Source organism: Epinephelus fuscoguttatus, linkage group LG7 (genome assembly GCF_011397635.1).
Source record: "Epinephelus fuscoguttatus linkage group LG7, E.fuscoguttatus.final_Chr_v1".
Classification (NCBI taxonomy): Eukaryota; Metazoa; Chordata; class Actinopteri; order Perciformes; family Serranidae; genus Epinephelus; species Epinephelus fuscoguttatus.
In genome coordinates, this window is record NC_064758.1 from 35,322,606 (window position 1) to 35,377,336 (window position 54,731).

Sequence of the window (54,731 nt, forward strand, 5' to 3'; positions counted from 1 at the left end):
ATTACTCATTTTAATTAATTTATGAACTCCTGGACTTTAATGGCTCATATGTGTTGTCATGTTTACAGAGAGAGTATGTAACTTGGTCAAGAAACTGTGCCAAGATACCCTCAGTACGACACGTTTTTGTGTCATTTTAGAATCAGTAGGCTCAAGTGGGGTGACTGGGCTCAGCCTTAGAGATAGGGTGAGGAGCTTGGACATCCTGAGGGAGCTCGGAGTAGAGCCGCTACTCCTTCGTGTTGAAAGGGGTCAGTTGACGTGGTTCGGATGTGATCAGGATGCCTCCTGTTAGAGGTGTTCCTGGCACGTCCCACTGGTAGGAGGCCCCGGGGCAGACCCAGAACATGCTGGTGGGATTACATATCTCATGTGGCCTGGGAACGCCTTGGGGTCCCCCAGGTGCTGGAAAGCATTGATGGGGAGAGGGATGTCTGGGGTGCTTTGCTAGGCCTGCTGCTCCCATGACCCGGCCCTAGATAAGCGAATGGGGAGATTTTTTTAAAGCTTACCTTACTGTTTTGAACAGGCATGTTTCTTCTATATTTAAAATATATAACATTGTGTGCTTTCTTAATGTGCAACTAAACCCTTCTCAATGTGTTCTCATTTGTTAGTTTGGTACAACAAAGTCAGAACCTTAGTAACAAATTCTGCTTTTAAAAAGTGATGGGGACAAAAACTGGTAGGGACATGTCCCCGGCGTCCTCAGTATAAATGACACCAATGCACAAATGCGCAAACAAGCTCACTGTGCAGAATATACAGAATCTGAGACAGCGAGGTGAAACAACTGCCTATTTTATTAGGTCTGATTCAAAAGGTGGACATTTATCGTTAAGCAAACAAAATTAACCAAAGCAACAAACAATTAGGTATCTTTAAACTACAGTGTTCTATAAAACACAGCACACAAAATATAACTTTCTGATCATGTTTATGAAAAAACTCCAGATTATTTGATAAAGTCATCCATGGATTAAACACGTGTACTTGTCTCATCCAAAAGACAATGCTGAAATATTATTTACAGGTCATTGCTAAGAAAAGTAAGCGAATACAAATACTAGTTTTGTTACAGTGCACCCCATAATGTTGCTGTGAAGTTTTAATGACATTTACCGACACTGTGCACAGAAAAAGCCTTAATGTATTCATCCTGTCTTACAGTTCATGCTCACGGGCATGCCTTAATGTGGACGTGTAGAAAAACATAATAAATACCAACTTTTTTTAAAAAAAAAAAGCAGATAACACAAACCTTAAAACACATTACATGGAAACAAATCTTAAATGTTTTAGAAAGCAAAAAATCAAATAAAGTTAAATTCTAAGGGGGAAAAAAATCCACAGAAACGTTGGTCAAACTACGCTATGACTTTAAACATCAGAGCTGGTTTACAGGTTGTTAACAGGGGGTGAAGGTTGGTGTTCAACAAGACCGAACATGTAGATGAAGAAGGAGAAACACAGGTAGCATATTAAAACAATATTTGTTCCTATTTACTACAGTAGAGTACACGTTTCCTTATACACAGCCAACAATCACCAGAGAGTGTAAATGTCTGAAAATCAGCAAGGTTCTTTCGATAAAACTATCACCATGATCATCCCTGAGAACAAATTTTGGTTCAGTACTCAGTGCATCTGACACGTACTGCCTTTATTATCAATTTATCTTGTGACGTCAAATCTAAAAACTTTGCCTTTAAATGACCACTAAATAATGCCACTGGAAGATTTTTTTTTAAAGAAGAATCTGCAATGCAAATTTCATGCCGACAACAAGCGGCAATCAAGATCTCACCTACATGTGTGCAGGCGTGTGTGTACGATGCTCCTCCTCACATAGAAGAACACTACTTGTATGAACTGACTGGCAAAGAACCGGTTTAGAAAAGAACGTTTTTGCAAAAAGTGAATCAGAATACACAGTACTGAGTGTACAAAATAGAGGGGAAACCATGCTGCCTTGGCTTTATTATTACAGTTAACCCTGATTTAAAATGCTTCCATGTATTTTAGGTATAAAACAACAAAAACTGATATTCTGTGCATAAAAATGACATTGCTCTGGTTTTCATCATCATCATCTTGGCGTCCTCCTCATCTTCCTCGTCTCTGGTCCCTTGATGACCCGCCCTCTTCGACACACACCCCACCTCTTCCTTCTTCCTTCTGTCTTTTCAGGCCTCCTCCTCTTCCTGCTCACTGTCATCAGAGCCTGCAGGACAAAAGGTAGATGTTTATGATTTCCTGATATGAAGGATGATGGTTACACCCAAAATTCTTTATTAATTGTTAAAGAGGACCTATGATGCTTATTTTACATTTAAAGTTTCTACTAGAGCATATTTACATGATCTAAAGGTCCAGTGTGAAGGACTTAGGGGCATCTTTTGACAGAAATGTTCTGTAATACTCATAATTACACTCACCTGCCACTTTATTCGGCACACCTATTTAACTGCCCATTCATACAAATAGCGTATCAGCCAATCATGTGACAGCAGCTCAATGCATTTAGGCATGAAGACATGGTCAAGACGACCTGCTGAAGTTCAAACTGAGCACCACATTGAGGAAGAAAGGTGATTTAAGTGACTTGAAACATAGCATGGCTGTTGGTGGGATTTTCACACACAACCATCTCTAGGGTTTACAGAGGATGGTCTGAAAAAGAGAAAACATCCAGTGAGCAGCAGTTCTCTGGGTGAAAATGCCTTGTTGATGCCAGAGGTCAGAGGAGAATGGCCAGACTGGTTCAAGATGATAGAAAGGCAACAGTAACTCAAATAACCACTGGTTACAACCAAGGTCTGCAGAAGACCATCTCTGGACCAACAACATGTCCAACCTTGAAGCAGATGGGCTACAGCAGCAGAAGACCACACCAGGTGCCACTCCTGTCAGCTAACAACAGGAAACTGAGGCTACAGTTCACACAGGCTCACCAAACTGGACAATAGAAGATTGGAGAAACGTTGCCTGGTCTGATGAGTCTGGATTTCTGCTGCCACATTCAGATGGTAAGGTCAGAATTTGGTGTAAACAACATGAAAGCATGGATCCATCCTGCCTTGTATCAACAGTTCAGGCTGTTGCTGGTGGTGTAATGGTGTGGGGGATATTTTCTTGGCACACTTTGGGCCCCTTAGTACCAAGTGAGCATGGTTTAAACACCACAGCCTACCTGAGTATTGTTGCTGACCGTGTCCATCCCTTTATGACCACAGTGTACCCATCTTCTGATGGCTACTTCCAGCAGGATAACGCACCATGTCACAAAGCTCACATCATCTCAAACTGGTTTCTTGAACATGACAATGAGTTCACTGTACTCCAATGGCCTCCACAGTCACCAGATCTCAATCCAGTAGAGCACCTTTGGGATGTGGTGGAACGGGAGATTCACATCATAGATGTGCAGCTGAGAAATCTGCAGCAACTGTGTGATGTCATCATGTCAGTGTGGACCCAAAGCTCTGAGGAATGTTTCCAGCACCTTGTTGAATCTATGACAACAAGAATTAAGGCAGCTCTGAAGGCAAAAGGGGTCCAACCTGGTACTAGCAAGGTGTACCTAATAAATTGGCCAGTGGGTATATGTTTTCATTAGTTTATAATCACCTGCTGTCTATATCTACATACAGAGCGGATCGGGTTCCACGGAGTCCGCCATGTTGTTTTACAGTAGTCCAGAACGGACAAACCAAACACGAGCTCGAAACACGACAATTTTAGTTTTCGTGTTGGCCACTGTAGTTCTCCTACACGCTCAAAACACGGGAGAAGTTTCAGTTCTGCAACCTCGCCGCTAGACGCCACTAAAATCCTTCACACTGGACCTCTCACAGTCAAAAAACACTTTATTTTCCCCCATACTGTCTGTGCTGGAACATCTGCATTCACCCTCTGTCTGAAATAATTCATTTTAGGGCCTGTCTCTTTAAGGCTCCCTCCTGAAAAGCCTGGTCTGCTCTGATTTGTCAGTGTTGCCAGGTCTTTTGAATCTCGGCGTTTTTGCACTGTCATTGCAGCCAGAAGAACAGAGAATAGCTGCACTTTAACTGCACAAATAAAAGCTTCTAAATACAACCGGACATGTTCCAACAGGAATATGATCTGAAATCAGGGAGGAATTCACAACATGGACAACAAGGTTTACATGTTTCACCAACATTAGCATGTAGCGACATGTACGTTAGCAGTGTATTTGCAACTGGGGAATGACTGTAACAGAGAAAAGCGGCACCTCCTACTGTGGAAAATCACCAATAAAAGCTTCTAAACACAACCGGACATGTTCCAGCAGGAAGATGATCCGAAATTAGGGAGAAATTAATGTCGGCAACCAAGTTTACATGCCTCCCTAACGTTAGCACGTAGCTTCATTTAGTAGTGTAGGCTACGTTTTTGATCAGCAGGGATTACTCTACCTCATTATTTGAAACTTAGGCCACATCAATATGAACATCCTTCATTTTATGAGAGACACAAAATATGGAAAAGCATGATAGGTCCACTTTAAAGCAAATCCCAGTCAGATTTTAAGACAACAAAGCAGCATAATTACAAAGTAGGAAGTATGAAACACAAGATGAACTGCCATCCCACACCGTTACAACCCACCCCCACTGGTTGTTGGTTGTTATAGTGGTCTTACCGTCAATCACAATTTCTCCACCACCATCGTCCTTCTCCTCTGGACTCTCATCTGAGGGGGGAAATATTTCCTGTCTATTCAGTTCAGCCTGCATTACCCACACATTTATATTACAGCTACAACACAAGCCAGTGAACTTGATGCTAACAAGCCCGTGGCCTCTCATTCACAGTATGAGCAACAGCAAACACTGAATCATTTTACAACTGCTAGCTACTATTTTCAGAACACACTAAAAGGAGCTTTAAAATACAAATCTCTCTATAAAATCTACTTATAAACAACTGGTCACTGTACCCCAACCAGCACAGGGGACCAGTGGGGTTTTAGCTGGGATGCACGGCTTCACCGGCCGATACTCGCCTTGTTGAATGCCACCAGCCTGTTGGCAAATAAGATGACATTCAACGATGGCAGCGGCCGATGTTTTTCTGTTGTGTCACATCAATTTTGCGCAGGATAAAAAGCAGGGCTCGAGACTAACAGCGCCCTGTCCTCCCAGGGACAATAGAAAATTTGTTTGGGACGAACTGAGATCTTCCCCGGGACGCCTCCTGGGTGAAAGGACGCAATAAAGTCACTATGGATGCGTGAGAAGATGCACCCTATTGTTTCCCTGATAACGCTACATTGGCATCAATAGGAGGAGAGCTAGTCAATGTTAGCTGTTGTGGCTGAAACTGACAGCTAATGCAGTTACATTATGATGCGTTCAAGCTCTATTAAGTGAAAATGAGTATTGCGCCGAGTTAAATTATAATGGTATCATGATGTGTTTTTGTTTTTGGCGAAACAAGACAAAACATAAATCAATACAACTGTTTGAAGGTGAAATTTGTTGATATTTTCAGCAACACATAATAGATTTTAGAGAGGGAATTGTGATATATTTCATACAGTAAAAAGACTTTGAAGCAATTTCAAAGATGTTCATGAGAGAGAAGGATATTCAAGGTTGTTTCATATATATGTACGGTTGAATTTCTGCTCATTCAAAGATAGTATAATGAAGGGCCGACTTATTTTGAAACTATCATTTTTTTTTTGTAGTCGAGGTTTCTTTGTTTCTCTGGCACAAAATGTGGGAATATATAATGGCAAAAACAAAATCAGCAACAAAAAAACACTGGAGTTCACCACTGGCCAAACTGTTCTTTCAAACATCGGTACTGACCCAGAATTTTACACTTGGTGCATCCCTGGTTTTAATTGTCTTTATAAGTTCTAGATGAGCACTGACCAGCACTTGGCCCCCTCTCCTCTTCTTCTTCTTCCTCTTCTTCTTCCTCCTCCTCTTCATCTTCCTCTTCCTCCTCCCTACTGTGACCTTGTTCAGCTTCACCAGCTTCCTCGCCGGGCTCATCATCTGAGTCGGAGATCACTACGCACTCATCTCCATTACCGTTGTCAGCAGCTCTGGCCCCGCTGCCACCACTGGAGGACAAAAAAAAAAAAAACACACACACACACACTTACATTAGTGTGAACAGTACACACACTCATTGTGTCGGTATGCATCCCACCTGGTCTCACCAGCAGGAAAAAAGGGGGGAATCAGGAAACTGTAAAATTTTACACATGAACTATAATTTTGGGCCCTGGGGCTGAGAATATCTTTAGAATTTATAGCTTAATAAGTGGTTTGTCCACTGACTACGTATTATACTGTATGTGTCTGTGGCCTGAATACACATGAGAGTCTCTGTCTTACCTGCCGTTCTCTCTCGGTTCCCAGAGTGGAGTGAGGTAGTATCTCAGAGGGTCCCTGTACAGGTCGTCCTTAAGTATCTAAACAACAGTACAGAGGGTATTTCAATACATTGCAACTGAATATAATGTGATGCATGTGCTCTCTAAAGTGATTTAATGGCCAAAAACAGTCCTGCTAATCAAAGACAAAGGTTTGAGGTGGGGCTGCATGAGTGTATATTGCTAAATAATTCTATTCTATCATAAAGTGGCAAGAAATGTGAATAAATGAAGAACAAACAAAAAAAAACATGTTTAACATTTAAACTATTCAGACTTCAACACTCTTCCGACACACATCTGCCCTGTAACAACTGCAATTAATGGTTGGCTAGTGGGATCAAATGTTACAAAAGGTGTCATCATGACACTGAAGAATGGAGGCTTGCAGGTCTAAATGATGTCACTAGAGTAGTGCACTTTTAAAACTCTGACGCTTGTTGACAAATCCACATACGTATGTGGCAGTGCTAACGCCACGTTCAACTCTCTGATCTCTGTGTGCTACAATCATGGGCCTGTGTCAGTGTGAGGGTGCAGTCAGCTGTACCAGTGCTACATCATCTTGTCCTGGGTTGCTATGGTCACTGAACCAGCTGAAGAAGGTCTGGTAGACGCCACGCGACGACTTCCTGGGTTCACTGTGGGCCGTCAGGTTCTGTCCACGGTGCCACAGGATGGGATTGGAGAACGACATGGGAGATCCTGCAACAAGAGAAACAGGGATCGGACGGTAAGCCACAATTTGATGGCTGTGTAGATTTTAGGTAGTCTCAAAAGACGATCAATACTCAAATGTAGTAGGGCTGCAACGATTAGTCGACTAATCGATGACTAATCGACTATTAAAATAATCAGTGACTATTTTAGTAGTCGACTAAATGGTTTGAGTCATTTTTCCATAGAAAAGTACTATAAAAGTACCCCAAAATACTCTTATGGCAGCTTCTTACGTTCAAATATTGGCAGCTTTACACACTCTCCCATGACAGTGAACTAAAACCCTTTGACGTGAGCACGAAACAGAACATAACATGACATAATTTTGGGGTTTGGGAGAGACAGACTGACATTTTTCAACATTTTAACACATTTTTCAATAAAATGATTAGTCGACTAATCAAAGAAGTAATCGACAGATTAGTCAACAATGAAAATAATTGTTAGTTGCAGCCCTAAAATGTAGATGTTATGAACTATCAAAGAATGCCTGGTCAGTCTGAGAGATGAAGATGTTAACACCCCTGAACCATTTGATATTCACAAATAGGTGCCTGACATAACATCCTTCATGTACATCTTCTAATTTTTGTTGTGACTGTGTCAGACACCTGTGTGTCCTTGTTTATCATCTATGTCCCCTCTAAATTTGGAGGTTTTTGGGGGTCTGTGAAGACCTCTGCAGCAGTTTGTGTCGTTCTGATTTGTGGGGTGGATGATTAATCGGTCGATCTGATCAGAGCTTATCAAATAAGATTGCTGGATGAGAGGGGCAGCTATCTGTGTGTGAAGCAAACTTACAGAACCAGCGTAATAACAGGTTAACATTCATTTTAACTGCGACTGACGTTCTGCTGCTCTGCAGAGGACGCTCTGCACTGCAAGAAGGTGGAGTAATGCTATCCGAATGATATACATTTATATATTTCGTTTCATTTATTTGACTCACGATCACATCACATGGTATGGAGCACAAACATTACATACAACAACAAAACAATGGCACAAGAAGTGGCTAAAGTACAACCAATGTTATTTAAACAAAGGAAAGACATTCCTCAATAAAGCACCTAGTTTACAAATAAATTTTTGGCTTATCCAATTATAATAACAAAATTAATTTAAATATAGATGGGGGTTTAAATCATACTTTGGCAAATACCTTTCTCTGTGAGTCATTAAGCTTACATTCAGACATTCAAGCTAAATATGATACTCATCTCCCACACGATTATCATCACAGAGGCTGCAGAACCACTAGTTCCTGTCCAGCCCTTTATATCTTCCAGTGATCTTAGGAACTCTGGTGTTGTTTATTCTAAAATTACAAATAGCCTGTCTGTACTTTTGGTTTTCATGCAACAGACACTCCAGTTTAAACTCGTTTATCTTTGACATATATGTCATATGATGTCATACTTCTGAGCTTACTTTACCACTTTTGTATAAACTGATCTTTTACCCTCTGTTCAACGGTTAGTTTTAACCAGTTCAATAATGCACCTAATAAACGGTCCAGCTCCAAAAATAGGAAATCAAAATGTGCCGGCAGATGTTTTAATCGTGGCGGGCCACCACAAATAAATTAATGTGTGAGAACCATGATATAGGGTATGGGAAGAATTTTATTAAATGTAATTCAACATCTAAAACTGTGTACAAATATATTTTTTAAGCCCTTTTTGTGTCAGCGGATGCACTTAATATCTTCCCACAGCACAAAATAAAACTCACACTTCAGCATCACTGATGATGTGGTATGAAACTGTATTGTTTTGAAATGTGTTATAAATATTCTGTTCATCCATATTTACATACATAAAGAACAAAACAACAACAATAGAGTCACACTTTGCTGTGGTATTAACTGCAGGGCTGTAGTGTTTGGTCAGTGTGGGTGTGAACTTGACAAGTTGAACTTTGTGGTTTTCTGGCTGTGTACTTGTCACTCTCAGTATCTTTTGGCAGCTGCACCAGAGAATGCGTCGTTCCTTTTATTCACAAATATGACTCAGTGTATCATGGTTAAAATATAATGTTTTAGTTTACTGTTTACTTGTACCAAATAAAAACAAAATGTACATGGCAGTTATATTATTATAGTATTATATGCCAATATATTATACATATTACCACCTGGCTCTACAGTGCACATGCCCTTCACAGTGCCATGTTGCAAAGTGTGACTTAACATGGTGCATTCATTATGTATGATAATTATGGCTTGACTTAATCACCATGTGCTTATTTTTACCTCCCATCCCGAGGTGCAGCTCCTTCATGATGATGTTATTCTGGAAGTACGGGTTCCGTCGGAAGTGGAAGCGGATCCTGTAGCCTAGTTTATTATTCTTGAAGGACTCAATCTGAAAAGACAACAGGAAATGTCTGAACTCTGCTGCAGGGCATTTACAAGAGCCAAACTTATTAAGTACACAAACACTTCCTACCTCGAGATCAGTCATGTAACTAAGAGCATCTTCATCAGTCTCATCAATGTGAGCTGAGAGATGAGGATGGTTCAACAGCTGGAACATCAAAGTTGAGCAAAAACCCAACATATATTTAGTTCACTTTCTCAAACACAACATAGAAATGGGAAAAGAGGGACATTTTTTTATTTTAAGGATACAGCCGTCACCCAGAAGCCAGGGATGGTTTTTGTGATGGAGCTGCGCTGATCCAGATGTGGGCGCCGCTGACGACTGATCTTCAGCTCCAGCCGTTGGTGAAGCCGGGCGCTTTTCTTCTCAAGAGCTTCCAGCCTCATCTGTACCTGCGCCAGGAGAGCCACCGACTGTCTCATCTCTGGGGCCATCTTAACTGACACAATGGCACACTCCCCATCGTCATTGTCCTCATTGTCTGATGGGAAAGAGGAGCTCGGAGTGGAGGACGATCCAGATATGGATTCATCACCTTCGTCTGCCTCTGGCATCTCATCTGCATCCTCTCTGTCAGTACTATGCACAGATGTGGAGCTGTCTGCAGCAGCTGCCTGAGTTTTAGAGCCCGTCCTTGAGGACTGGTGGCCCCCGCGTTGCTTGAATTTGCTCCCCAGTTTCACCTGTTTGGCCTTTTCAGATGAGCATGGAGTCTCTTGACTGTCTTCCCCGTCTCCTCCTGTGAGACTGGCAAGCGCTTCAGCAGCTGCTATGGCTGCTGAGTCGGTTTGGTCCAGAGAAGCTGAAGGACGCTGCTTTGCTCCCTCTGTCTTCTCTGTATCCCCCCTTGCCTGTGCAGACCCATGTGCGTCTGAGGACTGTGGCTTTTCTGTGTTGCTGGTACCGTGACCGTCAGCACTGGAGTTGTTGACAGGCAGTGCACTGGTGCCATCTGTTCTGTCTGAACCCTGATCCGCTTGCACGGCAGCTGCAGCTCCCTCACTAGCTCTTGACTGGCCCTCGCTCCCGGCTATTTCTTTACTCTGTGCTTCACTGTTCCTGCAACTTTCTGAAGTGAGCCCCGCTTCATTTGATGCGTCACTTACTTTCGCGGACTTGCAGGGGATCTTATTGCTTTCATTATGGTCGGGTGATGGACACCGTTTCCTCGATGCAGAGTCAGCGGACTGTTTGCAGCCCGTCAGTTCACTCATGCTAGCTAGCTAGCAGAATAGCTAACAAGCTTGGTTAGCCTGCAAGCACGACTAAAACAAACTGAACAAAACTGAAATAGCTACTGAGGCAATCGGTGTGATTTTGTAACGCGAATCGTAACGTAACCTACATTCTCAATGGGGCAAGAACAGGAAGCAGCTCTTGTGTTTCTCCGCGGCCTTGCGGAACGTTGAAAATTAGCAGGCTATTGCTAACGCTCGTTAGCTCACGTTACCCAATGCGCGTGTCCTCGCTGTAATGGCCGCTCCACATTCTCCCGAATAAAAGCCCAGCAAAAAAGACTAACTCCAAGTGTACAAACCTTCCCGTGCTATACCGCCTTCAGAAACAACACGAACTCTTTATATTAGTTTATGTTTGCAATATCCGTTAGCTTACTATCCGTGCACCGACGTGAGAGAAAAACAATCCTCTGATTGGTTACGGCACGCCGCGCTAAAACCTCGCCACCAATCAGCGACAAGGGTGTGTTTACACGGTAATCTATCTGTAGCGCTGGTTTAACTGCGCAGCGAGCAAGTGCAGCTATACTGTTGTCGTGAGACCGTCCTTACGTCAGTAAATATGAATAATATTTACATGTTTACCCGACAATACATAAACAGACGGTGTATTACATGATTGCGTCATAGCTCTTAACGTCCTGTATGTGAGGTCATATCTGGAACAGGCGGTTATTAATGTGGGAAATGTGTTATTAATCACAAAATAGTTCAAGACCTGAAATGACAAGCTGCGTGTAAACAAGGATTTGGCTCTGTGAATTGAATGGGGGCGGTAGGCGTAAACACTCGCCTGTGTGATGATGTCGTTAGATAACAGCAGCATGTTTATTCCCAGGAACGGTTTGGACACACGAGCTTTGTTATCAGATCAATGCGGTTTGGTTGTTTCCCCCTTTCAAAGCCCTATGAAATGATCTTTATATCCACAAATGTCCAGGCTGAGGCCTATATGTTTGGCTGGGGTTTCATTTTACCACAAAGGAGGTATATTTCAGTACAGCATGAGTGGTATTACATAACAATCACAGCATTCACAGTAGGCTGTTGCTGTCAGTGCTCAGATGAATGAACAAACATTAGTGTACTGGATGACAACACTGTCATCAGTGGCGTCCATTAAATTTGCACAAACACTAAACAAACATGATCTATTAAGCCTGTGAATAATTAAGAGTTGCAGCAGGTGCATGTTGTAACCAGTGTTGCAAAGGTTGCTTTTGAAATGGGAGAAATGGACAGTGTTTACATGTCAACAACAAGATGAGGGACTCAGTAACTATGTCGCAGGTATGAGTAGCTTTTGAGAGACAGGGCAATATGGACTTTTCTATTTATTTATTTATTTATTTTTGCATACTCATTTCTGTTTGTTCTCATTCTGTTTTGTATTCTATTTTTTCTTCACCTTTTTGCATCATTTTGTAAAAACAATAAAAAAATAAAGTGTTATAAATGTTGGCCTTTAAGTAGTGTAACTATTTGAATTGCTAAATCAAAGCATTATAACTGATTAAATTTGATTACCTTTAGATTAGCCTACTTTATCAACAAATGTTTTGAACTGGGCTATAAAACTGCAAAAAATGTCTAGTGAACATTTGTATGTGGGGCCCATGTGGGTAGTAAATGAGCTAAAAATTGGGCCCTATATGGGATTGTCCAAGGGTTTCATATTGGCCCCATGTCAGTTGCCCACATGGTTTGGTTTAATCAATTAGGCCCCACATAGGTTATGCTAGGCTGTACAAAGTGGGTACGAAGTGGGCATGGGCCCGAAATGGGCATCCTATCTGGGGCCCACTTGGGTAAACCCAGCCATATGGGCAGTTGACATAGGGCCAATGGTGAACCTGTGGCAATGGTTCCCAACTGGTTCAGCCACAGGATCCAGATTTCTCCTTAGTCATTAGTTCAAGGTCCACACAATACATTCAGTGTCACACTCGTGTTTGGCCATATCATCAAGCAAGTTTGCTGTCTCTGTTAAGAAGCTGCTTGTTAGTCATTTACTCTATAACAGGAAATGACACCTCAGAATAAAAGCTGTGTGTCAGAAATTCACTGTACTTCAAAATAAAGTGTGTTTTTTACAGACTTGACATGTTTGTAAATCACTTGCGGCCCATTCAAAATGGACCCGCGACCCATGTTTGGACTGCGACCCACCAGTTGGGAACCACTGCCAGATAGGGCACATTTTTCCATCCACTAATGACCCATATACAAACAGATGTTGGCTGGGAAATAGGCAATGTCAAAAGAAGGTATTCCTGCACACAAAGAAATGCAAAGCAACAGCACAAATGTAATATTTTACATATAGACCTTTATTTATTTAAACCTGTTTATAATCAGCAATATTTTGAATTAGCAACTGTAATTTGATTACATCATTTTCCTCAGTGACTGTAACAGATAACAATTACATTTATTTTGTAATTTAATCACAAAAATATAGATTACAATTACATTTATTTTGCAATTTAATTGCATAATTTTCTTAGTAACTGTAACAGATTACAATTATATTTATTTTGTAATTTAATTACATGTAAGTTACTTCTCAACACTGGTTTTAACTCATAAATATAGGTACATGGTGCAATATTAATTAATTAATTATGATGACCTGTAAGTTTGAGACTTTTCATCATGACAGTTTCATGGTGATGAAATAGACTATTCTGAAATAATAATTTCTACCTGATGGTGTCTGCAGAGGTTTTAAATATAAGCCTATACTGATGTGTCTCAGTCTAAATGTGTCATATCTTAGAAAGACTGGCAATAAACTGATATATTACAGATCCCATTTCCAGTTGTGGGCGTTTAGCCAGCCCGAACCAAAACAGAACGAGGGGGAGTCGCAGGATTATACCAACTTTGAAGACACATTTGGGGCATGGAGAACCCTGTAGGTCAGAGCTAAAATTAGAGGCTGCTCCTTCCGCGACAGCAGCCAAACTGCGATGCATAAAGTCATGTAAACCGGGGGGATACACTATCACAAGGGCTGGCAGTAAAAGTCATGTATTCCATGGGTGACATTTAACGCCACACGCTGACAGTGGAGGCTCTGTGCGTAACGCAGGGACAACGCTGGATCTACACTGGGCACTGCTGCGCAAATAATGAGTATTTGGTAGTGCGTTTTTGGAGACGCCATATGTACTCTCTTCAGCGCACAGCTTCCATGAGTGTACACTTCTGCAAACATGTCTTTTTTATCCATACCGAGACAAGAGGGCCTTTTCACCACGATCAAAACCGGCAAATCAGCAGCCGCGGAGGCAGAGGGTAGAACCCCCATGGACGACGAGGAGAATTATGATGATGATGATGAAGACGATGACACCAACGTCCGCCTCATCCCAAGATGCTCCCCGGTGCCCAGAAAGCGAGGCCACTCCATCCACGATGAAACCGCCGAGTACATGCGGATCCATCTGGCGCTGGCTGCCGGAAAGAGAGTATCATTCGCCGATACAACAGGTGGGGATCTGGTGGATGTGAAGGAATTCGTTGCCTTCGATTCGGACGAGGAAGAGGGCAGCGCGAAGTGGGAGGAAGAGGAGGCAAAGTATCGAAAGCCAGAGCGAAAGCCGACTTATCATGTGCACCCAGAGTTTAATACGCCCAGCGGCAGTGCCCTGCTGCAGGCTGTGCAGTCTACCAAAGTGGAGGTGGAGCAGATCTCTCCTGTAGAGAATGAGCCACTTGCTTTCACTGGGGTTATACGAGTCCTCAACATCTCCTTCAACAAAGCAGTGTACATCAGAACCACCATGGACAGCTGGGCCACCTACTTTGACCACCCAGCAGAGTATGTCCAGGGGTCTCATGATGGAAACACTGATCAGTTCTCCTTCAAGCTGTCTTTTGCACCACCTTACATCTCACACGGCTCTCGCATTGAGTTTGTTGTCCGCTATGAAACCTCTGATGGTGATTACTGGGCCAATAACTCCTCTATGAATTATGTGGTAACTCTGCTTCTGTCCTACGAAGATGATTCAGCTCAGACAAACAACAACAATCACCAAGTAAAAGGTATCCTGAGACCTCCGAAAGCATACAGGTAAGTCTCCTGTCACATGTGTGCTTTCATTTGTCAAACACAGACCAAGGGATGCATATTTAAAAGATGACTTATGCAATATTCTGAGCTTCCTTTGACCTCTGACCTCCACAGACTGATCTGCTCACTATTTAAAACCTCAGTCTCTTCAACTGTAAGCTGCAGTGGTGCTCCCAGAAATGTTTCATAGGGGTGGCCAGATGGGACCAGTGAAAATCTTGCAATGACACACCAAAACCAAAAGCCATAACTGATTTTTAGGGATTGGAATATGCTGTTGTTGTGTATAGGCTGTCAATATGAGAGTTAAAGAGTCTTTACTTTTTTCCCTACTTTACTGTTAATATTAGGCTGCTTATTCATACTTGTGTGGCAGATCCTACGCTGTAGCCCACGCATGTTTTCTACACCATTGTGAGCATTTATATTTGTGTGGTGGAGTGTCTGTGTCACTCTGCAGTTACACCTCCAAGACACTGGTCGGCGGCGGAGGTTTCTGTGACGTGCTGTAAAGTTTAGTTGATTCATAACACACATTAAACACACTAAAAATGACTTACTAGAGACAATTTCAAACACAAGTACACACATCAGCTTCAATATAACTCACAGCATTCACAGACAAACATGTCTTTATCTGGACACGTTCTCCCCACACACACAACATGCTAATGTTTTTAGCACAAGCCTATGGCATTTTGTATTGTATAAATTAGCCTAGCGGCTAGTGTACTTTTCCTCTACTCATACAATCTGGAAATCCATCGGTAAAAAAAAATACAAATAATTTCTTCCTTTACCTCTGGAGGCACTGCCCGTAGTTTTTCGACTAACGGAAGTGCAGGGGCCTCGGGGATTGCTCACCCCCTTCACTTCCAGCGGTGCCCCCAGTGTTACACTCCTACCTGCAACTCGAACCAAACGGCAGTAAAAACGTTGCCACTAATGCCCTTTTTTTCCTGTCGTGAGGAGTGGAAGGTGTGCTGGTGGATGCACAACGCTTGTAAGTTGTGCTGTTGTCCATGTTTTTTTTCACGTTGACGAGACGGCGTTTTGGGTGGAGCAGTCGCCATGAACGCGGTGCTTGCTGTCCATTTTGAGCAAGTGACTCGTGACCATGTCAGGTTTTTAAAAAACACACTTCATTTTGAAGAACAGTGACTGTCAGGCACAGAGCTTATATTTTGAAGTGCAGTTTCCTGTTGTAGAGTGAGTGATTAATGGACAGCTACTTGACAGAGACAGCAAACTACAGTAGCTCTGCGACATGGCGCTACACAAATATGATGCTGAGTGTATTAAACTGTGTGGACCTTAAACTAATGACTGATAAGAAATCTGGACGCTGTAGAGGGACCAGTTGGGAGCCACTGCATTAGATTACTCAAACTGAGGACCCATTTACGTCAATGTTAGATACAGGGACAGAGCCTTCTGTCTGTACTCTGCGTTCATTTAGTCTGTATGTGTGCATGTGTTCTGAAAGCTTACGTCTAAGGATGAAGTGGAGCAGTACCACCAGAAATCGTTGTGGCAGTTTAGTGTAGTTCAAGCAAGATATCGTCTGCAGGCGATGGCAAAGAAATTCATATAATGGCCAAACTGAACAAATTGGTAATGCAGTGAAAAAGATTCTACACCGCAGTCTACAACGCTGCTTCTTCTTAAAGGTACAATATCACGACCACCATCAGAGTCACCATTGTTTGTTGCTGTTTGAAACTTCTGACTCTGCTCTTTAGTGCCATCTATCGGCTGTATCTATGCCACCATAAAGGGTGCATGGAAGTATGAGGACGATGATGTTTACAACGTTTGAAACGGAAATGTAAAGGGAGCATAAATGAACCTTAAGTAACATATTCTAAATACTTTTGATTACTTTTCAGATACTTTATATCGTCTTGCAGAGCTCATTTATCTGGGTCTTATATTTCCATGCGGAAAACACACAACAGTGTCCTGGCTTTGCCTCTCCTCTGCCAGTGTCTAGTGGCAGGTGCAATGCACACACTTTTTAAAAAAAAAAAATCTGTTTATGGGAAATGCCTACCTCATATAAATTTCACACTGTGTCCTAATGACAAGCGAGCGTCACCCTCTGTTCACACTGCATATGTTAAATATGCACTTCTGTCATGTGAGGTAGACTAGCTATCATCTGTGCTCTCAGCTAGAGACGTAAAAAAAGATGGATGGGTACTTTGTGTCTCTCTACATTTGTACTTTTTAAACAGAAAACACAAGTTTTATATTGTGATATTTACTGGAAATGACATACAGTATAGCCAGCAGCAAGTAGGTTCTTATTAGCGACGGTCATTTACCAGAAACTTTCAGCTCCCTTGCGCTCCCCTACCACCCTGCTGCCACCTTATTTAGGTTTTTGCAGTTATATGAGGAGGCATCATATAGATAATTCTTTATGTCAACTCAATAAACCAGCTGTTCCTCATCCATGCTGAGCTTTTAAAGCAAGTGACAGGAATAAATAGGAACACGGTATCAGATGAAAGTTGCTCACCACCAGTTAGGACATTCCAATAGAAAGCAATAAAATCAACTGACGCTTGCATATGTCACGTTCAGTTAGGACATGGTGTTATAGCAAATAAACAAAAACAAGTAATCCCTTCAAGAAATCTAGTTCTAAACTGTAACTGTATTCAGAATACCACCAATTTAAACTGTAACCATATACAGTTACTCATATGTTGTATTTTAAAAATGTAAAAAAGGTACTTGTATTAAATTACTTCCCAACCCTGATTGTAAGGAAAAAACATTTACTGGGAACAAGCCTTCTTAAGTTTAGGGGAGACGTGTGTGTACCATAGAACCCATTTTCATTCAGATAATTCAAGGTGAGAGCTTGAAAACCAGCCTGCTAGTTTTTCCCTTGCCAAATTTAGCCTAACTTTAGAGCATTAATTAGCCCCCTTCCCAAACAGCTAGCATAAAATGCACCAATGGATTCCTTGGATTCGTACTAGCTTTAAAAATGAGTGTGCCACAGCCTTGTAGTTTCAGCCTCTAATTATTTTCACCAAGGAAGGGCCATTAAAGGGATAGTGCACCCAAAAATGAAAATTCAGCCATTATCTACTCACCCATATGCCGACGGAGGCCCTGGTGAAGTTTTAGAGTCCTCACATCCCTTGCGGAGATCGGCAGGGGGAGCGGTTAGCACACCTAATGGCTGACAGCGCCCCAGACTAACGCCCAAGAACACAAAATTGAAACCACAAAATATCTCCAACGTGCTCATCCGTAGTGATCCGAGTGTCCTGAAGCCCCGACATAAAAACTTGTTTCGAAAAACGTCATTTGAACTCTGTTTTTAGCCTCACTGTAGCCTGTAGCTCTGACTGTTTCTCTGTGCTCCGCGCTCACGTGTGCGCGCTCAGGATGATCGGTGATGCACGGTCTCTGAAGAGCAGCAGTCTCATCAGTACTGATGTCCAGATTCTCAAGTGCAGGCATCGCCAATTCCCAGTCTGAGCAGCAAAGACTTTCCTCATCTGTTGGCATTGCTTTGCATTTGAAACAACTACACCACCAGGTTTCCAGTGCTCGACTCCGGTATTCTGCGGCTGGCTGAGGCTAAGGCTCGTGAGCTGTGTCCGTATACTTGGGCTTAAACAAATACGGCTCAACAAAGAAATGCTGTTCCTCCTCAATTTCTAAGTCTTCAGACATGTTGAGCTGTCCTTTGCTAAAAGACCGTAGCGCAAATTATCTTTTAGCTACTGTGGTTACTGTTGTCTCCCCATGCGGTGCACGTGTCACGTGATGTAAACACTGGTAAGCAAAGCTCATGCTTTCGCTGGTCTCGCGTGAGCGCGGAGCACAGAGAAACAGTCAGAGCTACAGGCTACAGTGAGGCTAAAAACGGTTCATATGATGTTTTTCGAAACAACTTTTTATGTCGGGGCTTCAGGACACTCGGATCACTACGGATAAGCATGTTGGAGATATTTTGTGGTTTCAATTTTGTGTTCTTGGGCGTTAGTCTGGGGCGCTGTCAGCCATTAGGTGTGCTAGCCGCTCCCCCCCCCGATCTTCACAAGGGATGTGAGGACTCTAAAACTTCACCAGGGCCTCCGTCGGCATATGGGTGAGTAGATAATGGCTGAATTTTCATTTTTGGGTGCACTATCCCTTTAAGAAGGCTAGCTTTTGTAGTAGGGTGGCAATGGCCCCTCTTGCCCCCCTCTTTCGTGCACCACTGGCAGGTTGTCTACAGCTAAAATTAAGATGCTTAAAGGCACAATAATTTCTGAATGATAACACTTTCAAACCAAGATATCTAATAAATAGCCTTAACTTTGGCATAGGTTCCATATTAGCCATCAAATAATGAAGAGATAAGTCACAAAAGCACTTGACATTGGGGTTGTGCAACAGCTACAGAGCTCCAGTTGCCTACTAATTCCCTGCGAGGTTTTGTGGCTGAAACGAGCATTCAGCTTTATTCAGTAGTTCTGCCTGGAGACTGCATGTAGCATAGTTAAACGAGCAGGATCTCAGTAAACACGGTTACACAATCTGTTGCATAAAGAGTGCACAAGGGTGAGTATCAAAGCTACAAAGTTAAGTTAAGTTTGTTGGCTGTTGTCTTCTGCATCTGCAGCGAGAGATAGAAAGAGTTTTGGAAAGAGTGCACACCCCCCTCAGAATGCCAATCATCCAGTGGTGTGTGAGGGCGATCAAAATAGGCAAAGGGCAGGTGTCGTTTTCAGGCCTGACGCTTCCCTGCATTAAATTTACCTCTGACCTTTTCTATCAGAGTCATAGGGGAGCAGGGCAATTTCAATGGAATGGAACAGATTGGCCTCTTTCCCTTGAGTAGTTGGAGACTCAAACTACTTCTGTCTTCCGTCTTTACTCCACTTAAATCAGCTAATCCTGGAGAGGAGGAATTAAATGCCTAGTTTATTGTTACATCAACATGAAAGTGCATGGTGAATCTCACAATACGCAGTGACGGAAACAGACGACAGCAGGAGAAGTCCCCAGAGCTTATGAGGACCCATAAAAGGAGCAAACAGGGTGTACACTGATGTAGCTGTCACGTCGGCCTGTTTGGAGGTTGGAAGGGGCCAGATGGGTTGTTAGGGATGGATGAGTCACTGATTGAAAAGGAGGAGTTTGGGGAGCAGAAACTGTACCCCCAGTGTAGCAACCATTATAGATTCATTAGGTGCTTTGAAGTTCACTGATAATTAGATTTGAACACATTAACAAGGCAGCCAGTGGGAGGAAAGGTTACTGTGGGTGAAACAAGAGTGCAGGAATGTTTTACTTACTGTATGTTGATGTGAATTACACATACAGTGAGTTCTGTTTGGTTTAGTTCATATTTATCTGGAGTGTATCCACCTCAGGTAAATATAGATATCACACATTGATAGATAATAGCTGAATATAGAGACCAGAGCAGGAACAGTGCTGGTTTTCTATTTTAATATCATCTGAGTTGTTTGCCAAGTGAGAGTGCTGAGCCCTGCTTCAGTCTTAATCTTTTTTGCATCAACTTGCTGCTGACTTTTTCAATGAGACCTGGGCCATATCTCCAGATCAGACTCAAGTAGGGCTCGGGCAAACTAACAGAATTAGTTAATGTTAAAGGGAAACTCAGTATTTTTCAACCTTGACCCTATTTGCCCATGTTTTTGTATCTAAGTGACTAATGACACCAACTGTTTTGGATGGTGATCCAGTACTGATGGACGTTGAAACAGGCTGCAATGTATCAGGGTCATTCCTATGTTCCCTGAGTCCTTTGTTCGGGGGGTCCTGTGTTCCCAAGTTTAATATAGCACATAACGGGAACCTGAAAAATAGGTTCCGCAGCTCTGTATTCGCTTGAATTGACATGGGCTAGGGTTAGCTTATGTGATCATAATCATGACACTGAGATGCATTATATTGCATTGGGCTCGGCCTTATGGTATGGACCCTCCTTAATGAGCTGCAGGGTGCCCCAATAATTACTCTTTTTGTATGACAAACAACTCCCAAACATATTTCAGCCCTACATTTAAAATAATAATTAACCAATTAAAAGAGAGGAAGAAAAACAAAAGATGAAAAAAGAAGAAAAATAATCATTAAATATTTTAGGGTTAGGAAATAATTAGTAGTTGAATATCTCTAAACAGGTTAAGATTAGGAAAGATGTTTGGGGTCAGGTTAGTTTATTTATGAAATATTTCAACTTGAAACAGCTCAAACACAACAGGAGGGTTAATATGTGTAAACAGAATATTGAACTTGGAAACCTAGGACTCTGGGAACATAGGACTCTGGGAACATAGGACCCTGGGAACATAGGATCTTGGGAAAATAAAACCCTGGGAACATGGGATCTTGGGAACATAGGACCCTGGAAATATGGGACCCTGGTAATATATGATCTTGGGAACAGAGGGACCAGGACCATGGAACATAGAATCATGGAAACATAGGACTCTGTAAACATAGTACCCTAGGAACATAAGACCCTGGGAGCATAGTATCTAGAGAACATAGGATCTTGAGAACATAGGACCCTGACAACATAAGATCATAGGGACATAGGACACTGGTAACATAGGATCTTGGGAACAAAGGGCCCTGGTAATATATGATCTTGGGAACAGAGGGACCAGGACCATGGAACATAGAATCGTGGAAACATAGGACTCTGTAAACATAGCACCCTAGGAACATAAGACCCTGGGAGCATAGTATCCAGAAAACACGGGATCTTGGGAACATAGGACCCTGAGAACATAAGATCTTGGAACACAGAACCCTGGGAACAAAGGACCCTGGGAGCATAGTATCTAGAGAACATAGGATCTTGGGAACACAGGACCCTAAGAACATAAGATCTTAGGGACATAGCACCCTGGTAACATAAGATCTTGGGAACGTAGGGCCCTGGTAACATAGGATCTTGGGAAGGTAGGGCTCTGGTAACATAGGATCTTGGGGACATAGGACCCTGGAAATATGGGACCCTGGTAATATATGATCTTGGGAACAGAGGGACCAGGACCATGGAACATAGAATCGTGGAAACATAGGACTCTGTAAACATAGCACCCTAGGAACATAAGACCCTGGGAGCATAGTATCCAGAGAACATAAGATCTTAGGGACATAGGACCATGAGAACATAAGATCCTTGGAATATAAGACCCTGGGAGCATAGTATCCAGAGAACATAAGATCTTAGGGACATAGGACCATGAGAACATAAGATCCTTGGAATATAAGACCCTGGGAGCATAGTATTCTGGGAAAATAGGATCTTGGGAACTTAGGACCCTAGAAACTTCGGATCCTGGGAACAAATGTCCCCCATAAACTTGCACCCATTTGGCATTGTCAATGTCCATCCACTAAAGTTTATGTATTTGCCACTCACAGGCTCAGATTGTTGTTATAAGTGTCTGACAACATTTTGGAAAGGACCCTTCAGAGAAATGAAACATTTTTCTTTACTTTTCACTTGATCTGGTCTGTTTGTTATCATCTGTAACTAAGTCTCGCTCAAAGAGAAGTCACTTTTAGCAGACATAAATTGACGGTGCCAAATGCCACAAGTGGTTATATTGAGGCCTGTTTTGCTGCTGCCAGTTGCAGCACTCTTGTTTAGTACTGGACCAGTTTCAAAACTCATTTTCTCCATTAGTCACTTAGACACAAATACATGGGAAATTAGGGTCCAGTTTGAAAAAAAGGTTTCCCTTTTACTGTATCCAAACCTGTCTTTAGATTTTTTATACTGGACATAGACCTCTGCACATACTGCCCACATTATCACACTAAACCCTGTTGTTTCTGCACTATCAGGCTCAGGTCGCACCATGGAACTGAATTATTCAAAGGGTTTGGACCAGACGTGTTACTGAGTAAGAGCTATGTCAACCTGACACCTCAAATGTGATTTTAAAATGAATAATGAAAAGCGTTTTTTAGAAATTCAGTTGATTTTTCCAAAAAAATTATGCTCTGTTGCTGTTGCAGTTTCCCATGAGGATACTGTGCTTGCCATAATAGAGCTTGAAAACTTGTTGACAGGGTGTGTACAGCTTAGCATTTGTTGACTTCACAACACCAGGCACGTATAATGCAAAGATCTTTGTCAGATCTCTATCAGAGTTTAAATCTACCCAGCTAATGTAAAACTGCAAGTGCAATAAGCAGAGGGAGCATGCACAGCTCCTCAGGTTATTCCCCCTCTATTTGTGCTGCTCCTGTCACATGCTTATCACACTTCTTGACCTTTATTTCTTTTGGCATCCTTTGCAGGACTCTTGGCAACATTGCACCTCCACTCATTCAACAGAGGTGCTGCCTTACAGAAAACATTTCTGCGTCATTATTTTTGCAGATGATTTTAAAACAAATCAAGGCTATATATTATCAATTCTCCCATGAGTTATAGATATTCAGGATCTGATGTAGCAACGTGAAAACACCTGTCACAGTTGTTACAAGGACATGGATTATATGTCAACAGGCAGTGAAAGACATTTTGCTGAAATGTACTGTCGCCGCAATTACATCCGATCCATCAACTTCAATTTAGAAATATGACTTCTGCCAGCTTATATCGTGCTTGCACTTTTCATTGACCCTTTACCCTCAGTTCACAATACCTCACTCAGTAATTTCCCACCTCACCATCTATTTTAAAAAAACACTCTAATGAGATGTGTCATCACTGAGGCGTTTGGCGTTAAAAGACTCGGTGCAGCAGTTCAGAAGCAAAATGTACAATACAGAACAAAGCAATACCCGGCCATATTCTATTAAAATGGCTAATTCAGCACATTAACAGCCAAACTGCATCAGCAAATATTAAGCCTAATTATCCATAACAGGTGTCGATGATGGTGTATGACCACCTTCCACTGCCTTTTAAAATCCACCTTCTTTATGCATTAAATACTATTTTCGGTCTCAGCCCAAAATGTGCCTCTTCTTTTCAGACATGGCTTCTGTGTTTGTCAGCTGATTCAGATGCTGCTTTTATAGCCAAAGATGAGTCTTAAATAAAAAACTGTGTGGATAATCTGGTGGAGGATTTGGCTACAAAGCCATAGTACACAAATGGACATTTTCTTGTCTCACTGTAGATCCAAATCTCTAAAGGTCTCAGCTACTGTATCTGCCCACATTTCAACCAGCATGAGACTGTGTAAAGATATGACTGTATAGACTGTGTATTTTAAAAGCATAATCATTAGTAGGGCTCTTTTTTGTGTTAATACAATGTTGTTTTCTAGACGCTAGATCATGTAGAGTTTACTATTGAATTGTTTGTGTTTTGTTTTTATATTGTCCCATAACCCAAATGTCTCTCTTTTCTTTCAGTGCGCAGGATAATTTTGATTCAGAGGATGAGCTGGAAAAGGACAAAGGTGCAGTATGAGTGCTGTCGTCCAGAATCACTATTGCCATTATGATTTGCTATCTTAGAAAAAGAAGATACAAATGATTAAACATTAATATAATGGAAAATATATGATGGTTTTAGGGTTGCAACAGTATGAGATTTTCACAGTACCATAACGGTCTCAGAAATATACGGTTTCATGGTATCACGGTATTACAGAAATTATATTATTATCAGTCAGAATGACCCTAAAAGGAATGAAAAAGGAAGGCTTAGTGTTCGTTGAACAAAGTTTTTATTACTATTATTGAAACTAACCATTTTGTTAATGGAAGTATGCGTAAAAAGTCTTTTATATCATGATATACCTTGAAACCAGTATATCGCTGCAACGCCAGATGGTATTGGCAGCCCAGGTGCCAGAAGAAAATGTTGGCGTTGTACTTCTCTGCAAACCATGAATACCTTGCATTTGCACATTTCATGTGTATCATATCAAAGCTTTCAAAGTTATGCAGTGTGTGAGTTGATTTTGTTATTTGGAAGTGGAGGGGATGTTGGATGGCATGTCACCAAGGTGAGACACCTGCCAAGCCAAAGACCACTGTTTGAGACCAGCAAACAACAAGACAGGTTATGATTTAGGGAGTTATTGCTGTGTTTCCAGCTTTTTAGGTACCAAATGTAGGTGTTTTGTAGTGACCAGTAGCTGTTTTTCTAGCTGTCTTTTCAGCAGCTTTTTAGGCACCAAATGTAGGTGTTTTGTGGCGACCTGTTTTTCCAGTAGAGATAGCACTACAGATTTTGTTTACCAAGATATTGCTGCTTTTCTGCTGGGATAATGGCATGAAATTCTCTTGTTTTAACTAAGACATCGCTGTTTTTCCAGCGGGGATTGTGCCTTTAAAACTGGTGTGCATTGATTTTCTGTAACCACTTGTCCTGTTGAGGGTTGCAGGGGGCTGGAGCCTATCCCAGCTGACATTGGGCAAGAGGCAGGGTACACCCTGGACAGGTCACCAGACTATCACAGGGCTGACACATAGAGACAGACAACCATTCACACTCACATTCACACCTACGGACAATTTAGAGTCACCAGTTAACCTGCATGTCATTGGACTGCGGGAGGACACTGGAGTACCTGGAGACAACCCACGCTAGCACAAGGAGAACATGCAAACTCCACACAGAAGGGCTCACCCACCCTGTGAGGCAACAGTGCTAACCACTGCACCCCTGTGCCACCCTAAAACTGGGTGTTTTAGGCCAAAACATGATCTTTTCCTCACCGTAACCATGTGGTTTTTGTGTCAAACCTAACCACACGTGTTCCACAGTGATATTGAAATGTTAAGTTTTATCTGCTACATAATAACACACAAATGTAACGTATCCATGGTTTGCAGAAACGTACAATGCCAACATTTTTTCTGGCGCTTGGGCTGGGCATTGCAGAGGTTGTAGAGATGATCAGTTTAATAAAAGTGCTACTGTGCAACTATTGAGCTTCCATGAAGTTTGGCATAACTAAAGGAAAGGTAAAAATAGATGCATTACAGTGTGAGATGACCTGACTTTAAGTCTGATGTGAGTCAGGTTTCACAGATGCAGAATCCTACATTTACCATAGTGCAGCTCAGTAGTGTCTTCATTAGATTCCCCCTGCCTCCTACTGTAAATGACCAGTATATAATGCAGCACAGATGACATGACACAAATCTGTGGAGTGTCCCTTACACTGTACATAAAAAGATGCAGCTGATAATAACAGTTGTGTTCTCTTAAACGAGATTATTGCTTTCTCTCTGTTCAGACTAATTAGGCTCCCACAGCATAATTATCTATTTTACATCAACAGAAGAAGCAGTGACCTCCAGGTCAGGACTTGTCAGACCTACAGCTGTCTGCCCAGTCATCGTACATCCGGAGATTGACATAGAGGTAAGAAGAATGGGAGAGAAAAGAATAGCTTTTAAAGAGATAAACTGTTACCCAACAGGATGGTTATAGTCTTAATGAACTGTCTTTGACCTGCAAAAGTCAAAATGCTCCATTAAATTTACTCACTCGCCAACAGAGGACACACATTTAGCAAATTACCTGTTGGATAATGTTTAAATGATCTTGCATGCAGTTGTTGACACATTCCCATTTAACAGGTAGGCAGGCTAAGTGCTTTATGCGAGTCTAATAAAACATAACAAACACTTCTGTTCAACTTTGAAAAGCTCATCATCACTGGCTTGGTTGTTTATATTGTTCACAGCTCATTGAAGCTTCAGCAACAACTTAGGTAATGTCTCGCTTGCCACCGCTGTAGCACGAGTACTGTATGACTGTAACCTTCGTGTCGGCTTCTTATTGTATTTATATCATGATGCATGCCGTCCATGTTTCTGCACCTTTAAATTTTGTCCACAGTTAGTTTGAATTCATGTCCTTTTCAGTTTTAAGTGATTTAGAACACTAATATTCATTCACACCATGTGTGATCGTGCCCATATGTTTTTATTATTCGTGATCATGACTGAACCCTTCTATTAATGTGCCATTGTCAAGGTGTTTGTATTTAATTATGTGTATTGAAATGTTACTGAAACTCATTTCAGACCGCACACAGTGCTGCATAATCACACTGACCCTGGTGCTATTTTAAAGAAAAAGCTCGACACTTTGGGGAACATACCTTTTCACTTTAATGCTGAGAGTTGAATGAGAAGCTCAATACCACTCTCATGTCTTTCCATTAAATGTCCAGTGGGTAGGATTTAGGGGGATATATTGGCAGGAATGGAATATAATATAGAAAGTATGTTTTCTCTAGTTCAAATTGTGCTTTCATAACCTTAGAATGAGCTGTTTATAGCTACATAGGAAGCAGGTTCTCGCCTGCAGAGATCCCCATGTTGCACCATCATGTTTCTACAGTAGCCCAGAGCAGACAAAACAAACACTGGCTCTACATAGGGCCATTTGCGTTTTCGTGTCGGCCAATATAGTTAGCAGTCTCTACACAGCAAAGGTGTTGGAAAAATGCTGATTTTTGTTTAATATGAAACTGCTTTATCCAGTGTTTTTACTAGTTTAAATCCTTGGGTCTATTTGTTTTGGAGAGGAAGAGACCTCTGTGAAAAATTCGGCTCCTGGTAAAAACCTCCTGAACATCTGGATCAGAAAATAGGTGAGAAAACATAGCAGGTGCTTGGCGAGTGGTCTGTCTGAGCCATGCCAAACTGCAACAGAAAAATTTGTAACATGACACTGCTTTTTTGGTGTTTTTACTGGTTTGGATCACCAGGTCCATTTGCCAGGTCCTGGCTGCAGCACCATATTTACGTATTTAAAGCCCCTTTCCCACTGCACAGAAAACCCACGAACAGCTGCTAACATCTGGCTTCTTAATGTAATGGAAAAGGTTAAAATTAGCATTCACATCTGGGTCAAATGGCTCTGCAGCAGACACGGGTATTTACCGGCTCTGGCTCTGATCTGTATTGATGGAAACGCAACACCTGGGTGAACACACTAATTTTAGCTCCTTTACCAGTGACACGCAATGACGTGCCACCACAGAATACCATCCATCTCTGCCCAAGCAGCGATCAAACATCGTTCCAAATTAGTCTGACCAAGTTTGAAAGAGAGACTGAATAAGTTAGAGACGTGGGCTTGTGCTACTGTTTACTGACTTGTTCTGTGGCCTGTTCTGTGGCCCGTCCGTGATGTCGAACGTGACACACACACACACACACATACACACAAAAAAAAACCACTCAGAAAGGCATCATCTGCTGCCTATTTCAGTGGGTTTTCCTGTGTTTAAAATACTGGTATATTATCAATCTTCTCATCTAACTCTTAGCAAGAAGGCAAATAGGTGTGTTTCCCAAAATGTCGAACTATTCCTTTAAATGACAAGTCGCCACATGTGAAATTAGTTTCACAGCATTCCTCAATATGGTGGAAGTGAGCTGCTTAAAACTAGGATTACCTGGGGGCTTACATTAGCATTTTGGCAAAACAAAAGTTGATTTTGGAACGGCTCCATACATAAAACATATCAGACTGGAGGAAATTTGTTTTTCAGAAGAAAAGGAAGTTACAGACAGTTGGCATAACACTGATTTAAGTACCTCAGTCAGCCCAGAGTCAGTCAGAAAAAGAATTACATTCCACCTCCTAATACCATAACGTGATCTGGTATTAATGTCTCACTGATACTACACATATGTATCTGTCAGGCATGTACTCATCCAGCTCATCTTACGGTTTGTTTTACACCAGTGTTCATGCATGCCTTTCATATTTGGTAGAGCATTAAAATTAAAGATTAACCAGTCCACTACTGTTCGAACACCAGCTCCTTCCAATTAGTAAATGTTTACCTAACTTAATGCATCATCCAGTATATTTTAAAGGATTACCTCACCCCCCAATTGACTACTTGTATATGAGTTACTCACCCTGTGTTACATTGAATTCGATAAGAAAACTGTTTTTCTTGCATGACTCCATGGACAAAGAATCCAAAAGAGGAGAAATTCTTGATGAATTGAAGTCATAGGGGTCCACATTTAACAACAGCAAAACTATAACAAAACATCAGTTAACAAACTCTCACAGAAGTCTCATTTATCCAGATTTATCCTGGATTCATATGGGTAGGGGTAATCTCCACCAGTCGCTAGGCTAATCTATACAATGTAAAATGCCATAGGCTTGTGCTAATAACATTAGCATGTTGTATTTGAGGGGAAAATGTGTCCAGATAAAGACAAGTGTTTGTCTGTGAATGCTGCGAGTTATAATGAAGCTGATCTGTGTACTTGTGTTTAAAATCGTTGCTATTAAGCCATGTTTAATATGTGTTTTGAATAAAGTAAATTTCATAGCACTTCACAGAAACCCCACCACCGACTAGTGTTTTGGAGGTGCAACTGCAGAGTGACACAGACACACCACCGCACATGCATAAATGCTCACAACGGCGTAGGCCACATGCGTAGGCTACGGTGTAGGGTCTGCATTGAGCTGACGCACAAGCACAAATCCGCCTTAACACAATTAAGTTAACTGATAGAGGCAGCGATTGACCAGTAGCTCCTCCATTCAGCGAGGTAAAATTACTATATTTGTCAATGGAGTCTGGCTTTAAAGAGAACATACAGTAGATAAGTTTCACTTTCTCTTCAGCTTCCTAATGGACGAGGCTGTCTGTTGGGAACACTGAGTGTACGACTGGATAAGTGAGACTTGGATTACAGTTGTGTGAGAGTTTGTAAACAGATGGTTTGATTAAGTTTTGCTGTTGTTGAATGCAGTCGTCTATGACTTCAGTTCATCAAGAATTTTCTCAGGTTTTGGATTTTTCATTCACCGAAGGTATGTGAGAAAAACAGAATTCAACCCAACACGGGGTGAGTAATCGATATATGAATTATCATTTAGTGGGTGAAGTATTTCTTCAAGAATCTATTTCAGCGGATAAACCTTCAGACTTAATTATTCCTGACAACTTAATTCTCCAAGTTTTGTGCAATGATTCTCAAGTTAAATTGTTGTCAGTGTAATTGCCAGAGTCCGCTGTTTTAATGGGGCACCTGCTGAGCATTCATCTGTGCGCTAACGTTTGGGTTCCCTTTAGCTTTTCACTCATTCTGTGGTGCTATAAAATCATTTCTTAATAGATTTTTCTCTGAGGTATACACAAGTTCTCTCATGAGACCAACGTTAGAAGTATTTGGTGTGGATTTATGAAGCATAGAATTCCAATTACAAAAGTTGCAGTGTAAAAAAAATTACACGTATGTTTTACTCAGTTTTGTTATAATTCTGTAACTCTAACCCTGGACTGAGAATAATATGTTTAGTCTTAACATATCCATCTGTACACTCTCTCTATCTCAGCCCTTCTGTTCTTTGTGTTTTATGTGTTTTGCTGTTGCACCTCTTCTCTGTGCTGTTTTTGTTGTCTGTCTGTTGGTTTTATATTGTTGTGATTTCAACTTGATGTGACCTTGGATGTTTGTTACAGCAGCCTCACAGCAGACAAAGCTCTATACTGTTAGATATTTTCCTTGTTTTAATAAAATCCAGTGAAAATGAAAATATGGTAATAAATTCCAGTTCCTGTTGTTCAAAGGAAAAAATCTAGCTCTTAGTTAAATATGTGAAAATAAGTACAGTGGGTAAACATTAGGATAACATAATGATAGCTGCATTGAGCTCATTTCCTTCTCCCTTGGATGCTCATGTGCTGTATGGACTCCAGTTAAAGTACCCATGGACTATCTCTTCACACCATGGGCTCTAGTTTCGCAGACCGGGCGAGGCGGGGGCGCCAACTGGGTGTGGCCAGGCGGATTTTGCAAGTTTGGTACACTGTGCGCCTGGCACAGCTACTCCTCTTTCAAACCTCTGTCCCTCCTACCTGCGCAAGTCGGAAAGAGGGAGGAGAGAAGGTGTGGAGTGGGTTTTACAGACATCACACCAATCAAATGAGCCCCTCTCCTCGCCCTTAAATACGCCACGCAAAGGCGTAATGAGAGTTTACTCACTTCGCCATGGCAGAAGAGAGCAGCAGTGTCAGACGGCCAAACTTCTCCCAGGAGGAAACTGATGTTTTGGTCCAGGAGGTCTGCTCGCAGTGTCCGAATATACAGAACTGCGAGCAGACCTCCACGGGCTGATGATGCAAAGGTAGCCTGGGAGGAGGTCACCACAATCGTAAATCAATGTTTTGTTTCTCTTGTGCGCGCGCGCTCTCTCTTTCTCTCACGCAGTCTTGCTCTGTTTCTTTTCTTTTGACTTTTCTAAGATGACAGATGCTGAATATATACTCCCTATCTGATGCTGTGGCTGTTTGTGGTTGGCTGAGAGGGATGTGAACTCATTAGTTTGCAACTGTGTTAATCAAATCAGGTTGGGTTTCCATTACGCGTGCCAAATGTGCCAAACGGTGCCAATCCCCTTTGATCTGACATCACATGTGACGGGACAGTCAGTATAGAGATACATTTATGTGCTGATTGCAGATAGTTGCATTGAATAGTGTTTTTTTTGGGGGGTATTTATTGCATCGTTAATGTGCCTGATATTCTGGAAACCTGCCTGTGAGGTTTTGGTGACGTGTGCGCACTGTCCGCCGGTCAGCCAAACTTCGGCTTACAACGGCTGCGCTCCGCCTGCGCTGACAGTAGACCTGGTTTCAGCTGGCGAGCTTTTAACGCACCTTCAGCGAAGCCTTTTGGCACGAAACTGTCACTGTGCCAAGCTGGATCTGTCGATACCTCCCCCCTGCTGCGCCGCCACACCCATCTCAGCGCACCTCGGTCTGCCAAACTACCAAACTGAGTGCACCTTGGGTTGCGCTGCTCGAAACTAGCTCTGCGCGGGGTTCGCCACCCTGCGCTGCACCAGGAAACTAGAGCCCCATGTGTGACAAGGGAAGTTAAAGGAACAGTGTGTAAGATCTAGGGGGGTTTTAGTGGCATCTAGTGGTGAGAATTGCACATTGCAACCAGCTGAAACTTCTCCACGTTCCTTCAGTGTTCATTGTTCAGGAGGTCTTTAAAGAGAGCCAAATTATCTGCAGAGGTCTCTTCCTCTCCAAAATAAACAGACCTGGGGATTTAAACCTGTAAAAACTCTGAAGAATTAGCGTCACGTTACAAATCAGTGTTTCTTTGATGGTGTTTGCCATGTTGGAGATGGGCTGCTAGCCTAGTGACTGCTAATGTGCGCTTACTTTTTTTCTCTGATAACTTAAGATCCAGACATTAGGGAGGTTTTTAATTGGTAGACGAATTATCCGCAAAAGTTTCTTCCTCTCCAAAACAGACACACCCGGTAATTTAAACCAGTAAAAACACTCAATAAAGCATAAGTGAGAATCTTCACCGACACATGAAAACAGGTATGGCCCTATCTAATGGCAGTAGCTCAGTCCATAGGGACTTGGGTGGGGAACCGGAGGGTCTGCGGCTCAAGTCCCTGTCTGGGCCAAATGTGGACTGGTCGCTGGAGAGGTGCCAGTTCACCTCCTGGGCACTGCCAAGCTGCCCTTGTGCAAGCTACTGGACCCCCAACTGTTCTGGGCGCTTGCCCAAAGGCATCCCCCTCTCTCTGACACCCATTTAATGCAAGTATAGGTCATGTTTGTTCTTCTGTGTGTATTTCAGACCTGTGTGTATGACAACAGAGTGAAAAAACTGAATTCCCCCTCAGGGATTAATAAAATATCAGATGAAAAAAAAATCTAGAGCCAGTGTTTGGTTTGTCCGTTCTGGGCCACTGTAGAAAATGTAGATACAAACGGCTCGCTCTAAGGTAACAAAAACACAATGATTCTGATTTTCACACAGAAGATAACATACTTATTATATTATATTTAATTTCTGCCCATATATCCCTCTAAAGCTTACACACTGGACCTTTATAACTTTCAAATGTACATATTTGCCAATCATTTAAAAAAGAAATTGATGCCAGTCAGTCCCATCATACTGTGTCTGTGGGGTTTTTTTCTTTTGAATTGCCTCACAATTACATTGTCAGCATGGGATCCATTTCACAGAAAAGCATTAGTATGCAGTAAAATGCTTTTCCTCTCTCTGAGTGCAATGTTAATGTGGAATACAAATCCTTCTCCTTTGTCTCTATACTCTCCTAGCTGTCACTGTTGTCTCGCTGTTTTACTTTAACAGATTGCAGTTCACCCAGCTGGTCCCTGTGTCTCACCCAACCAAGAGCTTCCATCTGTTGATGGCGCACTGTCCGCTCACACTGTATCCCCAGGTGAACAATTCCCATGTATGTCTTCCGAAACCACGCTTCAAACTAATTCATCCTTTGTACTCTGTGCCAGCGAGTCGGTCCAGCCAAATAAGTCACAGCCTTTACCCAGACTCCACTGTGAATTAGGAAACCAAACGTCAGAGCAGCTCATAGACAGTAGTCCCTGTGCACTGCTGCCTGCCTCAACTTCCTCTCTACAGCAAGAGTCAAGCCCGAGATCAGACAGCTCCCAGGCTGGCGGAGAGGAAATCCCATCCTCAGAGGCCTCGTGCATGCATCTTCCTACCACAGAGATGAGTCTGTGGCCAACAATGGGAGAGGAGGGATCGACCGACAGCCCCCCCGGTCGTCCTCGTCTTGAACTGCCCGCTGAGTGCGTCTCTGCTCCCAGTGTGACTCAGGGCTTTGAGCAAGAGGTTGCAGTGGGATTGAGTGAACTCGTTGCAGGATTATCAGAAGGTTCCACCAGGTCTGCAGCAAATCACCAAGGCGGTACACCTGCAATTTTGTCTCCTGTGGCAGAGAGTGAGGCATCTCTGGGAGCAGAAGGTGAAGCTCCACCGTCACCTGAACTCACAGAGAGCCAAAACATAGCTCTTCAGCCTGCCTCAGCCCGGGAAGAGAAGGAAGATCCCCCCCAGATTTCCCCAGACGCATTATTAGAGAATCTACCAAACACATTGTCCGAGCTGCAGCCCGAGTATGACGTAAACAGGATTCTGATGCCACCTGTCATCTTTCTGAGTGGAGTTGTCTCCCTCTCGATAGCGATGCAGGACCCCAGTGCCCTCTTCCTCATCGGACTACTATTGGTCTTGCACCGTTTGTGATTATGCCACAAAAGCTTATTCTGATCTGTTCTCAAGTGAAGTGCCTTTTCATGATTCCAAAATAAGCCAACAAGTTAAAAAAAAAAAAAAAAACACGGATCTCCTGTTGAAGTTGTGTATCACTGTGTGAGTTTAGATGAGTAGATATTTTCATTAAAAGAAAGGGTACAATTTACAGGTGATTCAATGCAAAGTCCAATGCAAGGAGAAAGTAATTACACAAATATTAAACATATTTTCATGCATTTTGTCAAACAAGTGTTCGATATTAGAATAGTAGTTAACTATTACCCTATTTCTACATCAGCATTGTGATCACTCTAAAGCACAGCGTATCGTTAGAGATGTTTTGTAAGTGGTCTGATATTACTTTTTCTTGTCATGTGGAGATGGTGTACGTGGTGTTATATTCTGATTTAACAATCAGTCCTATAATGCGCTTGTTTTCTGTTTTTCTTTCGTTGTTGTTGTTAGCGTAGCTAAGGTTGTTGTCTGACCCCACTGCCATGACTGAACTTTTGTGAATTCCATGTGTTGGTATGTCTTTAATGAAGGACAGAAAACATGACCACAGTGGGACACTAAGGAGACTTGTTATACAAATGGTATTTTGTTTACAAAATGCAAAAGCAACACGTGGTTATGTGAAGTATTTTTGCCTTAATGCCCACAGTAAAAATCAGTTTGAAATAGATGCTGCTTAAAGTGTGATGTGTGCAGTGGCGCCCACAGAAATTTTTCACAGGGGAGGCCAGATGGGAACATGGAAAATCTTGAGGTGGCGCATTGAAACTAAAAGCCATAACTGAATTTCAGGAATTCCTTTTTGCTTAGCCCAGTTGAAAACTATGTCAGTATGGAGAGGTAGGAATCACATAATGATATACTTTGGTTTCTTATTTTATAGTTAATATTAGTAATTATTTGATGTACATAGACTAAAGCAGGATTTATACTTGTGCATCAGCTCTATGCAGACCCTATGCCGTAGTCTACACATGTGGCCTACGCTGTTGTGAGCATTTGCACTTGTGCGGTGGTGTGTCTGAGTCACTCTGCAGTTACACCTCCAAAACACTAGTTGGCGGAGAGGTTTCTGTGAAGTGCTATAAAGTTTAGTTGATTCAAAACACACATTAAACACACATTAAACATGGCTTAATAGAGACAATTTCAATCACAAGTACACAAATCAGCTTCACTATAACTACAGCATTCACAGACAAAGCATTTGTCTTTATCTGGACACATTTTCCCCACAAATACAACATGCTAATGTTTTTAGTACAAGCCTATGGCATTTTACATTGTATAAATTAGCCTACCGGCTAGCAGACTTTTCTTCTACTCATATGAAGCCAGGAACAACAGCAACATTTACACAGGTCACGTTACAAAATTTGGTTCCATTACAGCTCACTGACAAAACAACTGTTTTATATTGAAACGCGTTTTCCAAACAAATGTAACATGCTAACGTTATTAGCACAAGCCTATGGCATTTTACATTGTATAAATTAACCTAGCAAATAGAGATTTCCTCTACTCATATGAAGCCAGGATAAATCACACACAAGACTTAAATTGGCTTTATTGTCTTCACATGGTTTTCAGCTTACAAAAATAGACAGGTCTGCTTTGCCGCGACTTGTAGTCATATCTCTGGGGAGGTGCACATCAGGCTATGGTGTAGGAAACAGAGTAGGCTCTACGTCGATGCAGAGCCTACGCCGTAGGTACGGCGTCGATTTTAACACAGAAGTATAATTTCTAAATAATACCGGCACAGTTAACATTTTGAGTTCCACAAAAATCCTGTTTAAATGCGTTGAGTAGAAAGCAGTTTTGAACACGGTGGTAGGGGTAGGAAGCGGTTGCCACCCGTGTGAATGCACACAGATTTTGTTCTGCCACTCAGAGTTCACTGTGTTGAACTTATTGTGGTTGCTGCATGGATTCGGCAGATTTAATAGCGGGCATCCCGGAAGTAGAAAGACCTTGTTATTAAGGAGCTGATAATGTTAGTGTCTGAATACCCAGAGTTGCAGTGGTAGCAACTTAAAAGGACAACCAGAAGAAGAACTGGGCCTGGGATAACATTTCCAACAAACTACAAATGACTGATAAATTGTCCAAATATGTAGAAACGTAGTAATTTCAGTGATTTCCATTGTCTTGCTACAGTATTTTGGACTGTAGTGGCAGTGGCCACTTTTGAAAACACTTTGCTTTTGGGGGAACACTCGTGCAGGTTAGTGCGGGGCAGTGTTAAAGCAGCTTTAGGCGATTTGTTTTTCTTTATATCAGCTGGTTGTCCTTTTTCTTAAGACAAATACACAACCTTAATCTTAAGGAGTACATAGATTGTGAGGGACAAAACATTTACTGGGAACAAGCCATTTCAAATTTAGGACTGCGCCACAACCTCTTAAAAACAGTAATGTTGGCCCCCAATTATTTTCACAGCCATGGCCCCCCTGGCCCCCCTGCTGAAGTGGCGCCACTGGAGATGTGAAAGTGATATTTATCATTAGAGAACACCAGCCTCTTCACTATTGCACATTTCATTTGATATGTCTTCCTGTTGATTCTTGCTAGTAAACCCATATTGTTGTTGTTGCACAACACAAACATTTTATAGCACTACTGTGGCAACCTCACAGACAGGCTGAGGCACTGAATGACATGTTTGAAGTGATGAAAGTTTTTGCAGTGTATTGCCATTAAACGTGGTCCTATATCCTGTACCGCTGTGCGCCTTTGTTTATTTCTTTGTCTTTTCATTCGCTCTGCAAAATTAATGTGTGCATGACAGTTCCATGCACAGTAATGACACTGCAGTGCAGAGAGACTGACGTGCCACAAAAATAACATCAGAGCCTTTAGCGCCTCTGTCTCGCACATCCAGCCTTGCTTGAAGTGGAAATACACAGACGGCAACATGAGCTGCAGATAGAAGCCAAAGGTCATGCATTGCACTGAAGTCATAGTGTCGTGCTATAGAGCACACTGGGTATTGTACTGTAAGACGAGATCAGTGTTTTAAAGCCGACAGTCCTCAGGAAACCTCCTCAGATTCTGCAAGATGAGATGTCACAGACTATTTCTGATCATAGGCTGGTATCTTAAAGACATCATCTTTATTTTATGACCATGGGAGCCTATAAGAGTTATATAAACTACTTTAGTGTTTTCCTGCTGAATTAATCTACTGATTTAGTTTATTAACTTCAAACCCACAACCGTCCTTGGGTGTCAGGTATCTTTTGGATTATGTGAGATTATGTATTTGGCCTTAAAACAAAATTATTAATCACACACACTTGCATTTCACAGACTTAAGCAGGGAGAAGGGTCGGAGTGATTAATTTGTGTGATGGTTACATAGCTCTAGAGTGGAATGTATTAAAAATTTAAGCAGACTTAGAACTGACCCAAGGAGGATAATCAGTGTGAATTCTACAACAGGCATTCACTTTGAAATAATTAATGTCCTGTTAAGCAACACGCATTGAATGCCGTGTTAAGTAGTGATTTCAAAAGAGGTTCTGTTAGTGTTGCGACACAGTGGTTTAGGAGGGGAAATTTAGTTTTTTTCCAATGAAGCTATTTCATCACAAGAAACAGTTATAACATTGAAGAGTACGTGCTTTTACTTAAAGGGACAGTTCACCCCCAAATTAAAAATACATATTTTTCCTCTTACCTATTTATCAGTCTGGATTGTTTTGGTGTGAGTTGCTGACTGTTGGAGATATCAGTGATAGTGATGTCTGCCTCCCTCCCAATATAATGGAACTAACTTGTGGTGCTCAAAGCACAAAAAAAATACAGTTAAAAAACTCTCTCTCTCCAGAAATCATGACCTGGTTACTCAGTAGACCTTGTTGTGAGCAGTTTCATGTCAAAAATATTTTCGCTCTACTAAATCACAACCGCCAACCGTATCACCATCCACCTCGAAGGACAGAAGATCTATACAGTCAGCACAGTTTCAAGGTGGACATCCAATGTTAGTGTCACCAATTAAGTATCTGATGAAAGTCTTCCCCTTTGTTCCTGAGTTATGATGTTGAGTAAGTGGTAGAAAAGTGTTTTTGCAAAACAGTATGATGTCACAGTGAAGTTGACTTTTGACCCTTTGGATGTATAATGTCATCACCTTGTCATTTTATTTCATTAAAATGTGAAATTCTGTCATAATTCACGGATACATTTTTGAGTTATGGCCAAAAATATGTTATGTTAGGTCACAGTGAGCTTGATCTCTGACCTTCAACCACCAAATTCAAAGTAGTTCATTCATGAGCCCAAATGGACGTTTGTGCCATACTGAATGAAATTCCCTCAAGGCATTCTTGAGATATTGCGTTTTCAAGAATGAGACTGACAAAAGGTCACAGTGACCTAGACCTTTGACCTTCGACCACCAAATTCTAATCAGTCCATTTTTGAGTCCAAGTGCACATTTGTGCCAAATTTGAGGAAATTCCCTCAAGGTGTTCTTAAGATACTGCATTCTCAAGAATGAGATGGCACAAGATCACAGTGACCTTGACCTTTGAATTTTGATCACCAAATTCTAAATAGTTCATTATCGAGTGTGAGTGGACATTTATGCCAAATTTTAGGAAATTCCCTGAAGGCGTTCTTGAGATATCGCATTCATGGGAATGAGACGGATGCAAGGTCACATTGAATTTGACCTTTGACCACCAAAATCTAATCAGGCACTGTTTACTCAAAGTGGAGGTTTCAAAGTAATCTTGAGATATTGCGTTCACGAGAATGGACAGTGAACTTGACCTTTGGCTCTTGACCACCAAAATTTGTTTGTTTAGTCCAGGTGAACATTGGTGCCAAATTTGAAGAAATTCCTTCAAGGTGCTCGTGAGATATCGCATTTTGAGAATGGGACAAACGGACAATCCAAAAACGTTATGCCTCTGCCCGCGGCTATCACCAGCGCTGAGCCTTAAAAAACAATGACACAATGACCAAAACCCTGTTGGGGGTATTAAAAGGAGGGTTTTGCCTTAACAGTCACAAAATGGGTTGAATCAGCTTTCACTTGTGGTAGGAACAGGATTTCACCTCTTTATCATCAGTCACCACGACCCAGGGAGCGTGCTGGCAGTTGAGGGAAAATCTGGCCTCTAACATCAAAACAATCAGTCAACCCTCTAAGCCACATTCAGGACCTCAACGCATACAAATAAGAAACAAAGAAAAAACAGCTTGAATAAATACTTCCAAATAACTCACCGCAGGGATCAGGGCCAGTGTCTCTGCAGCCTGGAGGTTTGCACAGTGTATATATAGAGAGGAGCAAAAATGAGCTACACCTGGTGCTGATTGGAGCCTGATCAGGCTCACTTAAGGTGGACCGATGTTTAAAGGTGAGCCAGCCAATCCCGCTACACCAAGTATGAATATAGTATAGACATACATAATATACTACAAGTTTTCTACAGCCACAATAGTGTCTCTGTTAGGTAGTGCTTAGGCACAGAGGTGCTTTGAGACAAACATCAGCATGCTAACATGCTCACATTGAAAATGCTAACATGTTTAGCAGGTATAATGTTGACCATGGTCACCATCTTAGCTTAGCTGGTTAGTGTGGTCGCACTTGCAGCAAGACGGTGAGAGTTTAGGCTGATGGGAATGTCATGTTCTTGCAAGATGAAAAGTTGATGGTCAACAAAAACTGGTCATCCTGAGGGGGACATGAATATAAATAAAAAATTCACTCAAACTCAAAATGTTAACTTCTGGGGAACTAACATAATCTTTAGGCAGTGTCTTCTGGGGACTGTGAATGTTCTGTACAAAATTTAATTTAAGTCCACATTTGTTGAGATACTTCAATTTGGACCAAAATGGTGGATGAACATTGTCATCCTTATAGCAACAGCCCCAGCACCACCGGCTAAAACAGCACATATTAGACTTAAATGAGATAAGATGAAATAAAAGTAAAAAATAAAAATACAATAAAATAAAATAAAGGAAGGTGCGAGGTAAGAAATGATCAACATGCAAGGTACCGGTTACAGCAGTAAAATTTACAAGAAATAAATTAACTATAAAGAGGGATACATCTTTGATACTAATTGCAAACATGAAAATATCAAGCATAAGATAAGATAAGATAAGATAAGATAAGATAAGATAAGATAAGCCTTTATTGATCACAAGAGGGGAAATTCAGGTGTTGTAGCTGCATAAAGACAAAATTTTAGTAAAGATAAATGGATAAGTTTATAAAAAGAAAGAAAAAAGACATAGTATGAGAATAGAAATAAAAATATGACCCTTACAAGAGCAATTAAAGTCAAAGTTATGAGGTAAAGTGACATGGTGTGGTTCATAGCAACGAGTCAGCAGTCTAATATTATTATGTAAACAGTGTACACCAGAATAATCCAGAATATAGAAATATAGCAACATAATAGAAATATAGTACAGTAAATAATGTAGTAAGACAACATAACATATTAACACAATATAGTATGATATTGCAGAGCAGGGATACCAGGGGCCACTTTTGCAGAATTACAGGACGCCAGGGGCCAGTTAATAAACAAACATTAAACATATTCATCAATAATAAATGAACTGCCTGTTTTCAACCTTTCGACATTTGCTGTCATCACTCATCTTTGAAAAGATGCAAATCCAGTCGAAGCAGCACAGCACAGGTCAGGTGTACACAGAATTTGAGGATATTCGGGGCACAACATGGACCTGTGTTGGGGGTTTGTTTTTTGTAAACAAGCTCTATTTTGCTGCTTTTTTTAATGCACTCTGGCACCTTATTTACATTCAAAGTACATAAAATGTTAAAGCTACAGCTTTTTTTTTTAAAAAAAACCAACCAAACAAACAATGTCATTTTCTGAAAGTGACACTATATTCTGAGAGAAGTTCATTAAACAGAAACAAATCATATCTCTTCTCTTCCTACTGCCTCGAATGGCATTTGTGAGAGTCAGACAGTGGTACGGCAACAACACTGTTCACTGTTATAATCATTAAAAAGCAAAAGCAGCATGTGTATACATTCAGTAGGCTGTATCTTCAGTAGCTAGCTAGCTAACCCTATACTTTTCAGGGTTTGATTTTGGTTTTGGAACAGGGAAGAAACATCTTTTTCCAACCTCTCCAGGTAACGAGTATCATTAATACATGACGTGCCCCAGGCACAACATTTAGCTCCAAATCCACAAAACCAGCCTGAAAATGAAGGAAATCTCAGGCCTGATGCTATGTTATGATTGGCCAGTCTGTGTCCGGGGGCGGGACTTAGTGAAGGGTCAAGAGACAGGCCTTTATTTGTCAAAATGTGTTGCTACACCAGGCATGGGTTGAAGTTTTAGGGTATTTATGTAGCTGTATGGTATAATACAATGTGCTACAAACTGTACAGTATATTGTATGAGATGAGGTTTCCATGGAATATAGCCTACGGTTTATTATTATTATTATTATTATTATTATTATTATTATTATTATTTATCTTTTAAAAAAATAATTCTAACAATTGAGGCCCAATATTCTTCCACAGGACCCATAATTCCTTGCTGCTGCCCTGTCAGGCCTGTGTTACTGTGTCATGTTGGGTCCAGTCTGTCACCAAGGGCAGCACTGGACCAATGAAACACAGTGTATGTCTCCAGCTGGAGCTCCACACTGGAGACAGGCAGCGTCATACATGATGCTGAGAGAGAGACGGTTAGAATAAAACATCACTTTCAAGTTATGGGCCCACAGTACTGCACAGGTCCGCCTCCCTCCTCCCTCCCTCCTCTCCCTCCTCCCTCCTCCTCCTCTCTCTCCTCTCTCCGAATAAAACCGACGCTTTCCGCGAATGTGCGAGCTGCCTCCTTGCAAGCAGCCATAATTGGGATTATTCAGGAATAATTCGCCTAATCCAGCCGCGTTGTTTTTCTTTTTCTTTTTGCCTCCCCCCCCACCAGATCGTGATCTCGACAGCGCATGGCGACGTGAATCCCCCCGTGACATCGCTGGATTTGTCAGAAATGTATCTGTTCTGTCACGGAGGCTGTTTTTTGATTGTGGACTATTAAGATGTAGTCCACCTTCGCTGGACAGCAAAACAAAGACTGCATATTAACAGTTCAGGGTAAATACATCGCCTCTGTGTTTTTTTTTCTAATAGTGACTGAAAGATGGGAATAAGAGACGTATGGAGGCTGTTGTCTGTGTGGACTAATTGTTCTGGTGCCACTAGCCAATATACATGCCAAGACGATTCATTTAGGGGATGCGCGATCTTTTTTTTCCTCTCTAACGTTTGTGGGTGGGTTATTATAAGCATTGAAAATCTGACATCATTTGGATATATGTGAACAAGATATGTTTTTTTGATCGCGTCTGATTCCAGCCTCCTGGAAATCCATCTTCGACGTGATGCAACATAAAATCTGTTTTTCTCGGATGATATTCAGACACAAATGAACACATCCCCTCTGTGTGAGGCTGTAAAAGGGTGGCGGTGGATGCTTTTCCTTACATATCTCTTAAATGTGGCACGAGCCCTCCTCATCACCCCGGATTGTTTGATCAGCTGTTGATTATTATTAGATAGCCTCCGCCGCCGTCTTATGTTTGTTATATGTTGCCCAATTTGCCGATTTCTCCCCGCGATGGATTTATGCATAACAGGTGTTGTTTGAGCCCTCGAGAGCCCAGCACGAGCATGAGGCTTTATTATGTGTTTTTCTCTCCATTTGACAAACAGTGAAACAAAGCGACTGGGATCGTTTTTTTGTTTTTGCCTTGAGAGAAGAGCAGATCCACAAGAAAAAAAGATGAGGGGATGAAAGGTAGGTTATCATCTCTCTCTCCTCCTCACACACACACACACACACACACACACACACACAGCAGAGGTGATTTTGACACCTGTTCATCTGTTTTTTTCCCACTCCAGCCTGTGTTTCAGGCCTAGCTGACATGGCAGCCATCTAATCAGGTGAAATGATATTTGTCAAGGTGGCAGAGGGCTGTTATATGTGGGGAAAATAAGCCCACAGTAACAGCAGATCATATTGTGTTTCATGGCCTACATAGACAAGGCCCACCCAGACAAGCTCAGCTATGTTTTATTATCACCTCACGCCTATAAATGAGTGTTCACATGAGGCTGCGTCTCGATATTTGCCTTATTCTTATTGAATGTTCACGTTTTTAATCATGTCTTCCTTGCTTAAAACACTGAGGCCTGTATGATAATCACAGTGATAACTTCCTCCTCCTGTTGAGTTAAATTCACACACGTAGGCCTATACGGCGCAAAAAAACAAATGGCTGCCTGCTCTGCCATTATATTCTCATATTTGTTATGTGCTGTGAATGGTACAGATTACACCCTCTGCTCTTTGACTGACTGTCACGCACATGCACACGGCAGCAGCACAGAAAGCATAAAATGTTCTTTGCTCATTTACAACATCTCTGTTTGTTGGACATGCCCAGTGTTGGTTGTACTGTGTCTGCTCCATCCCCCCCTGTACACCCCCATGCATTCACTCAAACACCCACACTTGCACAAAGTATGTGAGCTGTTGTATCTTAGCAACGGGCAAGGTAATTACTGAGAGAGCCAAGGAGCTGGCATGCTGTAGAGCTGCTGATCTGATCCCAGCCTTAGAGAAACAGGAAGGCAAAGATTTCCACTGTGTTGCCCAACACAGCACTTCTGTATCCACGCTGTTAAATGTAAGTTTCCATTTAGCAGTCTTTTAGGGCTAACGAGCACGTCAGACATCTTGTTTTTCCATTCCTCAAAAATGTGTGTCTCTGTTCGCAGGTGGGGAGGTTGTGGACAAAGAGGAAAGATGAGTCTGTCATGTAGAAAAGATCCTCACGGCCTCTCCTTGTAAAGACGAGAGAGCCGCGGGAGACGACGGCTGTAGGAGGATCTGTAGTGTTTATAAAAGGGCCCCAACCAGGCAGGCTCTCACGGAAGGTGATAGAATGGCTAACCAGAGCTTTGCCATCGATGGCCCCGGCAGTTTGCTGGCTGTGCTGGCTTCGCAGAGCGGAATGGCGAGAGGCGGCAGCAGCAGCAGCAGCAGCAGTGACGGCAGCAGCAACAGTGGAGGAATCTCTGCCACAGATGTGTCTGCCTACTTTAAGCTGGTCTTCTTGGGTCTGATCATCTGTGTCAGCCTCGTAGGCAACCTCTTGGTCTCCCTGCTGGTCCTACGAGACAGGACACTTCACAAGGCTCCGTACTTCTTTCTCCTGGACCTGTGCCTGGCTGATGCAGTTCGCTCCGCCGCCTGCTTCCCCTTTGTGCTGGTTTCTGTCCACAACAGCTCGGCCTGGACTTACAGCGCCTTGAGTTGTAAAGTTGTGGCATTCATGGCTGTGCTCTTTTGTTTTCACGCTGCCTTCATGCTGTTTTGTGTGGCCGTCACCCGCTACCTTGCCATCGCCCACCACCGATTCTACGCCAAGCGCATGACCATCTGGACCTGTGCCGCCATCATTTGCATGGTGTGGACTCTGGCTGTCGCCATGGCGTTCCCACCCGTCTTCGATGTGGGGACATACAAGTTCATCCGTGATGAGGATCAGTGCATTTTTGAACACCGCTACCTGAAGACCAACGACACCCTGGGCTTCATGCTCATGCTGGCTGTGGTGGTCCTGGCCACCCACGGTTTCTACGCCAAGCTGCTGCTGTTTGAGTACAGGCACCGCAAGATGAAACCTGTCCAGCTGGTGCCAGCTATCAGCCAGAACTGGACCTTCCACGGTCCCGGGGCCACAGGTCAAGCCGCGGCTAATTGGATTGCAGGGTTCGGTCGTGGCCCCATGCCACCCACTCTGTTGGGCATCAGGCAAAATTTACACAATCAACACCGGCGGCTGCTCGGGATGGAAGAGGTGAGGTCAGAGCGGAGGCTGGGCAGGATGTTCTACACCATCACCCTGCTCTTCCTGGTCCTCTGGGCTCCTTACATCGTGGCGTGTTTCTGGAGGGTGTTCGTCAAGTCCTGCACCATCCCTCACAGGTACCTCTCCATCACGGTGTGGATGAGCTTCGCCCAAGCCGGAGTCAACCCCATCTTCTGTCTCCTGCTTAACGAGGACCTGAGGAAAGTGCTGAGAGCTCACCTGCCCACCTACTGGAGGACTAAACAACACCTGCCCCAGGATGAGGCCTACTGCATTATGTGATAAGATATGAGCGTAACGAAGAGAATGTTTCAGGTTTTAAAGAGAGAATAGGAGACTGGAAGTGATGTAACGCACCTTGGTTGTGTCTGTTTTGTTGTTTTGCACAACAAAATCAAATTTCTTGCCAACAAATGCAGGCACAATGCCATTTTATTAAGAATGTTGATATTTGAGTGGTGCAGAGGTTTGAGCAAGGCGACAGAGAAGCCCCGGTAACACTTTGTATTTCTGATGATGTACTGTATGATTAATAGGTAGGAAAGATCACAACAATCACCGCTCCAACTAAGTGTGACAGATGCCATTTTAAAAATAATGTTGCCTTATTTCAGTGGGACACGCCCCAGAGCTTTCAACTGAGAATGAGTTTGTGTGTCACATGAGGCACAGACAGACACACAGAGGGTTGAAATCCTTGAAGAAATGTGCTGCGGACTGTGAATAGAAAGTGTTGATCAGAGCGTTACTAACTCTGAAACACATCAAGGAACTCAAAAGGGTCTGAATGGATTGATAGACCACCCCGGACGCCTTTTCATGTAATTCAAAGGAGGACTGCAGAAATATCGAATGGACCCAATAACCTTGGATACATTTAAATAGCTGTTGTGAACCCAAGAAGCCCCTAACATGCTTGATTTTTTGGACTTGATTTAGGGCGTGTCAGGTTTCTTTGTATCATAAAAAAAAAAAATGCCTGTTTTCCTTTATTTGTAAACTATACATGTTAAGCAGATGACACTATTTTGAAATATGACTTGATTTCATATTGTACAGACTGTACAGGAATGTATATTCCTGCTTGTGTGTTTTTATATAGCATTTGTGTGTATGTGTGTGTGTGAGAGGTAGACAGAGGAAGACAGGAGGGAGGGAGGAAGATGAGAGAGAACTAACGATGATAGAATAGGTTCCAGTAATATTGAGTCAATATGAAAGCAGCCTCATCTTGGTGTCTCAAAATCATGCAAAATTGAGCAGTCGTCATATGGAAATGTATCCTTTAACTGGATTTCCGTAACTGAAAATGTAGTCTGATTTTTTCACTGTACAAGCAAATGTGAAGTGCAGATGGATTATGAAAAAGAGGGACAGAATAATTAGAAAACAACACTTTTGCATTGCAAACAGGCCGGAGGATTTAATGACTTGAATGATGATGTAAATTACGTCGTTGAAAAAAAAAAATCATTAGCAAATGAACATTTATTTGCAAATGATGATCTTGGGAATGTTTTTAAAGTACTGTTATGCTCTCACCAGAATACAAACAAATGAAGAAATGAAGTGGCACTTAATGTGAAGGAAACTTGAATGTTACCAGGCCGTCTTATATTCCCCACCCCGACATAAATGTCACCATTTGAGCGTCCTGGAGTAAGTTCAAAATCAAAGGCTGGATACGACCTTAGAGATGTTTTGGTGTGTGGAAACCGGCTTAGACTACATGAAGTTGTCTCTCCAAATTAAGATTCATGTAATACAAATGTCAGACCTACAGTATGTTAGGAATAGATATATTTGTGCAGTCAATTTTCTAAATGTGGACACTTGCACAGCATACTGTATTAGCATGCATTCCACTGCATTTCATAGATTCAAGACTGGGGATTACAACTTGTACAGATGTTGATATGGAAAGACGAAGTGAAACGGGAACTGAGGTCCATAATTTTTACGTCTGGCATTCCTTCGCGAGATGATATTCTGTAACTGTACAGTTTAACTGAGGTGGTTCTTTTGCCCACTCATCAATAAAGACTCTACTTTTGATGCATTCTGAGTTCTGGCCTGCCTGGATGTTGACACGGCTGGATCCCTGCGGAGAGCACCTAACAGGAAATAGACCACTTTACAGTACATGTAGCACAAATTACATCCTGTGTGCATTTGAGTTCCCGGGAAAAAAGGGTACGATTTGTGACAAATCAGTCTAGCTTTGTACACTTCACTGCATGAAATGAAAAAGTCGTCTTGACACTTTCCTCTCCACTGAACACTGACCAACAACCGCTGTAGAGTCAAAAGGATTTGTGATTTCTTGCTTAAGTGCCAACCTTTCAAATCTGTGGAGACAGGTGTATAAATATATATATATACACACACACACACACACACACACACACACACACACACACACAAAACCCCTGAGTTAGAGTGAATTAGAATTGTTATACAAGGCTTGAAGTGAACTATTGGGAACAAAACATAGTGGGTGGCTGTACTTAAATGGACAGTTTACTCCTAAATTGAAAATACATATTTGTCCTCTTACCCGTAGTGCTATTTATCAGGCTAGATTGTTTTGGTTTGAGTTGCTGAGTGTTGGAGATATCTGACAATATGTCTGCCTTCTCTCCAGCATAATGGAACTAGATGGCACTCAGCGTGTGGTGCCAAACAATTCATTTGAAAAACTCAACAGCAATGTCTCTTTCCAGAAATCATGACCTGGTTACTCAAGATAATCCACAGACCATGCTGTGAGCAGTTTCATGTAGGCACTATTTTCTTTCGACCGAACTACACCCGTAAACTGTATCACAGGGCAGAAGGAAGTGTGCATCTACTCATGGATGAGAGGCTTGTGCTCGTGACAGTGCGACATGTAAACATGGTGACGTCCTCGTTGGCTCAGCTGTAATGCTAGCTAGCTCAGTAGTGCTAGGTGAGCTAGCAGTAGATGCACGTTTCCTTCTGGCTATGATACAGTTGACAGGTGTAGTTTGGTAGAAAGATTATCTTGAGTAACCAGGTCATGATTTCTGGAAAGACACATTGCTGTTCACTAGAATAAGTTTTGACATCGTACATCTCTGCAAACCACAGATATGCAACATTTTTGTATCATATATGTAGCAGATATGTTGAAACTTTACGTTTTAATGCTATGGTTAACGTGGTTATGTTTAGGCTCAAAAAACGCTTCTGCAATATGTCGATAGAAAAAGACCCAGGTTTAGTGGCACAAACACCTCTGAAAAAAGCTACAATGTGGTGCCAATGAACAACCAGTTTTTTTTGCTCGGCAGCCATCTTGCCTTGGTGTCATGATATCCACCATCCCCTCCACTTTCCAATGTGAAAATCAGCTCATATACATGTAATGAGAACTAGTCTCTTTGGAAACACTCATATGATACTTATGAAACACACAAATATGATGTACCCATGGTTTGCAGAAATGCACAACATTGCTTGTGACATCTGGACTGGAGAGAAGGCAGACATCTCTACAGCTGAGATCTCAAACACTTCAAGTCACACCAAAACAATGCAGATTGATAATTAGCACTTCAGGTAAGAGGAAATGTATTTGTGATCTGGGGGTGAACTGTCCCTTTAAACCTTCCTGCAGCAAAACTGGTATGTAACTTCTGTTAATCGGCAGCCAGAATGGCTATCACTGAAAATTACAGGATAACAATAAATGTAGCACAAACAGAGAGTCCTAAATTGAAGAACATGACTAAGCAGTGCCATACAAAGTTATACAGCAATACCTATCTGAAGGTTGTTAGCATTAGCCACCATTACTGCTCATACCAGACCAAGTGAGGTTGTAGCAGCAAAACCTGTGACTGTACTGAACTGAGCAAGGATGCATTTTACATCTTATGGCTTTAACTTTTCACTTGTGAGAGGAAGAATGTGATTTCTCCTTTCAAAGGTTACCTAGCCTCACTTTAAACAAACAAGCAAAAAAATATATGTTGCCTCTCATGTAGGTCTGAGAGGACTCAAGCGTAAGCGTTAACATTTAGACCTAAAACTATACTGATACTGATTCTCCGAAGCAGAACCATGAAATGTGTTTTTACCACATCATACGACATAACAAAGAAGATTTGATACAACACAAATCCAGAAATGGTGGCTGTAAAATAATGTCAATAAAAATAACCGCTCCTCTGTGCGAGGCTTTTTCAAGCAGCTGCTGTGGAATCACTTGTGTAAACCGAGAAATGGGTTTAAGGCGGTATCCAATCGTTCAACGGACCAGAAAAACAAATTTCATTCCGTAAAACTCACATATGCTCGTGGTGCGATATCTGGATGAATAAATGGTAATTTTACAAGTATCCAGACTGCACTCTAACAGAGGAATAACAGCATCTGAAAACATGCCACTGCTGATAATAGAACACATTTTAAATGTTGTTAACGGTGAACTCCTCTGCATGATTAGGAACATAAATACGTCATGCGCTGAATCTCAAACAGATTCCACATGTACAACAAAACCTCATGCAACCAACCATACTGCATAATTATGCTTCTGACATTATGAAACAAAAGGGAAAGGTTGGGGATAAAATAATATTTCTCAGTCTCAATTAGGCCTGATTGAAATCCAGCCGTCGTATGATTATGTGTTCTCTCAATAAACAATAAGTCTATATTTTGAATTTGAATGAGAGATAATTTCCATTGTCTTTATTTGTGCGCTCAGACCCTGGCTGATGAAAGAGATGTTTCCATAGTGAGCAGCACCAACTGTGAGAACATCCCCTAAATAGTCCAGGTTTAACAGGTTGTATCCGACTGTGTCTCACCAGAACTGATGTTGAAGATTCATCTGAAGTGCTTATTTTTAGTTTTCTTCCCACTTCTCTCCAAGATACACCACAACAAAGGCTGTCTTACTCATTTGTGAGAACTTATCCTCGCCCACTGTATGTTCTGAAGATGCAGAGTTGTCCTATCAGAGCACTCGGGTTCACGCTGGAGGAGAAGTTTTGTGTTGCTCTCTTGGATAGAAATCCTTGTCTTTTTTTTTCATCTGCACCTTTCCTGCCTGTTTCAAACAAAGCCTCGCCCTGACCTTTCCTGACAGCAACCATTCATTGTGCTTTCACACCCACACAGCCACATTTATACGTCACAATACCCTCACCAACCTTGAGAGGAAAACAATCCGAACTCGCTGCATTTATGCATTTATCATTTAAAGGTATTTGAAGCTTTAAATGACAGATTCGTACTAGCACTGTGCCTCGCAGAGACTTTTCCCAACCTATTTCCAAAAATGTTTGTATCTTTTTCCAACACTGAGATGGTGCAAAAAGTGTCAAGACTGCCATGATACATTAGTCTGACAATGCAATACCACAGTGCATCATATTTGTAGCTTGAGTAGGCCTTAAAATCAGAAATTTCTACCTATGTAGGAGAGGGTTGGAAATTAACTTTTTTGTCCACCTGCCACTGTGATTGATGGATTCCAAAATCTACCAGCCGCCCAATAGATTACCATTGTTTTTTGGCTGGTGAGGGGCACAAATCTACAGTAGCAGCCACTTCCTATATTACCAACATTTGGCCGGTGGCTGGTGCTTATTTCCAACCCTGGTGTAGGACCTTGAATCTGCGTCTCAATAGTTCCCAAACTGGGGGTCAGCATCCGTCAAATGGTTCCAAGAAACATTTTAAGGCCCACCAGACACCTCTGCTAACCATTATGTGCATTTTTTTCCTTGTGAAATAGATTTTTAAATCTCTCCAGTCTCTAAAAATCCTTCAAATGAAACAAAATTGGAAAAGAAAATATCACTCCATGGTTGAACTGCTCACAACTCATATGCGCTCTAAGAGCATGAGGGCATGTTTATTTTAAGGGATCACAGTTTGAAAAGGTCAGGGTGCTCTGACCAACCTGACAGACTGTACAGTTCCTGCAACTCGCTGCACCGTAGTGATGTCAACATCAAGTACTATGAAATATTTGAACGAAAACCTCAATAATAATAATTTTGAGGTTTGATTGTTGGTGTTATAGCTGAGCAAGACTACTTGTTAAGTGGACAGGTCACCCTAAAGTCTCTCAGACTCCTCTGCTGAGCTGTAATGTTAGCTAGCTCAGTGTTGCTAGGTGAGCTAGCAGTAGATTCACCTTCCTTTTGCACAGTGATGCCATTGGCGGGTGTAGCCTAATTTGGTATAAAGAAAATAGTTCCACCACAGTTAATCTAGATTAATAGATAGCACTACAGGTAAGAAGAAAGATATGTGTTTTTGATTCAGTGAACTGTTCCTTCAACGACATGCACTCCTGCAGCAGCACTTTGGGGGAACATGCTCACAGTGACAATTCTAAAATGCTGACCTTTAGCAGGAATGTTTACCATGTTCTCCATCTTAGTTTAGCATGTTAGTGTCATAACAGTTGTTAATTAGCACTAAACACAAAGTACAGACGTGGGTGTGAATGTCATGTATTGGTTCATAAAGTCATAAGCTCTAGTTTTGCACAAATTTGAATTTTGACCTGATGTTTGGCCAGGATCACGCAAAACTACAAACATGAACCTCATGGCAGCACTGGAAGAAAGGTCAGGGGGTCAGTGCGATTCATCCTCTAGAGAATGCACATGTCTGTGTTTTAAAACCTCAGTGGCCTTTGTAACAATAACATTACAACATTTCCCTGACTGAAGATGCTCGAGGGCATTTTTATGAGTGTGATGCTTCTGCTAATTGGAGACACCGACCTGATAATTTAAACGGTGACAAACCTTGAATGAAATGAACTGTTGATTGTTAGGAGATAAAGAGGTGAGGAAAGTCAAATAAGGCGAAGCTCTGAGGTGGAGCAGGGTCAAACATTACTCATGCAGACAATAACTTCAACTGATTTTAGATATTTCTACAAAATTCTACAACCCTTTGGTGTATAAACATTTTACAAAGCCAATTAAATTAACTGGATGAAAAGTGAAGGGATCACCAAAGTCAGTTGGATTCATCCTCTGGGGAACATGCATGTCTGTAAAGAACTAGTCTCGCCAGCAGACAATCAGAGATCTCCACCTTCTGATAGTCTGGGGACACTCCTTTCTAAAGTGTGTTTAACACACCAGAGAAAACGGCCGGCAACAAAGCAACGCCTCTTGCATTTTTTAAAAGGACACGCCCTCCCGGAAATGTGCTCCCCCTTTTCTCGTCCACAAGGACACAAACAAACAGATCTTGAAAATGGATGCCGAGAGATTTAACTCCACAAGATTGTGGAAATGAAGGACCTACAGCGACTTTGTTTAAAACTTTTAACGCAGTCGGACTATGTTTACGAGCACAAGACTTCAGCGAGACACCGAAGGACCACCCTGCGGATTTACTATAGGTTCTGCAATGTAGGGAGTTTTTTTAAACTCTGAAATTGTATCCACCCATCTAAACACAAAATCAGGGAGAAAGTCATCAGTCTTTAGTTAAGCAAAGCGTCTAAAGACTGACTTGTGAGTCTAGTAAAGAACAGTCATACCACTTCAAGTCTTGAAATATTTAAGACTGAACCACAGTGGTGGACCACTCCAGGGTTTCTTCAGCCTAACAAGTTGGATTTAAGACATTTGTAATGCCACTGGAAAAGTAATTTACAACAAATTTTACAAAAAAACAAAACTAAAGAAAAAAACATTAATTGACATAAAATATGTAGAGTTAGGATTGCCTTGTACTCATTTCGGCCATGGCATGAAACCATAGTTACCTGTAAACAGCTCCATTTTGTTGGATTTGCCTTTCCCCATGTTGTCCAGGGTACAGTGACAGCTAGCTAGAAGACAGTGGATCCTCTGCTGTAAACATCCTAAGTGGAAGCAAAATATGAGTGTTGTTGGTTCTGCTATCCTGACCTGAGCAACATTAATGTGAGAGACATTCGGTCAGTTATCTAGGAAACATAAATGTTGCCAATTTGTTTGAGATTTTACAATGCAACATCAGAAAAAAAGATTCATAAGATCCTTATTTCCATGTGATAGCATTTTTAAGACTTAAAAAATTGGTTTAAAAAACTTTAATACCAATAAAGACCTTATTTTTAGATCAGTCGATTCAATACCTTTCAAGACTTCATTCAAAAGCACATACCCTGTGCACAGTGCTGTCAGTCCTCATAACTTGGTGCAGGTGATGACAGGAAACATCAAGTTGATAGCAGATAGCAGACCGCACACAGAGGGCTTAAGTGCTTCTTCTTTTAATTTAGTCTTCACTTTGAAATGCTACAAACAATGCCATTCTCCCATGGCTCCATCAGGTTTGTCGTAACATACAATGTTCTTGGGTGTTGAGCGTGTGTACAGAGCCATACATGATCTACTCAGCACATAATTATCCTGCTGCTAATTGGATTCACTGCAGCTGCGGCCTTGTTAAAAGCACCTGTGCATTGTATGTTACAACAAACCTGATGAAGCCATGGGCCAAACACGTTTGTAGCATTTCAAAGTGAAGACTAAATTAAAAGAAGAAGCACTTAAGCCCTCTTGTGTGCAGTGTATCTGCTAGTTGTTATCAACCTTTTAAGACTTCTTAAGGATCTGCAGGAACCCTGCTTCCATTAGGGCTGGGCTCCACTAGGGTGCTTGTACTTGAAACCTTTATCAACAGAAATAACCCTGTACCAAGTAGTATTAATATTTCTCCAGTCAAATGATACCTGCATTCAATCGTTCATGTGCTCACATCTAGAAACATGACTATTTGTAGGGTTTTGCTTGCAACCCATCACCGCAAGTGTTCTTCCATTTAATGTGTTGTGCATATGGCTCAAATCGCAGCAGCTACAACCCATACAGTCTGTGGTGTGGTGAAGTCAAGCACGCAGTATTTGACGGAGTTGGCAGCTCAGTGTGCCGAGATGCCACCAAAATGTTGGAGAGTATGGCTATGAGTTTGTCATGGCTTTTCAAGGACCCATAATATTTTTTCATGCCCTACTTGCCCAGTGTTTTTCAAACATATTAGATTCAAACTCTATTCAAACATAATTTTAGCTACACATGAAGGGTGGAGACCAAACATTGGGAAAAAGTCAAGAAACTTATGTGGCAGTAAACAAAACTTTGTCACACATCGACACATATTAGAGCTACATTACATCATCTGCTAGAAAATGTAGTTGCCGTTATGCCGAGATGGATCGCGGTTTGGTGCGGCTTCTGCAGTCGTGGCCATCGTGGTGAAGAGGGAGCTGAGCTAGAAGGCAAAGCTTTCAATTTACTGGTCCATCTACATCCCAGCCTTCACCTATGGTCATGAGCTCCTATGGTCATGAGCTCTGGGTAGTGAAGGAAAGAATGAGATCGCAGTCACAAGCAGTGAAATGAGTTTCCTCCGTGGGGTGGCTGTGCTCAGCCTTTTAGATAGGTTAAGGAGCTCGGACATCCGGAGGGAGCTCGGAGTAGAGCTGCTGCTCCCTCGCGCTGAAAGGGGTCAGTTGAGGTGGTTTGGGCATCTGATCAGGATGTCTCAGGCACATCCCACTGGTAGGAGGCCCCGGGGCAGACCCAGGACACACTGGAGGGATTACATTTCTCATCTGGCCTGGGAACACCTTAGGATCCCCCAGGAGGAGCTGGAAAGTGTTGCTAGGTAGAGGGAGGACTGGGCCTGCTGCCCCTGCAACCTTGCCCCAGATAAGTGGATGAAAATAGATGGATGGATGACTTTTCCAGGAATGGAAAAGAGGACTTTTCCAGGTTTTCCATGAACATGGGAATCCTGTTTCATGTACAAGGTGGGTATTGAATTAAGTATTAAATGGTATCAAATGACGCACTCTATTGATATTTATACTGGTAGTGTAATTTTTTGAACAATACCCTGCCCTACCATCCATATATTTGGATTGATGGCCAAACGGG

General features: G+C 41.9%; 3 protein-coding genes across 8 annotated transcripts; 2 read left to right on the forward strand and 1 right to left on the reverse strand.

The window, feature by feature from the left end:
• Nucleotides 1–785: 785 nt before the first annotated feature.
• On the reverse strand, nucleotides 786–11,189 carry tspy (testis specific protein Y-linked). 4 transcript variants are annotated; one of them, XM_049580935.1, is made up of 8 exons: nucleotides 9,768–11,187; nucleotides 9,586–9,663; nucleotides 9,390–9,501; nucleotides 6,966–7,120; nucleotides 6,378–6,454; nucleotides 5,907–6,100; nucleotides 4,667–4,717; nucleotides 786–2,224 (listed from the first exon to the last, which is right to left on the reverse strand). In XM_049580935.1, the coding sequence occupies exons 1-8, from the start codon at nucleotides 10,731–10,733 to the stop codon at nucleotides 2,187–2,189; spliced, it is 1,671 nt and encodes a 556-aa protein (XP_049436892.1). In that variant the 5' UTR covers nucleotides 10,734–11,187; the 3' UTR covers nucleotides 786–2,186. The 4 variants fall into 4 exon arrangements, with proteins under 4 accessions (XP_049436892.1, XP_049436890.1, XP_049436893.1 ...); XM_049580933.1 differs by having other exon boundaries at nucleotides 9,390–9,663; nucleotides 9,768–11,188; XM_049580936.1 differs by lacking the exon at nucleotides 4,667–4,717.
• Nucleotides 11,190–13,350: 2,161 nt separating this feature from the next.
• On the forward strand, nucleotides 13,351–36,606 carry si:ch211-167b20.8 (protein phosphatase 1 regulatory subunit 3A). Of its 2 annotated transcripts, XM_049580642.1 has the most exons (5): nucleotides 13,351–14,838; nucleotides 24,211–24,257; nucleotides 26,094–26,176; nucleotides 26,502–26,528; nucleotides 32,941–33,078. In XM_049580642.1, the coding sequence occupies exons 1-4, from the start codon at nucleotides 13,976–13,978 to the stop codon at nucleotides 26,526–26,528; spliced, it is 1,020 nt and encodes a 339-aa protein (XP_049436599.1). In that variant the 5' UTR covers nucleotides 13,351–13,975; the 3' UTR covers nucleotides 32,941–33,078. The 2 variants fall into 2 exon arrangements, with proteins under 2 accessions (XP_049436599.1, XP_049436598.1); XM_049580641.1 differs by lacking the exon at nucleotides 26,502–26,528 and having other exon boundaries at nucleotides 13,575–14,838; nucleotides 32,941–36,606.
• Nucleotides 36,607–41,467: 4,861 nt separating this feature from the next.
• LOC125892145 (probable G-protein coupled receptor 173) lies at nucleotides 41,468–46,361 on the forward strand. Of its 2 annotated transcripts, XM_049581935.1 has the most exons (3): nucleotides 41,468–42,010; nucleotides 42,629–42,713; nucleotides 43,700–46,361. In XM_049581935.1, the coding sequence occupies exon 3, from the start codon at nucleotides 43,867–43,869 to the stop codon at nucleotides 45,076–45,078; it is 1,212 nt and encodes a 403-aa protein (XP_049437892.1). In that variant the 5' UTR covers nucleotides 41,468–42,010; nucleotides 42,629–42,713; nucleotides 43,700–43,866; the 3' UTR covers nucleotides 45,079–46,361. The 2 variants fall into 2 exon arrangements, with proteins under 2 accessions (XP_049437892.1, XP_049437894.1); XM_049581937.1 differs by lacking the exons at nucleotides 41,468–42,010; nucleotides 42,629–42,713 and adding an exon at nucleotides 42,736–43,608.
• Nucleotides 46,362–54,731: the final 8,370 nt, after the last annotated feature.

Excerpts from the sequence above, each read along its gene's own strand:
- tspy (XM_049580933.1), bottom strand. The coding sequence starts at position 10,733 with ATGAGTGAACTGACGGGCTGCAAACAGTCCGCTGACTCTGCATCGAGG. Across the intron at positions 4,718-5,906 it reads GGAGAGGGGGCCAAGTGCTG|ATGAGAGTCCAGAGGAGAAG; the intron begins GTCAGTGCTCAT and ends TTCCCCCCTCAG. Across the intron at positions 2,225-4,666 it reads TGGAGAAATTGTGATTGACG|GCTCTGATGACAGTGAGCAG; the intron begins GTAAGACCACTA and ends TTTGTCCTGCAG.
- si:ch211-167b20.8 (XM_049580641.1), top strand. The coding sequence starts at position 13,976 with ATGTCTTTTTTATCCATACCGAGACAAGAGGGCCTTTTCACCACGATC. Across the intron at positions 14,839-24,210 it reads AGACCTCCGAAAGCATACAG|TGCGCAGGATAATTTTGATT; the intron begins GTAAGTCTCCTG and ends CTTTTCTTTCAG. Across the intron at positions 26,177-32,940 it reads ATCCGGAGATTGACATAGAG|ATTGCAGTTCACCCAGCTGG; the intron begins GTAAGAAGAATG and ends TTACTTTAACAG.
- LOC125892145 (XM_049581935.1), top strand. The coding sequence starts at position 43,867 with ATGGCTAACCAGAGCTTTGCCATCGATGGCCCCGGCAGTTTGCTGGCT.